Below are 72,089 nucleotides of genomic sequence, written 5' to 3'. Positions count from 1 at the left end.
AATACATTTTATTTTTTTACAAATCAAGTAGAAGAAAAAAAATGATGACATCTCTTTGAAATGTGCAGTTTTAAAATAATTATTGTCCCTTGTCTAATAATGCAAATCAGTCTGAAGTTAAAGGGCTCAGGTAGATGTAGTAGCATCCACTGGAAGCTTAAACCTCACTCCTGGATAAAGATGAGGACTCTAATGTAAGGTGCCTGAGTCATGTAGTCGTGAGAGAACTGCTGCTTCTGCACGCTGTGCTCTTCCTACAGGAAAATCGTGTCTTGGTCCATGTGCCTCCACTTGCTCCAGGCTTTCATCTTCCAAAACCTTCGCACCACACAATCCAGGGGACACCAAATATGTTAAAAGAATTAAAAGTTTACTTTGCAGTTTATGGCCATTACAATGGAGCATGTAGGATAGGGCACAACAGGTTACAGTCTTTCCCACAGGTACCGGACATAACGTCAGCCCTAATTCTCAGTCTGGGTAGAGCATTCCTCTTACTAACTCTTCTTGGACTAGGCATATTTCTCCACCACTATCAGTGCACCCAGATTCCATTACCTCCCGCCTCTTCGAGTATGACTCCATCTTTCCCTGCAGCAGCACAGGCTTGGGGTGCCTAAAAGCCTCGATGGCCATCTACAGGTTCTATCGCAATCCACTGGCCCGAGAAAAAGGCTCATATTGACCCTAGCAGCCCACTGCTTATCACTACTTCTGTCACTTCTCCTTACTTTCCCTAACTGAACTTGGCACTTCCTGCACTTGGCACTACCTCTCAGTTCCCCCTCCCTAATCCAGGCCAGCCATTACAGTTAACCCTGTGTAGGCTAAACTGCAGCCCAGGGGGTTTTACTTTCAGACAACATACATTGCTATAAAATACATTTAACCACTTGGTGTGTCAGAGAGTAGAACATCATCTACATCACTCCTACACTAACCCCATCTGTAACCTGGAGGACTGGTGTCCCTTTATATACTCTGTGCAGAGGAGTGTCGTAGGGGCTCCATTGTCTCTGGATTAGAATGGTGCCAACACATGAAATTTCTACCAAGTTCAATTTTTAACTGTATCTGCATCCTCAGGACATGGATTTAGCTGCAAACTATAGAAAACATTAACATTGGCCCTTTTTCCAGCTCCAGAAGTCCATGTAAAAGCTTTCAGGCTTTATTTAGTTCATCCAACTTAAGTCCAAAATGGGAAAACACATGCATTGGTTACCATGATAAAGACCATAGGGGGCCTCTTCCATAGCATAGCTACAAGTAAGTCCTAACTCCTACCACCAGGCACTTTCTTTCTCCATCTAAAGGATGCAGTGTGCAGTGATGCCTGGGTGCAAAACTGACTGGAGGACCCAATCAAGAGGAGATGTAACTAAGCGTGTTGTCTGCTGCAGGGACTACACTTTGGGCTATGATTATGAATCTTATTTACATTTTGGGTGTGATGCACTACTTGGGTAGGAGGTGCGACCTTTAAAAAGAAAGGACATATACTGATAATATAGTAGCGTGACTACCAGGACACTAAACTTCAGGAAAGCAAATTTACACCTGCTAATAGATTATCTGGATACTGTCCAATGTGCTTGAAAATAAAAATACACAAAGCAAATGGGAGACTTTTATAAGCATCTTGAATAGGACCTGTGCACAATATATACCCTATGGGAATGAACAAGCTAGAAATAGGAGGAAACCACTAAGGCTAAATAGAGCTCTAAGGGGCGCAATAAATGACAAAAAGAAAACGTTTAGGGAACTAAAGCTAGTAGATAGGGATGAGTCATTAAATAATTATAGAAAAAATTAATTATGTAGAAAGAAAATAAAGGCAACACAGACTTAGTCAGAGAGACACATTGTCTAGGAAAGTAAAAATAATCCAAAATCATTCTTCAATTACAGTTATATGAAAAAGTTGAAGATTCAATCAGGAGAACAACTTGCAAGTGGCCACTTTAAGTAGCTTTTCTCATGATTGCATACACCTGGCTATGAAGTTCAAAGCTCAATGAGGTTACAAAACCAAAAAAAGTGCTTTAGTAAGTCAGTAAAAAGTAGGTAGGAGTATTTAAAACAAGAAAATGATAAGGGTGCCCATACTTATGCACCTGTCAAATTTTGTTTGAATGCAGATTGCACATTTTCTGTTAGTACAATAAACCTCATTTCAAGGCAGAAACATTACTGTGTCCAACAGTTATTACATATATCAAACTGAAATAGCTGTTGCAAAAACACCAATTTTTATAAAACATTAAGCTTAAGATTAATAGGGGTGCCCAAACTTTTTCATATAACTGTATATAAACAGTAAGAAATTCAAAAATGGTAGTGTTGGGCCCCTCAAATTAATGTGGGAGAAATGGTGGAAGAGGATGAGGGAGAAGCCAATCTACTAAACCCCTTCTTCTCTACAGTATCCCATGACAGATGACATGATCAGGGATACCATAAATTTTCCATTAAATGTCACCTGCTTAACCCAGCCAGAAGTACAGCGCAGGCTCAAAATGACTAAAGTAGACAAATCAAAAGACCAGAATGACATACACGCCCAAGTACTGCAGAAATTAAAGAAGCACTCCTCCTCCCTTTAAAGTTTTTATTCTCTTAATATATTGCAATAATCATATTATATAGCACTGTGTACTTGCAATTGCTCATTTTGCTCTTCAACCCAGCTAATTCTTCTGTTTTCCATTAGGTCTATGATTAAACACTGAATAGCTGATTCTTTCTAAGCTCTATGTAGAAACAGGAGGTCAATTTTCTCTGCACAAGTCATGAGTCACTGCAAAAGTCTATCACAGGGGAGAGGAGCGGAGCAACTGGGTCAGGAGTTGAAGAGGGGAATGATTCATGCAGGGACAAGAGATTTCCTGTTTCTACATAGATCAGAGAAAAGAGAATAATTAACTGGGTAAAAAGGCTAAATGAGCAATTGTAAGTACACAGTGCTATATAATATGATGATTGCAATATATTAAGAGTATAAAAACTTTGCTTTAAGTGCTTCCTTAAGTACCATGATAGACAGACCACTATTTCTAATATTTAAGGATTCTATTATAACAGGGTCTGAATCACAGGAATGCCGCTGTCAGGGTGGTAAATCACATGCCTCCTCAGCGCTGCCCTACTCACCGCTGTCACCATGCGGCTTCTCTTTGCATTAGGCTGACTCGCCGAGTTTTGCCTCTTGCAGCACTGCTGCATATGAGTCTGTTTCCATTTGGCTTTAGGGGGGCATGGCCGGTCTCTGCAGGAATTTAATCCTGCTGTGTTCTGCAGAGATTAGATTCATTGGCCTATCCCGTACAAACAGGCTTTATATTAGGCAGCTCCTCCCACCACTCTTGGCCAAAACGTTGGTCCCTAGTCAGTTTGTTCTGCTAGTGTCCTGATAGTTCATGTGTGTTTTGTTTCTCCTGTTGTTGACCCGGCTTGTATACCCATCCTTTCTGACCTCTCCACTCCAGACGTTAACTACGTATCCTGAATCTGTGCTGCCTGCCCCAACCTCAGACCGTCTTACCTCATTCTTGTCTTCACCCTCCTGTACCTGGGACCCCCGCCTCTGAACCTCCGGTCCGCTGCTGCAGTCCCGGAAAACTGCTCTGCAGTGGTACCAGGTGTCTACCAGCAGCCCAGTCTATCCTCACCACCAGAGGCTCTAGTGTAGACACCTAGTCACATCCCTTCAGGGCAAGCCCAGCTTGTGGTGCAGTAGGTCCACATCCACCAGCGTTACATTCATCCACCAGCATTAAAGCTGTGGAATCCTCCCAGCCTCAGACACCAAAGTCTGGAAAAGTAAGTCTTTTATCTGCCAAGACAGGCTCTCTTCGCTTCTTGTCTCTGGCTTGTGGCTCTCCTCCTGCCACACTTCCTCTTAGGTGCAATACAACTGTCTGTCCCTGCTCTGCTCTGGGACAAGTCTCAATGCTGAGACAGGCCATCAAGTTCTCCCTAACCCTGCCCCCAGCACCAGCTTTTATAGGGGCAGCCAGCTCCCCCTACTGGCCTGAGACAGGAGGCATTGCATGCTAATGTTCCCCTGACTAGAGAACCCCCTTGCTCTCAGACACAGCTTTAATTACACTTGTGGCATCCAGGCCAGGGTGACACAGGTGCCATATATTCCGCTGGCCAATCAGAGGCTGGCAGCTGACGTCGGCGTGCCCCTGACTGGGAGAACATGTCAGTGACGTCATGCGCCATTGCTCGCATGTAAAAGATCATGTGTAGAAAGATGGAAGCAGCAGATTAGATTAGATAAATAGTGAATATAAGCAACTTTGTGTTACGCTCGCACCCGGACTGACTGGCGTGAGCATGATTAGTGATCCCACTGTACCATGAACCGAGGAGTGCCTGGAGGGGCGTAACTAAGTATCAACCCAATCCGACCAAGGACCAAGGTCGCACGGCGGCTCAGTCGACTCCGTGAACCAAGGAGGAACCGAGCAGAGGGACCAGGTGCTACTCCAGGTCAGACCCCGGTCACAGCTGTTGACCCACACCGGGGAATGCAGGAACAGGCAGGTTAGACTGGCATGTAGACAGGTGGGTACTGGCAAACACGGCTGGTAGAAACGCAGGCAGGATAGGGACCTGTACAGACTGGGACACAGGAACGAAGCCGCAGGTGCGGTAGATGAGCAGAGCAGAGCAAAACCCGCAGATGCGGTAGACAAGCAGAGCAGAGCAAAACCCACAGATGCGGTAGACAAGCAGAGCAGAGCAAAACCCGCAGATGCGGTAGACAAACTGAGCAGAGCAAAACCCGCAGATGCGGTAGACAAGCTGAGCAGAGCAAAACCCACCGATGCGGTAGACAAGCTGAGCAGAGCAAAACACACAGATGCAGTGGACAAGCTGAGCAGAGCAAAACCCACAGATGCGGTAGACAAGCTGAGCAGAGCAAATCCTGCATATGCGGTAGACAAACTGAGCAGAGCAAAACCCGCAGATGCGGTAGACAAGCAGAGGAGAGCAAAACCCGCAGATGCGGTAGACAAGCTGAGCAGAGCAAAACCCGCAGATGCGGTAGACAAGCAGAGCAGAGCAAAACCCGCAGATGCGGTAGACAAGCTGAGCAGAGCAAAACCCGCAGATTCGGTAGACAAACTGAGCAGAGCAAAACCCGCAGATGCGGTAGACAAGCTGAGCAGAGCAAAACCCGCCGATGTGGTAGACAAGCTAAGCAGAGCAAAACCCGCAGATGCGGTAGACAAGCAGAGCAGAGCAAAACCCGCAGATGCGGTAGACAAGCAGAGCAGAGCAAAACCTGCAGATGCGGTAGACAAGCAGAGCAGAGCAAAACCCGCAGATGCGGTAGACAAGCAGAGCAGAGCAAAACCCGCAGATGCGGTAAACTAGCAGAGCAGAGCAAAACCCGCAGATGCGGTAGAACAAGCAGAGCGGAGCAAAACCGCAGGTGGGGCAAACAAGCAAAGCAGAGCGGAACCGCCGGAGCGGTGAACAAGCAGAGCAGAAGGTGAAGGCAGACAGGACAGGGCTCTGTTGACATGGAACAGAATGGAAAATACAGGAAGATGGTTAAAACACAGGAGGTAGATACGGAGGCAGAGAAAGGGGACAAGCAGAACCAGATACACGCAAGGTACTTACAATGAAGTAGCGAGTGGACACAAAACTCACAAACAGAAGTACAGAGACAGCGGGTTGGAGTTAGGTGCAAGTTCAGACACTGCAGGCAAAGGGAAGGTACGGACATAGAGAGAAACAAGTAACGGGCTAGGACACTGTTCAGACAGGAACTGAACCGGGAATAAGATACAGGAACGAGCCTGGGAACTCAGCCCCCAGGGTGGCGGAAACAGACTAGAAGTCAGAGATACAGGTAGCGGCCCTGGGTACTCGGCCCCCAGGGTGGCGGAAACAGACTAGAAGTCACAGGTACAGGAAAAAGCCCTGGGTACTCAGCCCCCAGGGTGGCGGACAGACTACAGTCAGGACAGGAGCTGGCACCTCAGTTGAAAAAGACAAACTGAGTGAAAGTGTTGCTCATAGGGGGTACTACTGCGTGGAGGGGGTTTAAGTATCCAGTGACTCACAGCAATAGGCTGGGGATGCATTAGGACTGTGCACATGGTAGCTATAAGAAACAAGCAGAAAGCCGCGCCGACACCCTAAGCAATCAGACAAGAGACATGGACACAGCAGGAACTGAAACAAAGAGTGCAGCATGGACTGACAGGTAAGATTGCGGTCTTGCATGGTGGGAGGTGGTGCACCATGCAAGCACGCCGCCAGGAATGTTACACTTTTTAATATATCTTATCAGTCATTATCAAAATTCTCCATTCTGAGGTCCAAGGGGTAACGTTTCTCCTTGCGAGGAGTGACATGTTAAGTATGTCAAGGTGAGGAGACTTTTAAGCCATAATGCTCCTCTGGGAAATATGCAAATTGTCTCTTCAGAGAGGAAGAGGACCAGAACTCTAGTGCCACCTGCATGAAGTAGCAATCCTAAAAATCACTATCGACTCTCTAATGAGCCTTGTCACATGACTTAGGATAAAAGCCAGAGCTAGAATCTGAGGTAAAATCTGTATTCGGTGTAGACAGACTTTTCCATTACTGAGATAGGAGATGAGAGCTGCTACTGATAAGATGCTAATCTAAATAGGAGGGGGAGGAGGGAAGAGCAGAGAAAGAAGCAGATTTATCTGATAAGATTTATTATAAAATTGCTTATTTTCACATGTACTATTGATTTATGAAATAAAAATTAAAATGACAGATACTATTTAACGTTTGGAGGCCTGTTCAGGTGGACTGCAGGGTAAGTAAAAGAGCTATAATATGCTTGAATTGTGACTTTATCTTAATTGTATGCTAACAATACTAATAATTCATTGGCTCACTAGGTTACACTCAGGGGTGGATTAATAGTAGCAAGGGCCCCGGGCAGTTTAGAAGGCGCGGGGCCCCCCCCCACACCTGATTTGTCACGTGACATGTCACATGATCCCCTGTGATAGATCATGTGATAGTTCACGTGAAATTAATTTGGCACAATATTAATTATAATATTTTTTTTTAGGCTGTGTGCCCACTATGCGTTTTTTAAGCGTTTCCGCAGCGGCAATTCCACTGCAGAAAAGCTTAAAAAACGCTTGGTAGAAGGTCTGCCATGTTCCCCAATGATAATCCGCATGTGCTGTGTACATGCTGCGGAAATTTCCGCTGCGGATTATCATTGCGGAAAAATCCGCAGCATTACCAATTATTTTGCGGAAGCGCGGCGTTTTCGCCACCATTGACTTGCATTAGAACGCATGGAATCCATGCGTTTCAATGTGCGGATGGTACCCGGGTGTGGAGGACAGGAGACTCTCCTCCGGACCCGGGTACCATAGAACTTGTAAAAAAAGAATAAAATAAAAAATAAATAGTATACTTACCTTCTGGCGGCCCCCGGTGTCTTTATCCGATGCGTCCTGGCTTGCCGGCAGCTCGCGATGGTCTGAAAAGGACCTTCCGTGATGTCATTTAGTCATGTGACGGGTCATGCGACCGCTGACGTTGGCAGGCCATCAGAAAGTAAGTATATATTTTTTATTTTTTACCATTCTTTTACGGTCACACTATATAAATCTATGCTGGTTGCATGGATTTATATAGTGTAACCAAGTTGTCAAGCACTTTCCAAGTGATGCTAAAATCGCTTGGAAAGCGCTTGTCAACCCGCATGCGGAAATGCAAGTGAAGAACGCTTCACATCCGCATGTCCCTGGCAGGAAAACGCATGTACAATCCGCATGTACAATCCGCATGTAAAATCCGTATGTACAATCCGCATGTAAAATCCGCATGCGTTTTTTCTGCCAGGGAGATGCAGAAACGCTCAAAAAAAATCTGGAACATTTCTGTATCGTGGGCACATAGCCTTACATTAATTGTATGACTCAATATTGAGCACACGTAGCCATCTATACACAGCGGGAGGCTGCACGGTGCCATCTATACACAGCGGGAGGCCGCACGTAGCCATCTATACACAGCAGGAGGCCGCAGGTAGCCATCTATACACAGCAGGAGGCCGCACGTAGCCATCTATACACAGCAGGAGGCCACACGGCGACATCTATACACAGCAGGAGGCTGCACGTAGCCATCTATACACAACAGGAGGCCGCACGTAGCCATCTATACACAGCGGGAGGCCGCACGGTGCCATCTATACACAGCGGGAGGCTGCACTGTGCCATCTATACACAGCGGGAGCCCACACGTAGCCATCTATACACAGCAGGAGGCCGCACGGCGCCCCCCCAGAGACAGCAGGAGGCCGCACAGCGCCATCTATACTCAGCAGGAGACCGCACGGAGCCATCTATACACAGCAGGAGGCCGCACGGCGCCATCTATACACAGCAGGAGGCCACACGGCGCCATCTATACACAGCAGGAGGCTGCACGGCACCATCTATACACAGCAGGAGGTCGCACGGCACCATCTATACACAGCAGGAGGCCGCACGTAGCCATCTATACACAGCAGGAGGCCGCACGGCGCCATCTATACACAGCAGGAGGCCGCATGGTGCCATCTATACACAGCGGGAGGTCGCACGATGCCCCCCCCAGAGACAGCAGGAGGCCGCACGGCGCCATCTATACTCAGCAGGAGGCCGCACGTAGCCATCTATACACAGCAGGAGGCCGCACGGCGCCATCTATACACAGCAGGAGGCCGCACGGCACCATCTATACGCAGCAGGAGGCCGCACGGCGCCATCTATACACAGCAGGGGGCCGCATGGAGCCATCTATACACAGCAGGGGGCCTCACGGAACCATCTATGCACAGCAGGAGGCCGCACGGCGCCATCTATACACAGCAGGAGGCCGCACGGCGCCGTCTATACTCAGCAGGAGGCCACACATAGTCATCTATACACAGCAGGAGGCCGCATGGCGCCATCTATACACAGCAGGGGGCCGCACGGCACCATCTATACACAACAGGGGGCCACACGGCACCAGCTATACACAGCAGGGGGCCGTACGGCGCCATCTATACACAGCAGAGGGCCGCACGGCGCCATCTATGCACAGCGGAAGGCCGCACGGCGCCATCTATACATAGTGGGATGCCGCACGGCGCCCCCCCCAGAGACAGCAGGAGGCCGCACGGCGGCAACTATACTCAGCAGGAGGCCGCACGCAGTCACTCATGCAGTCACGCACACACACAAACATATACAGACCTATACATACACATATAAACACATTTGAAACACAAAAATACATATAAACAGACATCACACAATGGTATCTGCCTGCACACACACACACACACACACACACACATACACACATACACACATGCATACACACACACACAGACTCACCATCCCCCGGCTCCATTCCTCCTGCCTGCTCTGTCTTCTCCGTTGCAGCAGTGCAGGCCGGGCGCGCACTGCGTGACGTCACAGCTAGTAGACACGGCCGTGCACAGGGCCGTGTTTTCTAGCAGTGACGCGGCCGGGCCAGCGCAGGGAAGTTAACTGCTGCAGTGCTGGCCCGGCCGATGAAGAAGCAGCAGCCGTGCGCCGCTGCTGGGGGAGCGGTCCGGGGTCCCCCCTCCCGTCACTGCTACCGGTATGTGCCGCGGCGGCCCGCACATATAATGAGGGCAATCCGGCATTAGACACCCCGCCTGGAGCCGCGGGCCCCCTGCAGGGTCGGGGCCCAGGGCGGTAGCCCGGATTGCCCTCATTATAATCCGCCTATGGTTACACTAGAGGGGGTTGTCGAATACTGCCTGAAAATTAGCACGGGCAGAGTCGTTGGAGGAACATTTAATTCTAAGTTTAGGTTACAAACAGTAAAGTGAGCTTTTAAGTCTATGGAAACACATAGTTCTACATAGGCAGTGAATACACCAAATAATTGGATATTTTTTATATACATTTTGCAAAGTTGCTTAAGGTTTATTGTAGATGCAAAGGTGTACACAACCTTAACATACTCATAACCGTGAAAAAAGGAGTGAGTTACTAAATTATTTATAATTCTTTACTCAGTTTAAATATGTTATGTTTAGAAATACTAAAAATCCTGCTTCTTTTTCGTCTCTGAAGTTCAGTGGTAACACAATCCTTCAGACTTCATTCTTGCCTCCAGTTTATTTCTATGCATAGAATAGTATTTATTCCCATAGTAGCTAGATGAGTTCTCCTCCTGAAGCAATGATCCTGGCATGGCAATGATCTCTTTATACCGCCACTAGCCTAGTAAACAATGTGACAAACTGACAATGGTTGAAATTAGAAGCCTCAGATACATCAGAAGCAATGGATGTCTCATATTTCTGAAGAAGGCAATAGTAGAGAAAGCCGTGATAACCACAGGTATGAAGCTCATAGTTCTTAATTAATTGCTGATAGCATTAACAACAGGAACAGGACATGGATCTGACATTCTGGAGAACAAAGACTTTGCCTTGGATGTTTATAACTATGGTTAGAGGAAGAGATTAATCTACATCAAAGGAGAAGAGATGCCTACTGAGTTCTGTAAGAGTAGATAATGTAAAATCTTTGATGATGGAGAACATTTCTTGTCTAACGTTTTGAAGAGTTTTAACCATTTTGTGCACAGAGATTATTTTGCTCAATATACACTATTGGTCTCATTATCTAACGACCAATATCGACCCCTTAATGGACCATTAATGAGCATCAATCATACATACCCAGGCTGGGGACAGAACGAACAATAATATTTTCATTCAGTCCACATAAAGGATCATATTATGAGCAGCACATCCTCAGTGAAATGCGCTGCCGGTAATGTTTTTTTATTGTTGTCATAAATGGTCCCATCATCTGATGAACAACATTTTGCTTGTGTGTCAGGTGATCACCGGCATATTTAGGCTGGCAGACAGTCATTCCTATTAACTCTGGTTTGCCAATTACCATGGTGTAAATGCACCATTTGCCACTTCATATATAAAAAAAATTACTAATGGTCTTATAGCTTATTGTAAATGGCATTTGGAATCATAATAAAGGCTATGAAATAAAACTTGCCTTGCCCATGTCCTCATGACTTAGAAGTGATTGGGGAGGTGAATGCTATTATAGGAAATCTTCCAGTGGGAACTTTATTTGCGACAGGTTCAACCTGAAAATCTGCTGATGTCTTGTACAAAAATGTAAATAAAATGTAATGAAGTGGCGCCACTTCATTTGCACAGTTGTGCCCCTTCTGATCAGCGCAGACTTCACAGGAGAGCGTGTATGGTTCTATTTTCTCACTGCATCAACAATATACTTGTGATCCCTCACTGAAACAGCATCCTGTTCTGATGAAGGCCATATCAGGCCAAACTATGCAAAACTATGTAGTCTAATAAAGATTTAATTTTGATTTTTTGCAACAAACCTTGGAGTGCTCAATTTTTTCATATGAAGACATTATATTTGATCATATAATATTTTATATATTGATATCAGCCTGTCACTTTGTATTGCAGCATACACTTTATGTATCCATACTTGACATTTTCATATGCACATATTTATAGTTACACGTTATATTTGATTATATAGTATTGCATGTGTGGCACCCCAGGGGTCTGGTTTTCCACAGTAATGTAATGTTATGTCTGAGAGCAGGTGGGAGGTCCTTTGGTCAGGGATCCTGTGCATGCCACACCTCCTGCCCAGTCTTGGGAGGGGAAGAGCTTCCCCTGTAAAAACCCGGGGCTGAGGCAGGGAGAGTCAGACAAGGAGAGTGGAGACAAGAAGCAGCATAGGAAACAGCAGAGTTCCAAGGAGTCAGGGGCTGGCAGCTGCAGCGCTCGCCCTGACTAAGAAGATTCTTTACCGGACCTGGAGTCCGAGGCTGTGGGGACTAACTTCTACCCAGCAGCAGAATCCGTCAGGCAGGGGATTTCAGGTCCTCTGGCCCAGAAGCCCGAAGGCACGGTCACACGCGTGGGACCAGCACCGCCATCGTGGAGCGGAAGCCATTAGAAGGCCCCGAGTCACCGGCCATACGGGTGAGCACCACACGGTACACTCAGGGACGTGGGCTACTTACATCAGCTTCTAGCAAGGTAGCCAGAAGAGTACAGTCAGTTTGTGAGGCCTACAACTACGCCTGGCCAGGGGAGATCCCATCTGCTCAAAGACTGACCAGGCCCCGTTTGCTAGCAAGTACTCCGGGAGGGTCTATCGTTGTTACCAGTAAAGACCCTGAACTACACCGTACCGTCTCTGAGTGGTTCCTGCTACCCCCATCATCCACGTCGGCTGCCCTGAGGCCATACCCCTCCCGTTGGGGGTTATACTATCACGCTGCACAATCCTACCACCGGCCTCAGCGGTCTGCCCTGCAGCAGCAGCTCCCTGGCTGCACTCAACGGGTGGCGTAGTCATCAACTATTTACTACTAATAGACTGCCGTCTAGTTTGACTCCCTGGGCACGGACCGGGTCACCGCCACGAGACTACAACCCTCCACTGATCCGGCTCCGGGTAGGCTCCCGCATGCGCAACGCAGCGCGACACAGGCCCAGGGGCGCGTCACATGCATTGATATCTGGCTTCAACTTGTCACTCTACATTGCACCATGCGCTTTATGTATTCACATGAGAACTTTGGTTATTATATTATATCTTATATTAATACAATATCACATATTAGATGCACATTGTTTCTCCTCATGATATAGATATTCCCCTTTCTTATTTTTGAATTCACATCTTGTCTTTTTTGGAGCCCAATACACACTCACATCACATTGTGGTATCATCTTTAATGCATTTTCTTCAGGTACACAGCAATACATGATCCGCCACACAGACCTTATTCCTCCTTGTTCCTGTCCTATATGGCCTCTGTGACGCAGCCGTTTTCCCTTTGGGGACATGACACTAGATGCCTACATTTTATAGTTACCCTCTACTTCCAGCGATGTACGCTTGCGTCACTATGACTCGTTTGGTGTGGGTGAAAGTGACGTCAGACGCCAGTCCGTGCTCTCCTGATGCCCGTTGCGGGGGATGTGTCGCCGGATACAGCCATTATGGCTAAGCTGCACTATAAATAACTTCCCATTACACTCTGACGTCACCCCTCGGAGGAAGCTGCACGCGAAACGCATGTCAGGGGTTCTCCTTTGGCTGCAACACAGGTCTATCTTTACTCCCTTAAATTGTTATTACTTTTGTTATTCAGCTCTCTTGTAATCCGGCTTAGGAATGTGTTTAGCTTCATATATTTAGTCATATTTTGGACAAAATGTTCCACTTGAGTGACTGACTTTGGACTCACTCTGAAATCATGTTTTATCTGTTCATCTAGTACAGGGATGTCAAACTCAAACACACAGAGGGCCAAAATGAAAAACTGACATGTATGATCTAGTAGCTAGCTTTCTGCTGCTTACATACAATCTTCCTATAGCAGACGTCTGCTCTGAAGATAGTTATTCCTCCTAAACAGAGACTTCTCTGTCATATCCCTTTGTGCATTCTTTGTGGTAGGCTCTTGCTCCACCGCATATTTATTTATTTTTTGTTGGATCTCTTATCTATTGACATACGTCTATTTGTATATGTGCATATAGGTATGGAGATTGTCATTATCTTTTAGTGATTACTGTTAGCTGTTTCTTATGTGTGGCTTTGCGTACAGTACAGACCAAAAGTTTGGACACACCTTCTCATTTAAAGATTTTTTTGTATTTTCATGACTATGAAAATTGTACATTCACACTGAAGGCCTCAAAACTATGAATTAACACATGTGGAATTATATACTTAACAAAAAAGTGTGAAACAACTGAAAATATGTCATATATTCTAGGTTCTTCAAAGTAGCCACCTTTTGCTTCGATGACTGCTTTGCACACTCTAGGCATTCTCTTGATGAGCTTCAAGAGGTAGTCACCGTAAATGGTCTTCCAACAATCTTGAAGGAGTTCCCAGAGATGCTTAGCACTTGTTGGCCCTTTTGCCTTCACTCTGCGGTCCAGCTCACCCCAAACCATCTCGATTGGGTTCAGGTCTGGTGACTGTGGAGGCCAGGTCATCTGGCGTTGCACCCCATCACTCTCCTTCTTGGTTTACACAGCCTGGAGGTGTGTTTGGGGTCATTGTCCTGTTGAAAAATAAATGATGGTCCAACTAAACGCAAACCGGATGGAATAGCATGCCGCTGCAAGATGCTGTGGTAGCCATGCTGGTTCAGTATGCCTTCAATTTTGAATAAATCCCCAACAGTGTCACCAGCAAAGCACCCCCACACCATCACACCTCCTCCTCCATGCTTCATGGTGGGAACCAGGCATGTAGAGTCCATCCGTTCACCTTTTCTGCATCGCACAAAGACATGGTGGTTGGAACCAAAGATCTCAAATTTAGACTCATCAGACTAAAGCACAGATTTACACTGGTCTAATGTCCATTCTTTGTGTTCTTTAGCCCAAACAAGTCTCTTCTGCTTGTTGCCTGTCCTTAGCAGTGGTTTACTAGCAGCTATTTTACCATGAAGGCCTTCTGCACAAAGTCTCCTCTTAACAGTTGTTGTAGAGATGTGTCTGCTGCTAGAACTCTGTGTGGCATTGACCTGGTCTCTAATCTGAGCTGCTGTTAACCTGCGATTTCTGAGGCTGGAGACTTGGATAAACTTATCCTCAGAAGCAGAGGTGACTCTTGGTCTTCCTTTCCTGGGGCAGTCCTCATGTGAGCCAGTTTCTTTGTAGCGCTTGATGGTTTTTGCAACTGCACTTGGGGACACTTTCAAAGTTTTTCCAATTTTTCACAGTGACTGACCTTCATTTCTCAAAGTAATGATGGCCACTCGTTTTTCTTTACTTTTTTTGCTCTTTTCTTGTCATAATACAAATTCTAACAGTCTATTCAGTAGGACTATTAGCTGTGTATCCACCAGACTTCTGCACAACACAACTGATAGTTCCAACCCCATTTATAAGGCAAGAAATCCCACTTATTAAACCTGACAGGGCACACCTGTGAAGTGAAAACCATTTCCGGTGACTACCTCTTGAAGCTCTTCAAGAGAATGCCAAGAGTGTGCAAAGCAGTCATCAAAGCAAAAGGTGGCTACTTTGAAGAACCTAGAATATAAGACATATTTTCAGTTGTTTCACACTTTTTTGTTAAGTATATAATTCCACATGTGTTAATTCATAGTTTTAATGTCTTCAATGTGAATGTACAATTTTCATAGTCATGAAAATACAGAAAAATCTTTAAATGAGAAGGTGTGTCCAAACTTTTGGTCTGTACTGTAACTTTAACTTATTGTGTGTTATCTTTGAGGACAGGGACACATGGTCATGGAACAATCGATGTTTGCTGATATGTTGATTATCCATTGTATAAGTCCATGTAGCTTGTTGACCTGCAAAACAGTGGAGGACAAAGTAGGCCAATTGATAAAATACTCAAACAATGCGAGTTAATTTTATCCCACCTTCCCCTTGACCTGTGGATGATGACCTGAACCATAGATGTGGGTATAAAAAGGTACCGATATCCTTACGCAGAGACAAACACTCTACAGGACAGCTGCCCGGACACCATGACTCCATCAAGAGGGACACTGATTTGACATTCTACAGGATGTCAGCTTGAGGAACGCGGCTCTAGCTGGAAGAATACATATCTGCTCCATTGACCATCGCTGAACCCATGGAGACGTTTGGGGAAGCCAGGCTGTGACCCTCCGGTCACCTGGCCCCTTGGATACGTTCGGAGAATCCAGGTTGTAACCCTCTGATCACCTAGCCTCAATGGACTGTCAGCTTTCTAAGCTTGTCATTACCTACTTTCTGTGGGTGCCCGCCAAACGTGGGGTGTCACTCTTGGGGGTAGTCAGCCCTGGAAGCCCAGAAGTCGCAGCTGCTCTAATCCCGGCAAGCCAGCGGAAGGGTGAGACTCTGTAATTTGCACCATCTTGGGTATTTGCTGGGACAGTTCTATATGCTATTGTCTGTTTGCTGGTTCAATAAAGTATTGTCACACTGTTTTACCCTCACCCTGTGTTGTCTGAGTATAGTATTATGCCCACAGGAAAAGGAGTACAGGCGTTCAGTGGGATGAGCCCTGGTCCATGTGGCCAGCGAATGAGAGCACCTACTGACCCCGTGTTTCCACAGCTTACGACACAGCAAAGAGATCTCATTATTGAAAGTTATCAGTCAGGATAAGGGTACAAAAACATTTCCTGGCTATGTTTTGCCAAAACCTATATCAAGTCTGCCAAAAACATGTGGGGAAATGTGTTCTGGTCTGATGAGACCAAGTTTGAACTTTTTGGCTATAATTCCATAAGAAATATTTGGTACAAAGCCAACACTCTGCATCACCAAAAGAACACCGTACACGCAGTGAAACATGGTGATGCTTTTGGGCTGTTTTTTGACAGCTGGAACTGAGGCTTTAGTCAAGATGGAGGGAATTAACACTTTCATATATCAGTCAATTTTGCAATAACATTTTCAGGCCTCTTTTAAAAGGCTGAAGATGAAGAATTTCACCTTTCAGGACGACAACAACACTAAGTATATTTCCAAATCAACTAAAAAAATGGTTTTGCCAGAAAAAGAGCAAAGTATTGGAATGGCATGGCCAGATCCCAGTCCTGAATCCAATTGAAAATTTGAGAGTTGACTTGAAGAGGGAGATGTACACAGGAAATGCCCACGAAATATGACAGATTTTGAGTGCTACCACAAGGACGAGAGGGCAAAAATTGCCAATTCTAGATGTGCCATGCTGATAGAATCCTACCCCAAAAGACTAAATCCGTCATAAATTCGAAAGGTTAAAAAGGGCACTTTAGCAAAGTATTAGTTTAAGGGTATGCATATTTATGTAATCACATTATTTTAGTTTTTATTCCCATCTGAAAATATTCTAGTTTTTTTTTTTTTTAAAGTTCCGAAATGATTTTTCTTGGTATGATTTTTTTTTAAATTTTTTTGAAAATAGGAAAAGCTGTTACTTACTGTTACTATGGATGCTCATCAAGGTCTAGAAGCTTTATTTGGAAATACTCTAATCCGTGTGTTTTATAGTGGTCGTCTCAGTGGTAAGTATATATAATAAATCATAACATTCTTTGATGAAGCTGTTATGTGGAACCGGTCAAATTTGGCACACGAAATGTTAAAATAAACTGAGAAAAACTTACTTTAAGTAAAAAGTGCAGGAAAACCTTAAAAACTTGCTATTCTATTACCGTATTTTGCAGACAATAAGATGCACCGGACCATAAGAAGCACCCCAAATTTTGGGGAGGAAAATAGGATTTTTATTTTATAAAATGGTGATGCTTCTTATAGTCCGATTTTACGGTAGCTTACCAGGAGGGTGAGGGCTGCTGCGGGAAGCTGGTGGTTGAAGGGCAAGAGTGGGGTGAATATGCGGGCCCCGGGCTTGGAGGAGGGGGTATTCAGTGGTGCTAGGCTGTGGCGGGCCCCAGGCTTTCAGAGAATGTCAACGTAGTTCCCGCACTTCCCATTGTTTTCACTGTGGTACACTTTTGGAAAATGGCCTCCGGAGCCGAGATCTCAATCCTTTTCTGAAAACCTGAGGCCTGCCGCAGCCTCGCCACGCCACACCAAACATCTCCTCCTCCCAGCCTGGTGCCCGCAGCATAGCCCCACTCCTGCTGCCACCGTCGCTGCCAGCTTCCTGCAGCAGTGACCCTGCCTCCTGTGACCCCACTCCGCTGCAGCCTCCCCCCTCGGTAAGCTATATTTGGATTATAAGACGCACCCCAATTTCCCCCCCGAAATCTCGGGAAAAAAAGTGTGTCTTATAATCCGAAAAATACGGTATATCATTTTCTTATTTTATTACTCGGTGTCCAGATCTAAAACCGTATTACATGATTTTTTTTGGGAAAAATGTCGACTATACACATACAGTAGTTATTAGACATAATTGCACTGAACAGTCAGTTCTCTAGATCATTATTGTTCTGTATTTTTCCAGCTTAAATGAAAAGATATATATGTACATCTATATATGTGATATTTATACATTTGTTGCATATGTATGGTATAATGTTTTACAATTCACATATTATCTATATTTTCTGAGCCATGTGGTAGTTAAAATTTTATTTTTTTTAAATTGATGCAGTCCTGTTTATAAAGATTTTCATTGAGATGGAACTTATTTTATGCCTATTTTGTATTCTGACTGTTCAGTTGCCGGTTCAGTGAATCATTTCAATTTTTAATAAGTTGAGCAGACAAACAGCACAAAATGTCCTAAAAAATAAAGTATATACTAAAAAGAAAAAGACAACAAACATCCAATTACATCCGAGTAGGCAAAATAATAACCCAGATATAAAATCCTACTAAAAATAAAAATTCAGAATATCGGAAAAGTTTTTCATGCAACAATAAAAATGTATTAATCATCAGCAAGAGTAATCACCTATACTCACCCATTGTAGGAATAATCAGCATGTAGATTATTAATGAATGATTCAGTCTCTTCATTATCACCAGTAGATTTGACGCATGCAGTGTATGTTTATGGGATGTTTAATCTGGCATTAAGGAGGACTTGCCAACGATCCTGACATGGCCGTCTAAGTATGTACAAACCTACATTTTCTATAATATAACAGTTCTGGATCAAATTTTCATATATATTTACATTGTGTTATTCCCTTGTTTGAGATTTATGAATAGTCAACTGGTGTTACCAGTCAGTGGCGTGTCTATTAGACCATCCAATCAGTGATGACAATAGGAAGTTGTATACAGACACACCTCAATTGTGAAGGAGAAAAGTAACACCCAGTTTTTAACGTATTAATATATTTCTAGAAAGAAAAAGAGAAACAGCAAAATGTAGAATTATAAAAAAGTACCATAATTGCTATATCAGGGGAGAATACATGGTGGAATATTTATTGAAACAATCAATTAGGAATGGTAGCAAGATTACTTGAAATAAACTAAAAAGAATAAGCTCATTAACACCTTTGCGAACCCTACTTTGCCTGCAGCCTGCTGAATCTGCTTTACATGTGTCAGCATTTAAAAATAAAATAAAAAAATCTAAGAGTTTAAATCACACCCTTTTTCACATTCTGAAAATGAAACATCCACCTCACGCCTCAAAAAGAAGCATATTTGGCAAAGAAAGACAGAATGGTGTTTTTTTCCATCTCACTCCCCCCCTTTAAACCTCAAAAAGTAGAAGAGAAATAAAAATGATATGGCTATCAGAATACAACAGAAACCATATTTTCTTAATTCTAAAAGAAAGTATATAACTTTTGCTTTAAACACGTGGTCAACTTTACCAGGTAACATGATTCTCCAGGTCACAATAAATTGCATAAAAACAAACCGCAAAAAACAAAGGCATATTTGTATTTTTCTTCACTGTTTCATGCCACTTGGATAGTTTTTCTCATTTTGTAGTACATTTTATGGCATTGGATGGTGTCATTCAAAACTACATCTTGTCTTCTACAAAACAAATATTCATATAGTTATGTCGACAGCAGAAAAAAGTTACGACTCTTAGAAAAAGGGGACTAAAGAATAAACGTGCACAAACAAAAATTTGCCTGGTCACAAAGGGGTTAATTTCCATAGATTCTTTGTTATCACAGGTTTATTAACCCCTTTCTGATGAGGTCAGTAATAGTGCATAGCTGTGCCCTGGGACTTATGGACCAACTACGTACTATTACGCGTGCGGCAATCGCGCCCGCACACAAGTGGTGCGGGGCGATCGCCGCCGGGTGTCAGCTGATTGTCACAGCTGACACCCAGTGCTATGTGCAGGGAGCGGTCCCGCATCGCTCCCTGCACATTAACCCCCGCAATGCTGCGATCGAAGTTGATTGCAGCATTGCGGTGGCAAGGGGGGTGGTGGTCGCTATACTCATCTCTCCTGCCAGCGTCCAGCGATGTCTGCGGCGGCTACCGGATGTTGCCATGACGACCCGATGTTGTCATGACAACATCCAGGTCACCAGGTGGCAGGATGTTACTTTGGTCATGCGCAGTGCATGACCAAAGTAATGTCTCCACTGTGTGCAGCGTTGACATGCTGCACGGCATAGGGAGCTGCGGCTCTCTGTGCCATGCAGCCAATGAGGCTGCAAAAAGTGAAAGTCCCATAGTGGGACAATGTGTAAGAGTAAAAAAAAAGTAGAAAAGTAAAAAAAAAAAAAAAAAAAAAATTGGAAATAAATAAATAAATAAATAAATATATATATATATATATATATATATATATGTATATATAAATATATATATAAAAAAAATAATCCCCAAAAAATAAAAATATATTGAACCCATAATATTTCTTTATTATGAAAAAAAACAACAAAACAATAAAAGTACACATATTTAGTATCACCGCGTCCGGAACGACCTGACCTATAAAACTGTCCCACTAGTTAACCTCTTTAGTGAATACGGTAAAAAAATTAATGAAAAATGAAGCAGAAAACAATGCTTTATCATCATACCGCCAAACAAAAAATGGAATAACACGCGATCAAAAAGACCAATGTAAATAAAAATGGTACCGCTGAAAACGTCATCTTGTCCTGCAAAAAACAAGCTGCCATACAGCTCCATCATCCGAAAAATAAAAAGTTATAGCTCTCTGAGTACCCGATGCAAACTCAAGTAGCGAACACTTGCGCTCAAGACTAATGACAACTTATTCAATATGATGACCTAATGTTATCAAATTCTGTCATACCTTTGGGTTTAAAATGTAGACTATACCCCTTGATAAAATCCTTGAGGGGTCTAGTTTCCAAAATGGAGTCAGTTGTGGGGGGGTTTCCACTATTTAGTGCTCCTTCCCTTCTGAACCCTGACATGTGCCCAAACAGTGTATTTTCCCCACATATGGGGTATTGGCGTACTCAGGAGAAATTGCAGAACAGTTTTTAGGTTCCATTTTCTCCTCTTACCCTTGTGAAACTAAACAAATTGGTGCTAAAAGATCATTTTTGTTGAAAAAGTTAGATTTTTTTATTCTCACGGCTTCATGGTCTAAACTTCTGTGAAGCACCTGGGGGTTAAGGGTGCTCACCACACATCTAGATAAGTTCCCTGAGTCTAGTCTAGTCTCTGGTCTAGTTTCCAAAATGATGTCACTTTTGGGGTTTTCCACTGTTTAGGCACATCAAGGGCACATCCGCTAATTATTCAAGCAAATTTTAAATTCAAAAAGTCAAATGGCACTCCTTCCCCTCCGAACCCTGCCGTGTGCCCAAGCAGTGGTTTTCCCCCACACATGGGGTATCGGCTTACTCAGTAGAGATTGCACAACAAGTTGCAAGGGGCAATTTCTCCTGTTACCCTTATGAAAATGCAAAACTGGGGGCTGAAAAAACATTTTTGTGGGAAAAATGTGAAAATTTCATTTTCACGGCACCATGTTATAAACTTCTGTGAAGCACCTGGGGGTTCAAGGTGCTCACCATACATCTAGATAAGTTCCTTGAGGGGTCTAGTTTCCAAAATGGTGTCACTTGTGGGGGGTTTCTACTGCTTAGGCACATCAGGGGCTCTCTAAACGTAACTTGGCATCCGCTAATTATTCAAGCAAATTTTACATTCAAAAAGTCAAATGACGTTCCTTCCCTTCTGAGCCCTGCCCTGCATCCAAACAGTGTTTTTTCCCCACATATGGGGTATCTGCGTGCTCAGGGGAAATTGCACAACAAATTTTGGGGTCCATTTTTTCCTGTTACCCCTGCAAATATAAAAAAATTGGGATCTAAAGTAACATTTTTGTGAAAAATGTTAAATGTTAATTTTTTTCTTCCCCATTCCAAAAGCACGTGAAGGGTTAATAAAGTACTTGAATGTGGTTTTGAGCACCTTGAGGGGTGCAGTTTTTAGAATGGTGTCACTTTTGGGTATTTTATGTCATAAAGGCCCCTCAAAGTCACTTCAAATGTGATGTGGTCCCTTAAAAAATAGTTCTGCAAATTTTGTTGTAAAAATGAGAAATCGCTGGTCAACTTTTAACCCTTATAGCTCCCTAATAAAAAAAAAATTTGGTTCCAAAATTGTGTTGATGTAAAGTAGACATGTGGGAAATGTTATTTATTAACTATTTTGTGTGTTATATCTCTCTAATTTAAGGGCATAAAAATTAAAATTTTGAAAACGTTGAAGCGTTCCAGAGGTTTTACCTCATAAAGTGACAGTGGTCAGATTTGTAAAAATTGGCCCGGTCATTAACGTGCAAACCACCCTTGGGGGTAAAGGGGTCAACATAAATCTGTATATTTTCCATATTTGCCTAAAACTGCTTTTAGATGGGCTGATACATGTGGAGCAAGCATTCCTAGTAAGGCTCACTAAAGCGGTTAGCATTGACCCAGATGAATGAGTAAAATGCTTTACAAGAGGTGCAATGATTTTGAACTGAAATCACCATTCATGGCAGTAAGTCAGCCTGTGTTAACAGGTGATGTGCTGCCAAGAACAATGATATTCTTTATGTACAGTATGATCGCATTAGCAATCATTCGGTGCACATAGAATTCTGGTTCGCCTAGCTATCTAAATTGAAGCTTTTAATTTGTTAAAAAAGTTTAAAATATCCAATAAATTTCATTCCACTTCACGATTGTGTCCCACTTGTTGTTGATTCTTCCCCCAAAAATTTGAATTTTATATCTTTATGTTTGAAACCAGAAATGTGGCAAAAGGTAGAAAAGTTCAAGGGGGCCAAATACTTTCACAATGCACTGTATAAATAGATATACATATATGTCCTGACTAATTGAATGGGCACAGAAGTTGTGCCTGTGCTACCATCAGCTGGAGGCATTTGTAACATAAAGCTAATCTCCCCTGCTAGCTCTGATCCCAGCAGCTTAAACCCCTCAGGTGTCATGTTCAATAACTGTGGTACCTGAGGAATTTGACAGAGGGAGAGTGCTTCTTCTGTCAGTTTATTGACTGCCCAAGCCACTAGTGAGATGCCTATGGGTTGTAGAGTCTAAATATGACCTGCATACCTGACATATTCCTAAAAATTCAGCCCATCCAGAAAGAAACAAGCCAGCACAAAGGTCTATCTACTGAAAAATTAAAAAAGTTATAGATTTCAGAATATTTAAAATATTTTTAAAAATAGTATAAAAATTATAACAAAACTATGTAGTTTAACAAATGTATCAACACAATGAATAAAGTTAACATGTCAAGTACACTGAATAGTTTAAAATGTATGTTTTTTTGCTACAATTTGCATCTCAAAAAGTATAAAAATCAATACATTTTTGTTCCACAAAATAATACCATAAAAATAGACACTCATTCAGCACTGTCGACAAAAAAGTAAAATGGATCTCTGAAACATAAACATTATATTTGTTGTGTTAATGTACAGTAATAAAACATTATACAATAAAAATTTGATATAGCTGTAATCATACTGGTTCATAGCTTAAAGTACCTGTTAAATGCTGGTGTGAATCTGTGACAGAAGCCTATACAGCATGCGTCCTGGTTGGTGCGCTGTTCTAACGGTGCTGATGGGTTGTCATGAATCCAAGAGTCTGTTGTAGACCCCCTGCCTGTCATAACAGTACGTCTATGAAAACAAGCTATCTTTCGCATTCATAGAAGACTGTGATTTTTCTATATATAGCAATACTATGGTATTACTGTGTATAGTACAAGCTATCAGACAATCAAAGGTTCAAGTGCCCTAAGGGGACTACAAAATACAATGGAAAGTAAAAAATAAATGTTTTAAAAATGATGAAAGAAATAAAAAATATCCAATTTTTTCACCATTAAAAATTAAGAACTAAAAAAAATAATAAAATAAATGTATGTGGTATTTCCACTACTGTAAAATTCAGTTCAAAGATCTAAAATTTATTAGCCTCATTGGTAAATGGCATATCGAGAGAAAAAAAAATCAAAACACAAGAATTCCATCTTTTTGACTGACACAATACTGCAAAAAATTCAATAAGCAATCAAAACATTATATCTAACTAAGAATGGTATCAATAAAAACCTCTGCTTACGGTGCAAAAAACATGATCTCACATAGTTTCAATAACTGAAAATTTAAAATATTACGGGTCTTATAAAATGGTGACACAAACTAATTTTTTTTCACAAATTTCTGAATTTGCTTTTACTTCTTAAATTAAAAAAATATATGCATGTTTAGTTTCGCTCTTGAAAGAAAGGGATGAAAAAAAGGAAATAGCAAAAGAAAAAAATCACCTGGTCAGGAAGGGGTTGAATGGGTACTGTATTTTCAACAACTTAGAGGCAGATGCTACAACAATTTGCTGAGCTTACTAACAAGTCTTTTACCTTGCACCAGAGTTGGATTCACATCTACACTGATCAGTAGTGCTGTATAATTAAATATACGCTGCTGCTGCTTCTGTCTCGAATGAAGAGAAGGAAATCCTGATATCTGTGTGCTGCGTAAAGGAGTCATCAAAGCAGCTAGTCTCCATCCACAAGCTTTGAGGTAACTGTAAGTTTTGAGATAGAGTCTGCAGAGGGGAAAACAGGTGAAAATGCAAGATATAAGTCAAGTAATGGCTAGAGAAAATGTTATTGCTCATGTACATACACAGGGCAGCTTATTATGAAAAGTTACTTGAAAGTACAGTTTCCCTTTAAGTCTGGTCTTTAAGGGGGTTTATTTATCAGTAGTGTTGAGCATTCTGATACTGAAATATCGGGTATCGACCGATATTCGCGGTATCGGAGTTCCGATACTGAGTTCCGATACTTTCAGAATATCGAATACCGGAATCGGAAGTTCCCATAATGCCTGCGCTCTGCAGTGTCTCTGAAGGATGACAAGCTGAATGGCAGCGCTCAGCTTACTGTACTTGTCATTTAGTGTTAAAGGATTTATTAAAAAAAATAATAGTGTTTTCATGCACCGTCTCTTTAAAAAAGCCGGCCGGCAATTCAGCAGCGGCATACACCGGTACCCGACAATTTACATCAGAAAGAATAGAGCATCACACATAGATTAGATAGATAGAAACATGTCAGTCACATATATAAGAAGTACAGTGACAGTGTTGCTTACTGTACTTGTCATTTAGTGTTAAAGGATTTATTAAAAAAAATAATAGTGTTTTCATGCACCGTCTCTTTAAAAAAGCCAGCCGGCAATTCAGCCGCGGTACCCGACAATTTAGAATAGAAAGAATAGGGCATCACACATAGATTAGATATATAGAAACATGTCAGTCACATATATAAGAATTACAGTGATAGTGTTGATTATTGTACTTGTCATTTAGTGTTAAAATAAAGGATTTATTAAAAAAAAAAATTGGCGTTGGGTTCCCCGTAATTTTAGTCTCTAGCGGAGGTTAAGCAGACGGCTGGGGCAGATGTTTGAAGCCTGGGAAGGGGGTAATACCCACGGAGCTTCCCAGGCTACTAATATCAGCCCCCAGCTGAATACCTAGCCTTTACTAGCTATTAAAATGGGGGACCCGTCCCAAAAAATGACGTGGGGTACCCCCTATTTTAATAGCTAGCAAAGGCTAGGCAAACAGCTGGGGGCTGATATTAATAGCCCAGGAAGGGTGCCATGAATATTGGCCCCCTCCCAGGCTACAAACACCAGCCGTCAGCCGCCCCAGAAATGGCGCATAAAGATGAGCCGAGGTCATGTCCAATGAACTCAGCTCACCTCATGCACGTCACTGACAGTGTGGGAGAATTAGTAGCTGATATTAGTAGCCTGGGAAGCTCCGTGGGTATTACCCCCTTCCCAGGCTTCAAACATCTGCCCCAGCCATCTGCTTAACCTCCGCTAGAGACTAAAATTACGGGGAACCCCACGCCAGTTTTTTTTTTAATAAATCCTTTATTTTAACACAAAATGACAAGTACAGTAATCAACACTATCACTGTACTTCTTATATATGTGACTGACATGTTTCTATCTAATCTATGTGTGATTCTCTATTCTTTCTATTCTAAATTGTCGGGTACCGCTGCTGAATTGCCGGCCGGCTTTTTTAAAGAGACGGTGCATGAAAACACTATTATTTTTTTTAATAAATCCTTTAACATTAAATGACAAGTACAGTAATCAACACTATCACTGTACTTATTATATATGTGACTGACATGTTTCTATCTATCTAATCTATGTGTGATGCTCTATTCTTTCTATTCTAAATTGTCGGGTACCGGTGTATGCCGGGGCTTTTCATGTAATACATTCTACATTATTCTTAGTTGTTTTCCTTCATGTAGAATTAACCTACAAGGAAAGAAAGGGTTTATTTTTATTACGATATTTGTGTCCCATTGACTTGCATTGGTTTCCGGTATCGGAATCGGCGATATCCGATATTTTTTGGGTATCGGTCCGATCCAATCCGATCCGATATTTCCCGATATCGGAAGGTATCGCTCAACACTATTTATCAGTTATTTTTTGTTTTTTATTTTTTTTTCTGTCCACATTTCAGCAGCCATAGCTTTATATTTTGTCACTGATGTGGAGATATGAGCCCTTGTTTTATTTGTCTGACTTTTTCTTAGCTCTATTTAGGAATGTCTATAAATTACTACATGGTTTATATAAATATTTTTTTGTCATTTTTTTTGTCATTTTTTGTTATGCTACTCACTTTTAACAATGAAAAGCCCACTGAACAAATTATTCTGTTTATTATGATTGCATGTAACATGGTTAGGTTTTTCTTTTCTTTTCTTTACTAAATAATCACTTTTTTGCATTTTTTTGGGAAGGCACTTTTATTTGAGGCTATTTTTTTGCAGTTTTTATTACCTGTTTTCCTTATATTTTATCGGTTGTGGATATTTCACAATCGTTTTCTTCTCGTGGTTTTGAGTATTAACATGTTCTAGGCTTTGCTTCTTTGCAAATGTTTTTCCGCAGCATTGATCTCATGTTTTGAATGAATGAAACAATATGGTTATAGAGGTTGAACAAGACCTGTCACATTTATCACATAATATATTCCGCAATAGGTCATAAAACACATCTGGGGTAAATGACCATATTTACATTTTCACAGCTAAATGGATTTATGCTTTAAAAGTTAGCAAGTTGTGGTTTTGAGGAAGGTACGTTGTTGTGTCATGTACACCCTGGTCAAAATTGCGATCCCGCAAAGCTCCGCATATATACGGAGCCGCAATTGCGTGGGCTCACACTAAGCGCTGCTGCAATCAAGTGTAGGTGTCACCTCTATGTGAGAGCTGACATCCCACAGCAATGCCCACGATAGGTGCTAGCACCGATCGTGGGCATTTAACCCCTGTGATGCTGCTGTCAATAGTGACAGCGGCATCGCAGGGCATCACAGAGTGAGCTCCCTCTGTGCTACCGTTAGCACAACGCGTTGTGTTGATAGTCTCCATGGTGATCCCCGGTCTCAAGACGGACGCAGGGTCCTTCAGCGTCCTGCAGGAAGGTCGCCAGTCAGTGCCTGCTCAGAGAGCAGGAGCTGAGATGTCTCCTTCCTGCCTGTCAGACGCTGATCTGATGGTCTGCAGTGCAGAAGCATTGCAGAGTATTAGATCAGCGATCAGTTCAGGGAAAGATGATGTCCTAGACAATGTGAAACAGTAAAAAAAAGTTAATTAAATTATTATTATTAATCCAATAAATACATTTATCTGTGTAAAAAATAAAAAAAGGTACACATATTTGGTATCGCCATGCCTGGATTGACCCGACCTATAAACCTGTCCCACTAGTTAACCCCTGCAGTGACCACCGTAAAAAAAAAAAAGAAAAACAAGGCAAAAAACTATGCTTTATCATGATACCGCTGAACAAAAAGTGGAATAAGCCACAAATAAAAAGACAAATGTAAATAAAAATAGTATCCCTGAAAACGTCATCTTGTCTCGCAAAAAACAAGCTGCCATACAGCTCCATCAGTGGAAAAATAAAAATGTTACAGCTCTCAAAATAAAGTGATGCAGCAATAATTATTTTTTCTATAAAATAGTTTTTGTGTAAAAGTGCCAAAGCATAAAAAAATGATAAAAATGTGGTATCGCTGTAATCGTACTAACTCGAAGAATGAAGCTGCCTTATCAATTTTACTACACGTGGAATGGCATAAATAAAAAATAAAAAAAAACAATTCCTGAATTACTGTTTTTTGTTCATTATGCCTCCCAAAAAATAGAATAGAAAGCAATCAAAAGATGTAATTTGCTCGATAATGATATCAATAAAAATAACAACTCATCCTGCAAAAAACAAGCCCTTACATGACTCTAGTTTTTACAATAAAAAGCGTCTTTTAATGTGTGACAGCTGCCAATCATAAAACCCGATATCATAGAAATCATAGAATGTTAGAGTTGGAAGGGACCTCCAGGGATGTCGTGTCCAACCCCTGTTCAATGCAGGATTCACTAAACCATCGCAGACAGATGTCTGTGCAGTCTCTGTTTGAAGACTTCCATTGAAGGAGGACTCACCACCTCTCGTGGCAGCATGTTCCACTCATTGATCACCCTCACTTTCTAAAATTTTTTTCTAATATCTAATCTGTATCTTCTCTCATTCAGTTTCATCCCATTGCTTCTAGTCTTTCTTTGTACAAATGAGCATAAGGATGATCCCGCTACAATGTGACAGCCCTTCAGATATCTGTAGACAACGATGAAGTCTCCTCTTTTTTGCAAGCTAAACATTCCCAATCGTACCTCATAGGACATTCTTTGCAGACCATACTGGTAGTTTCAGATGAGGTCTGACCAAAGAGGAGTAGTGGGGGATAATTACTTCATGTGATCTAGACTATATGCTTCTGTTAATGCAACAAAGAATTGTGTTTGCCTTTTTTTGCTGCTGCATCACACTGTTGACTCATGTTCAGTTTGTAATCTATTAGTATACCCAAGTCTTTTTTACCTGTGCTGTTGCTTAGTTATATTCCTCCCATTCTGTATATGTTTTTTAAATTTTTCTTGCCCAGATGTAGGACTTTGCATTTCTCCCTGTTAAAACCCATTCTGTTAGTTGCTGCTCAACAGTTCCAGTTTGTTTTGATTTTCTTGAATCCTCTCTCTCTTCTGTAGTATTAGCTATCCTTCCTAGCTTTGTGTCGTCAGCAAATTTAATCAGTTTACCTTAAATTCCTTCATCTAAACCATTGATAAAGATGTTGAACAACACAGGGCCCAGGACAGAGCCTTGTGGTAACTCACTTGAGACATTCTTCCAACTGGATGTGCAACTATTTATGACCACTCTTTGGGTCTGATCACTAAGCCAGTTATCAATCCACCTAACAGTTGCCTTGTCCATTCCATAGTTTGTCATTTTTTCAATAAGGATAGTATGAGATAAATCTGGTATCGCTGTAATCACAATGACCTGAAGAATAAAGTCGCCTAATCACTTATACCGCATGAGGAACTGCTTAAAAGATAAAATAAAACTAATTCTTCACCTTCTGTTGATTTGTTCATTCTCCCTTTGAAATATCACAGAAAGGATCAGCTCAAATTTATCCTGAGCTCTGCACTGAGCGCTTACATCGGGGTTTCTGTGTAAATCTCTGAAATACATGATTCAGATGGAAATCCCGGTGGAAGATTTTCTTTTATGAGTTAGATGAAGGCACTGTGGATGCCGTCTGGCCTATGATCCGGCGATGTCCATTTTTTTATTAGACTTGCATAAAAGTGCCGTCGGCCACAGTTTTGTGCACTTCTGAAAAGAAGAACGACGCTGAACAGAGGCCAGATGAAATTCATAGTAATTCTGCTGCCTTATTATAGTGAATGGATCCCTCGGGGGTTTCATCTGAGTCACGTCACTCAGGGATTTAGATAGAAACCCAGATATAAGTGCTCAGTGTAGAGTGCCGAGTAAATGTGATCCTAAATGTTACGTAAAATGTTCCCAATAAAAGCTTCAACTCTATTCATTAAAAAAGCAAGTCCCCACTCAGGTCCATCATCTGTTAACGGAAATATAGGGGGCTTTCATGTTACTGGTAGCACAAAGGCTCTGGAAAAACTAAATGGCTCCTCACTCTCCAAAAGAAATCCAGCGAATTCTGCACTCCCAAATCTAAATGTCTCCCTCCCTTCTGTGCTCCACAGTGTGCCTAACCTGCAGTTAGCGTCTACATGTTTGGCATCCATGTAACGATGAGGGCTTGCCTAATTTACGGGTGCATGTTTCCAGAAGCACGAGCTAGGCATAACATTCTGGTCCCTACAACGTACTGGTCCCTACAACGTACTGGTCCCTACAACGTACTGGTCACTACAATGTACTGGTCACTACAACGTACTGGTCCCTACAGTGTTCTGGTCACTACAATGTACTGGTCACTACAATGTACTGGTTACTACAAAGTACAGGTCACTACAACTTTTTGGTCACTCTAATGGCAGTTTGGAATCTTCACAACATCCACTGCTGCTTGTTTCTGGAAAACACCCATGGAGTCAAAATCATCACTACACCTGTAGATAAATTCACAAAGGGGTATAATTTCCAAAATGGGATCACTTGAGGGAAATTTTGCTCTTTTAGCATGGAGGGGCTCTGTAGATGGAGTCCACAAACTATTCTAGGAAAATCTGCACTCCAGGAGGCAAAAAGCGCTCCATTCTCCTGAGTCTCACTCTATGGTTAAACAGTACTGCACAGCCACATATGGGGTATTTCTACATTCAGCAGAAATTGTGAAAATGTAAAATCTGGGGCTAAAACAAAATTTTGGTGGTAAAAATGTAATTATTTTTCTTCACTGCCCAATGGTATAAAATGATGCAACACACCTGTGGTGTCAATATCCCCTAGATGAATTCATTGAGAGGTGTAGTTTGTAAAATGGGGTCACTTATGGGGGTTTGACTGATCTGGTACCTCAGGGCTCTACCAATGTGACATGGCACACTTAAACCAGTCCAACAAAATCTGAAATCCAATATGGCGCTTCTTTCCTTCTGAGCTTTGCACTATTCCTCACGAGTAGTTTTCAACCACATATGGGGTATCTGCATACTCAGGGGAAATTGCACAACAAATTTTAGAGTCCATTTTCTCCTGTTAACCTTGTGAAAATGCAAAATTTAGGGTTAAAAAACATTCTTGCTGGAAAAATGTGATTTGTTTTATTTTCAAGGCTCAACGTTTAAACTTCTGTGAAGCATCTGGGGTTTCAAGGTGCTCAACACACTTTTATATAAGTTCCCTGAGGGGTCTAGTTTCCAAACTTGTGTCACTTGTGTGGGTTTCCACTGTTTAGGCACATCAGGGGCTCTCCAAATGCGACATGGCGTCCGGTAATTATTCAAGCAAATTTTGTATTCAAAAAGTCAAAGGGTGCTCTTTCACTTCAAGCCCTGCTGTGCGCCCAAACAGTAGTTTTCCTTCACGTATTGGGTATCTGCATACGCAGGAGAAATTGAACAACAAATTGTATGGTGCAATTTCTCCTGTTACCCTTGTGAAAAGGCAACATTTAGGGCTAAAATTTTTTTTTGTGAAAAAATGTGATTTCTTTATTTTTATGGCTCAATGTTATAAACTTCTGTGAACCACCTGGGGGTTGAAAGTGCTCACCACACTTCTAGATAAGCTCCCTGATTGGTCTAGTTTCCAAAATGGTGTGACTTGTGAGGGGTTTCCACTGATTAGGCACATCAAGGGCTCTCTAAACGCGACATGGCGTCCGCTAATTATTCCAGCAAATTTTACCCTCAAAAAGTGAAATGGCGCTCCTTGCATTTGGAGCCCTACTGTGCACCCAAATTTCCCCCCACATATGGGGTATCAGTGTACTTGCATGGGGCAATTTCTCTTGTTTACCTTGTGAAAAATATGGGGTTAAAAAACTTTTATGTGGGACAAATGTGATTTTTTTTATTTTCATGGCTCAACATTATACAGTGCTGCTCACCATTATTTGCATCCCTTTATATTTTTCACAGACTGTACAATATCTTCAGAAATAAATGGAAATGTACCACAGTTATATCCTCAGGATTTTTTAATTAGTGGTCCAAAGTAATATAATAAAACATTGTTTTTCAACTTCCATTTTGCAAAGTCAAAGATACATCAGAATAAATAGTATGTTCAGCAATAAAGGCACCCCTAATTAATATTTGGTTGCACTCACTTATGACAGCCTCCAAACATTTCTTGTAGCCATCTATAAGCTTCTTGCACTTCTCAGCTGGAATTTTCTACCACTCTTCCTTTGCAATTTGTAAAAACTCTTGAATGTTTGCAGGGTTCTTTTTCCCCAATGGCAGATTACAGCTCACCCCAATGATTTTCAATGGGATTGAGGTTAGGACTCATTGCTGGCCATTTTCAAACAGTCCATTTTTTTCTTTTTAAACTATTCCTGTGTACTTTTGGATGTGCACTTTGGGTCATTGTCTTGCTGCAGGAACCATGATCTTCGACTCAAATCAAGTTTTTTTTACACTGGGTAGGACATTTCGCTCAAAAATCTCTTGATAATTCTCTGATTTCATGATTCCTGTGATACAGTCAAGGCCCCCAGGACCAGACGCAGCAAAGCAACCCCACAGCATTATGGATCCTCCAGCATGCTTAACTATTGGTAAGGTGTCCTTTTACTTAAAAGCTTCATTGTGCCGTCTGTAAACAAACTGTTGCTTTGCGTTGCCAAAAAGCTCTATTTTTGTTTCATCTGTCCACAGAACATTTTCCCAGAAGAATTGTGGTTTGCCAAGGTACTCTTTGGCAAAGATCAGTTTTCCTTTTTGGTAGCTCTCTGGTTTAGTGTGCGGCATATGGTACTTGTTGAAACTATGACCCAGACTGTTCCAGATTGGCCTCCAGGCCTTTAGATGTTTGACGTGGTGTTTTTTCCACTATTCCCACCAATCTTCTAAGACACCTCTTGTTGATTATCCTCTTTCCCCCATGTTCACAGAGGTTCTTGATGGTTCCATGCTTGGCAAACTTCTTAATAACATTGCGCACTGTTGAAACTGGGAAGACTTTGGAAGTCTTGTGTTTGCTAATAATAGCAGTTCTGATGCCCTCAGGCAAATCCTTAAAAACCTGGTTAGGAAGGTGATAACCGGCTACGGGGTGAAAGGGTTAAAAATTACAAAAGGAAAATGGGTCGATGCAAAAGTTTGGACCCTGTGCATGGTTAGTACCTAGTAACACCCCCTTTTGAAAGTATCACAGCTTGTAAATGCTTTTTGTAGCCACAGAAGAGTCTTTCAATCCTTATGTTAGGTGTCAGACTGTTGCTGGATTTGAAATGGGTCCAGAACCTTCTGCGGTCTCCCATTTTGGTCCAGCTGGGACTGATGCTGCTCAGCATTGTCATCAGCCCCAACGCCTAGCTGGTCCACGAGATGTGCAGATTGTCTCCTGAGCATTTGTGCCTAGCAATGTTAAGCATAGGTTGCAGAGGGAGACAGGGCTTTTGGAGTCTAAGTCCAGGATTCACCGCACTGAGCATGCCCGTGACCTGGCGGATCGTGATTGGTGGTTTGGCACCCACCTGACCCGGTGACCTGGCACCACCTGATTGGTCCACGGGTAGCGTCACCAATGGGGCGTCGGTAGGCAGGGCTTAGTCTTTAAAAGGCCCGCCCACAAACATGGCGGCGCGCTCTGATCATTGAGCAGCGATGCTGGTGTGTGGATGATTCTGTTCCACGTGTAGTTTCCATTAGGCAGGTTAGCTCCATAGAGGCAGGTAGCTTCATCTAGCAGTCAGGCTCAGCCAAAGGGGTCACCTAACACCCCGAGCAGCCTGCAGACGTCCTGTTCACGGCTATCGCCTGTCAGACACGTGGAGTAATACCCTGCAGTCCGGTAGCATGCCGGCTGGAGACACGTGTACCCGTCGGCGTAGTCACACATGCATCCTAGCGCCGCCAGTGTAGTCCCTGTGTAGTTAACAGGGCTACAGATAGTTTCCCGATCGCACATCTCCCGTGCTGTTAATGGAGATAGAGCGAACCACTATACCTGTTCCTGTGTGCAGTAACATGGAAGGGTTTATCATTTAAGTTGGTTGCTTTCCGTTTCACCCAGAAAGTGTTCGGCAGCAGTCCTCCAGGCTGCATCGTGGAACCCGGGGTCGGTTGCGTTCCATTATAATAAAGTTGTCTGCAACCGCCCTCCTAACAGTATCAGAGCGCCAGGGTCTTGCCGAACATGGCCGACAACCAGCAACTGCAGCGTTACATACAGCAACTGGAGGCCAGACTTAAACCTCTGGAACAAGCTGTCCCGGTCGCTGATATCACTGCAGTAGCTACCCAGGCGGCTACTCTAGCAGCCAATATTATTAACTCGGCTGCGGTGAATACTGCAAGCACTGCAAGTGCCCCTTTACCCCGTTTTGCTCTCCCGGAAAAATTTTCTGGGGACAGTAAACTCTGCAGGGGTTTTATTAATGTATGCTCCATTCATTTGGAGATGATGGAGGCACGGTTCCCCTCCGAAAGAGCCAAAGTGGGATATATCATCTCATTACTCTCTCACAGAGCTCTGGAGTGGGCTACTCCTCTATGGGAGCGTAATGATCCGGTTGTAGTAAATGCGGGTCTTTTTCTTAAGACCTTAAAAGGTGTATTCCTAGGTCCTCAGGTCACACAAGATACGGCTCTTAAGCTTCTCGCGTTGATCCAGGGTTCGGCCACCGCCAGCCACTATGCCATCCAGTTCAGAACCCTAGCGGCTGAACTGGATTGGTCTGAGCGGTCGCTTATCCCGGTGTTCTGGAAGGGTCTGGCTGGGCATATTAAAGATGCTCTATCTACCAGAGAGATTCCAACCTCCCTGGAGGAGTTAATATCTCTCGCTGACCGTATAGATTTGCATCATGCGGAACACAAGTTAGAGCTGGAGGTTGCCAGACCTCAGTATCAGTTGGCACCATCCTTCTCTAGACCCATTTCCAAACCCGAGACTCTCGACACGGAGCCTGAGGCTATGGATATATCCCGGACTGAGTCTGGTCCTTCTCGTTCCTGTCCTGCACATCTCTTGGAGTACCCCGTAAATAAGGGTTCCAAGCAGTTGGGAAAACGAGTAGGTCTTACCACCATTGGAGGAGGTGTATTAAATTCTGGGACTTCTTCCTCCAAATTATTATATAACGTGACATTGTCTTTTGGTACATCTGCAGTTACTGCCAAGGCGTGGGTGGACTCTGGTGCTGATAGCAATTTTTTATCATCTACGTTTGCCCAGAGGCATGCCATCCCTATAGAGTTACTCTCAAGACCAATGAATATTAGTGTTGTCAATGGTTCATCCCTGGACGCGCAAATCACCCACCAGTCGATTCCCCTCACCATGTCATTTCCTCATGGCCACCGGGAGGTCATCTCATTTCTTATTATTCCCGGTGGATTAGACGAGGTGTTATTGGGTCTCCCCTGGCTATGCTGTCATACTCCACACATTGAGTGGAATACGGGGAGAATTTCTTCCTGGAGTGAGAATTGTGCGTCTCAGTGTATGGTCAAAGTCACCCGGAGGGTAGTCTCTGATCCTTCTACCGATGTGGCCTCCGGTACAGATTCTTTGTCTGTCCCCAGGACCCGGGTCTTGTCAGACTATGTCGAAAAGAACTCTCAGGTAGAGAGGGTGGCTGCAGTGTCCTCTAACCCGGTTCCGTCGGGGAGGATGTTTGTTTCCCCTAATCTACAGAATATGGTGCTCTCCTGGGCTCATGTCCCTAAAATCAGAGCCCACCTGGGGGTCAAACGTACCGCTAAGTCCCTTCAACGGTCCTATTGGTGGCCCCAGGACATCAGGGACTTTGTTCTCGCATGTCCCGTCTGTGCGAGAGTTAAATCTTTCCGCCAAAGTCCGGTTGGTCTTCCCCATCTGTCACCCGTGACGGACTCCACACATAGTGAGTCGGTTGCCACTTCTCGTCGCCCTGTCCCCATATTCTATCCGGGCGACAGAGTGTCTCTCTCGGGCCGCAATACTGAAGTACGTGGGGAGTCTGTACACCGGAGGGGTTCACGGTTCTGTGAATCCTCTCTGTTACCCGATGGACCTCATACTTGCCCCCCAGCTCATGGAGGAAAATGAGCATCAAGTGGAGGGGGATGTTAGAAGGGGGGATAATGTTAGGCGTCAGTCTGTTGCTGGATTCAAAATGGGTCCAAATCTTCTGCGGTCTCCCATTTTTGGCCATCTAGGGCTGATGCTGCTCAGCATCATCATCAGCCCCAACACCTAGCTGGTCCACGAGATGTGCAGATTGTCTCCTGGGTATTTGTGCCTAGCAATGTTAAGCATAGGTTGCAGAGGGAGACAGGGCTTTTGGAGTCTAAGTCCAGCATTCGCCGCACTGAGCATACCCGTGACCTGGCGGATCGTTATTTGTGGTTTGGCACCCACCTGACCCGGTGACCTGGCACCGCCTGATTGGTCCACGGGTAGCGTCACCAATGGCGCGTCGGTGGGCAGGGCTTAGTCTTTAAAAGGCCCGCCCACAAACATGGCGGCGCGCTCTGATCATTGAGCAGTGATGCTGGTGTGTGGATGACTCTGTTCCACGTGTAGTTTCCGCTAGGCAGATTAGCTCCATAGAGGCAGGTTAGCTCCATAGAGGCAGGTAGCTTTGTCTAGCAGTCTGGCTGAGCCAAAGGGGTCGCCTAACACCCCGAGCAGCCTGCAGACGTCCTTTTCACAGCTATCGTCTGTCAGACATGTGGAGTAATGCCCTGCAGTCCGGTAGCACGCCGGATGGTAGCACGCCGGATGGAGGCACGTGTACCCGTCGGCGTAGTCACACACGCATCCTAGCGCCGCCAGTGTAGTCCCTGTGTAGTTAACAGGGCTACAGATCGTTTCCCGGTCGCACATCTCCCGTGCTGTTAACGGAGATAGAGCGAACCGCTATACCCGTTCCTGTGTGCAGTAACACGGAAGGGTTTATCATTTAAGTTGGTTGCTTTCCTTTTCACCCGGAAAGTGTTCGGCAGCAGTCCTCCAGGCTGCATCGCGGACCCCGGGGTCGGTTGCGTTTCATTATAATAAAGTTGTCTGCAACCGCCCTCCTAACACCTTGTTTGAGGGATTTTCATCGACTCTTCCTTGGAAAATTCTTCCAGTTTTGTGAGATTCCTGGATCGTCTTGCATGCACTGCTATTTTGAGGTCTAGCCACAGATTTCCACTGATATTCAGATCAAGGGACTATGAGGGCCATTGTAAAACTTTCAGCTTGCGCCTTTTGAGATAGTCTATTGTAGATATTGTCGTGGATCATTATCCATTTGTAAAAGCCATCCTCTTTTCAAATTTTACTTTTTTTACAGATGGTTTGCATCAATAATTTGTTTAAATTTCATTAAACCAATTCTTCCCTCTATGCGTGAAATGTTCCTTGTGCCATTGGCTACAACACAACTTCAAAGCATGATTGATCCACCCCCATGCTTAATGGTTGGCGAGATGTTCTTATCCTGAAATTCTATGCCCTTTTTCTCCACACATATCTTTGATCATTGTGGCCAAAGAGTTCGATTTTAACCTTATCAGTCCACAGGACTTGTTTCCAAAATGCATAAGGCTTGTTTACATGTTATTTTGCATACTTCTGGCGCTGTATTTTATGGTGAGGATGTTAGAACCTTGTTCTTAGTTTTTTTCCTTTGCTGGTCACATGACCTTGTTGGCCTATTTAATCCTGCTCCGCCCTTCTGGCTTTGCTGGACTTCATTGTTTAACTACTTTCTAGCTAGCCTGTGCTCTGTATCTAACTCTGTTAGTTTGCTTGGTCTACGGACCTCTATGTTCTATATATTTTGTTTGTTCGTCTGTCTGCTACTATTTCTGTTAGGAGGTGTCCCATTTTCCTCCCAGTCCTTAGTACTTGTAGGGATTCCTTCCCCACATCTATAGGTCTCCGTACAGACTAGCTTAGGACTTTAGCAGGTCTGATCGCAGGATCAGGTCCCCTGTTACATCGTAGGGATTAAGCTGAGTTCTATCGTAGGGACAGATCTCCTCTCTTTCCTTAGCTCTGGTAGCAGAACATAACAGTAAGTCCAGCCCAGCAAATGCTCTAAGGAAAGATTTTTTTTTCTGTTCCATCATGGTGTCGGTTCTGGATTTGGCTAAACACCTGCAGGGACTCTCTTTGGAGGTGACTGAGCTCCGTCAGCACGTGAGTAACTGTCCTGGAGCACATTTCTTGGAGCCTAAGGTACGTTTGCCGGATTTATTTTTTGGTGAACACCGAGAATTTTTTTCATTTAAAAATGCTTGCTTATTGTATTTTCGTTTGAGACCCAAGTCCTCTGGGGATGATTCCCAGCGCATAGGGTTTATAATGTCACTTTTGCGCAAAGAGCCTCAGGAGTGGGCCTTTTCTTTGCAACCTAGTGATACATGCTTCAGATCAGTGGATAGTTTTTTTTCTGCTTTGGGACTATTATATGATGATCCTGACCGTGTCGCATCAGCTGAGACTGAGTTAAGACGTTTGAGACAGGGATCAGGTAATGTGGAAAAATATTGTACTCATTTCCGTCGATGGTCTACTCAAACAGGGTGGAACGATTCTGCTCTGAAAAGTCTATTTCTTGCTGGGCTCAGTGAAAGGGTTAAAGACCTGCTAATTGCTTATCCTACACCTGAAGATTTGCAACAGGCTATGCAATTAGCTATACGGGTGGATAGGAGACTGCGTGCAAGGGTTAATGAGAGCAAATCCTCTGCTATGTCAGTTTCTGGTTATGAGAATGTGTGTACTAACAGTGGTGAATCGATGGAGATTGGAGCGATGGCACCTCGCTCTCAAGAAAAAGATCGCAGATTTTCTGAAGGCTTGTGTTTCTATTGCGGAAAATCTGGTCATTTGATTAAAGACTGTGAGCTTCGTATCAAGAAAGAAAAAAAAAAGGTCAGTCATGCCCGTATTGCCTGTTTAAATTCCAAGGGTGTATTTTTAGCTGCTTCCACGATTGCTCAGGAAAAATTAATGGAATTTCGGGTGTTTGTTGATTGTGGGTCTACTCTGAATGTAATTGATGGGGGATTCTTGGAAAGACTCAATTTAAAACCCAAACCTTTATCATCCCCCATTGCTGTGGTCTCTGTGGATGGTTCCCCTTTGAAGAATATTACTCTCAAGGTCTGTGAATTTCCTCTCACTATTAATGGTGTTCACCATGAGAAATTGGATTTGGTAGTGTTGAATAACTTGCCTTCTCCAGTAATATTGGGATTGCCCTGGTTAAAATTTCACAATCCTGTACTGGATTGGTCTACCAGTGAAATTAAATCCTGGAGCCATAAATGTTATGACAAGTGTTGTAACTGGCGTATTGCAGCTTTGGATAGGGGAGAATTGCCTGTTCCTATTCAGGATTTTTGGAGAGTTTTTTCTGAGAAGGAATCGCAGGTTTTGCCTCCCCATAGAGACTATGATTGTTCTATTGAATTTGTCCCTGGAGCGACTCTTCCTAAAAGTCGTTTATTTAACCTTACTATTCCTGAGAGAAAGGCTTTGGAGGAATACATACAGACAAGTTTGGCCGCCGGTCACATTAGGCCCTCTAAGTCTCCTGTGGCGGTTGGATTTTTTTTTGTAAAAAAAAAGGACGGCGGTTTACGTCCTTGTCTGGATTTTCGTGAGATTAACAAAATTACTGTACGCAATCCTTACCCACTGCCATTGATTCCTGATCTGTTTAACCAGTTAATGGGGGCCAAGTGGTTCTCTAAAATTGACCTTAAGGGGGCATACAATCTGTTGCGCATGAAGGAGGGTGACGAATGGAAGACTGCTTTTAACACTCCTGTGGGTCATTTTGAGAATCTGATTATGCCTTTTGGTCTTACTAATGCTCCTGCATTTTTTCAGAATCTTATTAATGACATCCTTAGACCTTTGATCGGCAAAAATGTGGTTGTGTATTTGGATGACATTTTGATTTATTCGCCGGATCTGGAGTCTCATTGGCGGAGCGTACGTGAGGTATTACAGTTGTTAATGGACAATTCGCTTTTTGCTAAGCTGGAGAAATGTGAGTTCGCTGTACAGAGAATTAGTTTTTTGGGCTACATTATCTCCAGCGAAGGTTTTGAGATGGACCCGGTTAAAGTTCAAGCTGTACAGGAATGGCCTAGGCCTATTGGTTTGAAATCGATACAGAGGTTTTTGGGTTTCGCCAATTATTACAGAAAATTCATAAAAATTTTTTCTAGTATTGTCAAACCTCTGACCGATCTCACCAGGAAAGGTGCTGATGCGGTTCAGTGGTCTTCTGAGGCCATTGAAGCTTTTGTGTATCTCAAGGAGAGGTTCACCTCTGCTCCCATCCTTATGCAGCTTGATGTGACTAAGCCGTTTTTGGTTGAGGTTGATGCTTCCTCTGTGGGGGTTGGCGCAGTATTGTCTCAGGATAACGGGGATGGATTACATCCCTGTGCCTTTTTTTCAAAAAAATTTTCGGAGACTGAACTGAATTACGATATTGGTAATCGGGAATTATTGGCTATTAAACTCGCATTTGAACACTGGCGCCACTTCTTGGAAGGTGCGGAATTTCCCGTTCAGGTTCTTACGGATCATAAAAATCTGATATTTCTTGATGCTGCCAAGCGCCTGAATGCCCGTCAGGCTAGGTGGGCACTGTTTTTCTCGCGGTTTAATTTCTCCGTTACTTACATCCCTGGTACTAAGAATGTTAAGGCGGATGCCTTGTCTCGCAGTTTTTCTCCCATAGTCGGTGCTGAGAAAAAGGAGAACATTTTACAAGAAGGTGTTGTGATAGCTGCTTTGGACTCCGTTTTGGAAGATGAGATTCTTAAAGCACAGGAGAATGCCCCATCTAACACTCCTCATGGGAGGTTGTTTGTGCCTGGGACCTTTAGGAGAGATTTGTTTGTTGAGTGTCACGAATCTCGGTTGGCAGGTCATCCCGGAATCTCTGAGACCAAGAGACTGGTGGGTCGCAGTTTTTGGTGGCCTGGATGGCAGAAGGAAGTCATTAAGTGGGTGCGCCAATGTACTATTTGTGCTAGATCTTAGTCCTCACATACTCCTGCTGCGGGGTTGCTTTGTCCTTTGGAGGTTCCCAGTGCTCCTTGGACACATTTGGCTATGGACTTTATAACTGACCTTCCCGCCTCTGAGGGTTTTACTGTCATCTGGGTGGTCGTGGACCGTTTTAGCAAGATGTGTCACTTGGTTCCCTTCGTCAAACTGCCCTGCGCTAAAACTCTCGCTAAGGCCTTTGTCAAGGAAATTGTCAGACTTCATGGTGTTCCTACTGACATTGTTTCTGATAGAGGTCCTCAGTTCGTGGCTCGTTTTTGGCGTGCCTTTTGTGACAGGTTGGGAGTTCATTTGTCGTTCTCGTCCGGATATCATCCTGAATCTAATGGCCAGACAGAAAGGAAAAACCAGGATGTTGAGCAGTTCTTGCGTTGTTTTGTGGCAGACAATCAAGAGGGGTGGTCTGAGTTTCTGCCACTTGCTGAATTTGCTCTGAACAATCATACATCTTCTTCTGCTGGTTGTTCGCCTTTTTTTTGTTGTTCTGGGAGACATCCGTCGTTTGGGTCGTTCTCCAAGTTGGGATCTGCAGTGCCTGAGGAGGAGAATTTTTCCGGTGATTTGGAGAGAGTTTGGACGGATGTGCGTGGTAATCTTCAGGAGGCCAACAGAAAATCTAAAGACTACTTTGATAGGAAACGACAGGAGGTTTTGTTCGCTGTTGGTGACATGGTTTGGTTGTCCTCTAGGAATCTGCGGTTGAGGATTCCTTCTAAGAAATTGGGTCCCAAGTTTGTAGGGCCCTTTAAGGTGCTTCAGGTTGTCAACCAATCTGCTGTTAGGTTGGAGGTTCCTACCTCCTGGAGAATTAATCCGGTATTTCATGTCTCTCTGTTGAAAAAAGCTGTTGTATCGGATTGTGACGCCTCTGCCTCTGTTCCTCCGGTGGTGGAGGACGGGGAATATGAAATTTCTCGCATCCTTAACTCTAGACAGTATAGAGGTAGTTTGCAGTATCTTGTGGCCTGGAAAGGTTTCGGACCCGAGGATAACTCTTGGGTGAGGTCGGATGATGTTTCCGCGTCCAGACTTATCAGAGCATTTCACAGGAGATTTCCTGATAAGCCTGGTCCTAGGGGATCCGGAGGATCCTCTTAGAAGGGGGGGTACTGTTAGAACCTTGTTCTTAGTTTTTTTCCTTTGCTGGTCACATGACCTTGTTGGCCTATTTAATCCTGCTCCGCCCTTCTGGCTTTGCTGGACTTCATTGTTTAACTACTTTCTAGCTAGCCTGTGCTCTGTATCTAACTCTGTTAGTTTGCTTGGTCTACGGACCTCTATGTTCTATATATTTTGTTTGTTCGTCTGTCTGCTACTATTTCTGTTAGGAGGTGTCCCATTTTCCTCCCAGTCCTTAGTACTTGTAGGGATTCCTTCCCCACATCTATAGGTCTCCGTACAGACCAGCTTAGGACTTTAGCAGGTCTGATCGCAGGATCAGGTCCCCTGTTACATCGTAGGGATTAAGCTGAGTTCTATCGTAGGGACAGATCTCCTCTCTTTCCTTAGCTCTGGTAGCAGAACATAACAGAGGATGCAGGAGAGGTTTTCTTCTGATGACTCTTCCATGAAGGCCATATTTGTGCAGGTGTCTCTTAGCAGACTCTGGAGTTGTGGTTCTACTGTTCAATCTTTCTGAAGGTCTTTTGCAGTCAAGCTGTGGTTCTGATTTGCCTCTCTAGCAATCGTACAAGCAGCTCTCACTGAAATTTTGCTTGGTCTTCTAGACCTTATCTTGACCTCCACTGTTTGTTAACTGTTATTTCTTAATTACATTTCGAACTGAGGAAAGGTCAACTTGAAAAATCTTTGCTATATTCTTATAACCTTCTCCTGCTTTGTGGGCCTCCACCATTTTCATTTTCAGAGTGCTAGGCAGCTGCTTAGAAGAACTCATGGCTGCTGTTTTTTGGCACAGGGTTAGAGGAGGCTGGCTTTTTATAAAGCTAGGAAATTTGCATCACCTGGCCTTTCCAAGTGATGATTGTGAAAAAGCCATAACCCTAACAGGCTAATTAAGGTGTGAAACCTTGGTCAAAGTTATCAGAGCACACAAATCTTGCACTGGACCATTTTCTTTTTTGTAATTTTTAAAATGTAAAAAATGACTTTTTTGCCTCAAATACAAAGGAAATGTGTCATCTTTAACTTTTTTTAATCAAATGTTTTTAATTGATTTTTAAAAAATTTTTTGAACACCAACAATACAAACATTAGAGGCATACAACCTTCTACCCACCAACATAAACATACCTTTCTCAGATACTGGTAATATTTCTTGGTTTCACAAACTAAGGATATTCCTTTCCATAGATAGGAAACTGTATGCTGGATCATGTTAACAATTATCATCCAAGTTTATTACAATTTGAAGTAATATTATGGAAGTTCAGTCCCCTTTTAGAGATCATTTCATCATCAACATGCTTAACAGTTCACAAAACACAGTAATTTTAACCATGGGTACCCAAACTTTTACATGCCACTGTATCTAAAATCCGTCTTGCCAGAAAACTTTACCATGAAGTGATATAGTAAGACTATGTTTTTGATATCCTTTCACAAGGTTGTAGTTACACGTAATTTATCAACTATCTCACTGCTTTTTCTTTTACAGAGGATATATGAGTTAAAAACATTTTTCATCAGTTTTTTCATTTGTCGTCCATAGAGATCAATAAAAGAAAAAAAAATTGATGAATGGAAGAAAGTCTCTAAGCATTGCCTGCAATGTATTTCTGTCTTCATGCCTCCCGACAGATGCATTTTGAAACATTTTGTGAAAACAATTTACTACTGACAACCAAGGGAATCTGTTGTGATTTCGGTTTGTGAGTATCTTTTATCACAAGAGATGACAAGAACAAAAAGCCGAAAAAGAAAATGGTGTGAATGTAGTCAGATTTGTTGTTTACTATACACTGTATTTCTGTATTTTGTTGTTTATTTGTTTTATTTAGTCAAGTGTCTGCCAAGGTAAATTTAAGAAGATGCTTTCTGATAAAAGAGATAAGGAGCTAAGGGACTAAGTATTTACAGGCAGGAATTTGCTAAGTACCAGCCTGTTCTGCCTGGCTTCAATCTCTGCTGGCTCAGAATGGTTATGGACAGCTCCTGCCGTCAATTCTGCGGTTTCCGGTGACATTATGTCAACAGAGCAGCTTCTGGACCGAAAACCTCGGAAAGAGCAAAGCTTTAAATGTCTAATGCATAGGTTACACTAAATCTTTTCTCACAAAGTTTTATATCAATCTGCTTAGCTCAGCCTGCTGCATAACATAATACCTGTAGATTGGACTGCATTATCATAGTGACATGTTTACTTAAAATTCATATATATTTTATGAATAATTATATTATTTTGAGTTTTGAAATTCCATGATGTGGTTAAATTACCTTTGGATGCCTAGAGAATTTTTCACATTTACCTACAACTATTTATGTAGGGCTATCTCCCCAGTGAAGGGGATACCACTGATCTTGGTGGCCTCAACATCCATGGGTTGCGCACATGCTCCAGTATGCAAATTAGATTAGTTGTACAGTACCATTCCAAAGTTTGGACACATCTGTTCATGCAATGGTTTTCCTTGATCTTATTGGAATGTGCACATTGTAGATTCAGACTGAAGTCTGCAAAACCACAAAGTAACACAAATGGAAACATGGATTGAAGAAACATGTGAGAAACATACCAAAATATGTGTTATTCCTTAGATTCAATTCAGAAATGTACCCACCTTTTACTTTGACAGTTTTACACTCATTTGGCAATCTTTCATTAAGTAGTTACCTCGAATGGCTTTTGAACAGTCTAGAAGGAGTCTCCAGGGGAGCTTAGCATTTATTGGCTAATTTGCCTTTGTTTGGTGGTCAACTCATCCAAATCATCTCAATTGGGCTGAGATCGGGTGATTGTGGAGACCATGTCATTTGATGCAGTACTCTAGCCATCCCTCTCTTGGTTACATGGCCTTTTGGTACTTTGAGAAATCTTAGGTCTAACATGTTCTCATTTGTTTCATGCATGTTTCTTTGCTCCTTGTTTCCATATGTGTTGTTTTCATGGTTTTGAAGCCTTCAGTCTGAATCTACAGCGTGCACATTCCAATAAGAACAATTAAAACTATTGCATAAATGGGTGTGTCCAAACTGTCTATCTTTACAGTTATTAAAATTGTCTTGAAAATAGAGTAAGGCTGTGTGCCCACGATGCATTTTTTAAGCATTTCCGCAGCGGCAAAAACGCTGCAGAAACGCTTAAAAAACGCATGGTAGAAGGCCTGCCATGTTCCCCAATGACAATCTGCATGTGCTGTGCACATGCTGCGGAAATTTCCACTGCGGATTATCATTGCGGAAAAAAACGCAGCACTACCAATTATTTTGCAGAAGCGCTGCGTTTTTGCGGCCATTGACTTGCATTAGAACGCATGTATTCCGCTTCACTAGATAAGCACATGCGGAATACATGCGTTCAATGTGCGGATCGTACCCGGGTCTAGAGGAGAGGAGACTCTCCTCCGGACCCGGGTACCATAGAAACTGTTAAAAAAAAAGAATAAAATAAAAAATAAATATATACTTACCTTCTGGCGGCCCCCGGTGTGCTGGTCCTCCCTTGCCAGCAGATCGCGATGGACTGGAGGACCTGCGATGACGTCATAGTTATGTGACGGGTCACGCGACGCTGATGTCGTCAGGTCCTTCAGTGTACCGCGATTTGCCGCCAGCCAGGACGGTGAAGCAAGACTCGGGGGGCCATCGGAAGGTAAGTATAGATTTATTTTTTTATTTTTTACCATTCTTTACGGTCACACTATATAAATCCATGCCTTTTGCATGGATTTATAGTGTGACCAAGTTGACAAGCACTTTCCAAGTGATGCTAAAATCGTTTGGAAAGCGCTTGTAAACCCGCATGCAGAAATGCATGGGAAGAGCGCTTCACATCCGCATGTCCCTGGCAGGAAAAACGCATGTACAATCCGCATGCGTTTTTTCTGCCAGGGAGATGCAGAAATGCTCAGGAAAAAATCCGGAGCATTTCTGCATCGTGGGCACATAGCCCACGAGTAAGAGGAGCAATACATTTCATCGTGTTTATTAATATGTCCCAGCAATTTTTGGTGGTGTATATACTGATGCACAATACGTTAGTCATTAAGGGGCAGACAAAAAGAAAAAAGTATCTATTATGACAAGTAAGGGCAAATATATCATACCACAAGATTTAATTAATCCATTCATTTTTTAACTGTAACAAAACCTCCTTAATTTATTTTATATTTTACAAGACTAATGGCCACTTAACCTTTTATGTGTTCAAAATAGAAAAAATCTGCAATAGCGCTGCCTCTAAAAATTAACAAATGTTGGAAAGCTGCATTCTGAAAATGCACTTATAGCCCACGTGCTGAATGATAGAGACAAGGCTCACAGTTCAGTGATGTCACTCCAACACTGACCAACTTTACTAGCAGATGCCGGTTTGACCGGCCGGCACACCATGCTATACTTTGTGGACTGATCCCTTTTCCTATGAGTTTCCTACAAGTTCATTCATCCCATTTATCCTCGGATTCAGTGGGGCTCATTTATTTTATCTCCTCACGTTCAAATCCTTATTTTTTGGAACGCCTGTGGAGTAGGTGGAACGACAGCAATCATGCGGTGTGAGCATGCTCCAGTCAGCCGGAGCAAGCACGGACTATAGATATATGACTGTCATTTACATCTACATCGGAGCTGGCGGCACCGGCGTACCATAGTCCTCACATTCATCGAAGCATCTGTGGAGCAGGTGAGCGGCACCTTCCCTAGCCCCATCAGACAGGTTACAGAGCATTGCTTCATTGAAGAAGCCGCGGCTCACAGAGCTTACCCACATTGATCTCCCTGTTGTCTTCACTTACCTGGCAACAGGTAGAACGCCATCGATCTTGCGGTGTTCACCAGCTCCAGTCAGCGAACATTGGTAATACAGCTGTCATCTGTATCCACATCGGAGCCGGTGGTACTGGCTGATTGCAGTCACAGAAGTCTTCTCCCCATTCATTAAGATCCATATCAGGTAGGATCAAATTTATTATTAGCTGACCATGATTTTGTATGTTAGCACGTTCTGTGTCTTTTTATTATTGTCTCTTTTATGTGTTCATTTTATTTTGTTTAATAAAATATTTTTGTAATAATTTTTTTCAGTAATGCAACTTATAGTGCAAAATGGTTTAGTAATTTCCACTAAATGTATCATTAAAAAAGAGCAGCAAAAGCTAAATCAACAAAGTGTTTGTTTTGCACAATAGATAATATTTTCTTTGTGTTCTCTATTTGACAGGTGACAGATAGAAGACTACACAGAGGACATGTATGTATATGATAAAATGATGGTGCATCATACAAGGTCATACCATGAAGATTTCTAGACTTGGAGCAGATTACTGTAAAAAGAAAGAAGAACAAGACGAAAGACATAATAAAATCATTCACTATATGGTTATTTGGTAAAACTTGTAAAACATGTAAATCGGCAGAATATAGCTTACTTCTTCTGGGCAAACCTATACCATTAACTGTGTATCATGACATTATTCTCTGTAGTCTTTGCTATTTTTTCGGTATGTATGATAACTAGTGATGAGCAAGCATACTCGCAAGTACTCGGTACTCGCCCAAGCATCTCAGTACGAATGCTCGGGCGGATGCTCCGGTCCACTCCCTGCATGTTTGGCGCTCTTTAGCGCCAATAAACATGCAGGGATTGCCTGCCACTCATTGTAATGCCACAGCCATGGTGGTTGTGGCATTACAGTGATTGGATGGCCGCACAGCGTCATCAGGTCTATATCAGACCTGGCACCACTGTGCTCGTCACAGTCACTACGGAATCAAGCAGAGTAGGGAGAGCTGCTGCTGCATCAGGAAGAGATTTGCTTGTGTATTAGGTAGTGTAGGGAGAAAAACCGTACATTACACATATCCATCTTAAAAAAACAGTCCTTTTGAGGACTAACTAATCCATCTGCAGAGATATCACGCAGGCAGGGTATATAGGCAGGCAGTGTATATGTGGCACCCCTGTGGGTTCAGTCACCACAGAGGTACTGCATCTCACCCAGAGGTGTGGTACCCCACTCTCAGGTAAGGAGGGAGTACTGCCCGGGACCCACCCACCTGCATCCAACACTTCACCATTCCAGATCAGCAGGCGGGGCAAGATGCACGTGTACAATGCTGAGCCCTGTCCCTGGTTAGAAGAGGGGGGGACCAAGAGAGAGAAAACCATGTAGTGGGTGTGGGTGGAGGAAGTAGTTCAGGGGAGCACCATCAGAAGGAGTATAAAAAGAAGGTAGAAGGTTCTAGAACAAGCCAGTCTCCTGCTCCAGTGCTGGGAGCAGGAGTGCAGTATGAGTACAGAGGAGAAACAGTGGGGAGGAGGAGCTCAGAATGAGCTCCGCTCTGGAGAGAGGAGAGCGGGCCTAGTCTGAGAGGCCCAGGAAAGAGAGTGAGAGAGGACGGGAGCAGAGGGAAGGCTCCAGAGACCGAGGGGATCCCAGGGGCACGGTGAGTGCAGGAAGCCACCCGTGTGCCCGAATCTACATAGACGTGGAGGGATCAGGCGGCAGAGGGGACCAGCCCCTAAGCTAGTGGAGAAGAATCAGGCTTAGCTAGATAACCGGAGGCTACTGTACTTTCAAGGTGCAGCTGCCCACTACCACAATTATATCACCAAAAAGGTGGCCGCATAGGGTCCAGGGGACTGCAGGTCGCCTGACAAGATCCGAGGCTACCGGCTTGGGACACTGATTGTGAGGCGCAGGGGAGGAGGGTGAGAGCCAGAGCAGTAAGACGACTGAGGAAGGAACATAGAACGGGGTCCCGTTTAAGTATTCCTGAAATACTTGAGAGCTGCTGAACCCCTTCCTTGGTGAACACAGGACGACGTGGGCGGTTATAATCTGGAAAGTGTAACCTGAGGAACTTAGCAACTGTGAGTAAAATCTGAAGACTCCTTGAATAATTGCTGCTCCATCACCAGCCCTGCATTACACAGCACCAGCAACATCTACCTCATAACATCACTATTTCCTGCCCTGGAGCTTAGCTCTACCTGTGGAGAGCTGAACCAACTCTGCTGCGTCACCATCAACTCCAGTGGATCTGCACCGCAGCGGTGGTCCCATATAGCCACATACCACAGGTGGCGTCACGAACATTATGTCTAAAAACTTTATTCCCTTTTACTTTTTCCCCTTTTATTGACCGCCCTGGGTCACGGACCGGGTCACTGCCACTGTGACATCCCCCAGCATCGACCGGCCCGGCTACCGAGTACCCCACGACCTAGGGGGCGCATCATATATAGCAGACTGCAGTGCATATAGCACAAGAGGCTCCATTCCAATTCTGCCTTCTGCTGCTGTTAGATATTTCTATAAAAAGGCCCAGGTCTCAGGGGCCAGGAATACTTTTTTTTGGATCTTAATCCTCATTATTTGCTTAAAAAGCAATCCAGAGAACATCGTTTTTCTGCTCCATTTGCTTGTTGGCACCTATGCTATGTTGGTCCTTTCCATATTACAGCGCAAGAAATCCAGCTATTTAAAACTGTGTTTTCTCCGTCACATGGATCACATATACGTTTTCAGAAAATACTGCCATTTTTGGCCTCCATTCCAATTTTTTTTCACTGTGTTAGCCACGTTTTTGACACCCGTTTGCTGTTCAAACTAGTTACCTACAGGCCAGGTATTTAAAACTCTGTTTTCTCCGTCACACGGATCACATATACATTGTCAGAAAATACTGCCATTTCTGGCCTCCATTAAAAATTTCCTTTAGTGTGTCAGTGAAGCAATTCACACCAGTTTGCTGTTCAAACTACTTACCTACAGGCCAGGTATTTAAAATTCTGTTTTCTCCATCACATGGATCACATATACGTTTTCAGAAAATACTGCCATTTCTAGCCTCCATTAAAAATTTCCTTTAGTGTGTCAGTGAAGCAATTCACACCAGTTTGCTGTTCAAACTACTTACCTACAGGCCAGGTATTTAAAACTCTGTTTTCTTCATCACACGGATCACATATACGTTGTCAGAAAATACTGCCATTTCTGGCCGCCATTAAAAATTTCTTTCAGTGTGTCAGTGAAGCAATTTACACCAGTTTGCTGTTCAAACTACTTACCTACAGGTCAGGTATTTAAAACTCTGTTTTACCGTCACACGGATCACATATACGTTGTCAGAAAATACTGCCATTTCTGGCCTCCATTAAAAATTTCCTTTAGTGTGTCAGTGAAGCAATTCACACCAGTTTGCTGTTCAAACTACTTACCTACAGGTCAGGTATTTAAAACTCTGTTTTCTTCATCACACGGATCACATATACGTTGTCAGAAAATACTGCCATTTCTGGCCTCCATTAAAAATTTCTTTCAGTGTGTCAGTGAAGCAATTTACACCAGTTTGCTGTTCAAACTACTTACCTACAGGTCAGGTATTTAAAACTCTGTTTTACCGTCACACGGATCACATATACGTTGTCAGAAAATACTGCCATTTCTGGCCTCCATTAAAAATTTCTTTCAGTGTCTCAGTGAAGCAATTCACACCAGTTCGCTGTTCAAACTGGTTACCTACAGGTCAGGTATTTAAAACTCTGTTTTACCGTCACACGGATCACATATAAGTTCGCTCCAAACTCTGTCATTTGTAGTGAGCGTGGAAGATACTGTCCTCTATTTAAAATGGGCAAGGCACGTGGCAAGGGACGGGGAACTCGACGTGATGGTGATGGTTCATGCAGAGGCCGAGGACAAGGCCGTGGGCAAGTTGAAATTGTGCCACAACAAACACCCACATTTTCTCGCCCGACCTTCCTGTCCCAATTCCTAGGGGACCGCAACACACCACTATTGAACCCAGAGCAATGTCAAAAGGTTGTTGGTTGGATAGCGGATAATGCTTCCAGTCACTTAGCCACCACCACCACCACCACCCTGTCTTCCACACGGTCAAGTCTCAGTAGCCGTGAGTCTGGACCGTATATTCCTCACCCTGATCCTCCTTCCTCTCATCATGCCGAGTGCCGGAAGACAACTTATCCCACACTTCGACACTCTGAAGAGCTGTTCACTTTTCCATTTATAGATTCGGGCCTCTCGCCCGGTCCACTTGAAGCGGGGCAAGAGGAGATCGCATGTAGCGATGCACAAATATTTGAGCAGCCACGGTCACACAAAGGCGACGGTGGGAAAGTGTCACAAGAGGTGGACGATGATGAGACACAATTGCCAGAAAGTCAGAAGGAGGACCAGGGTGTGGAAGTGGAAGATGAGGTGGTGGATGATATAGTAACTGACCCAACCTGGCAGGAGGACATGCGGAGTGAGGACAGCAGCATACAGGGGGAGGGAGGCAGAGCACCCCAACAGGCAGGAAGAAGCAGTGTGGTGAACACAGACAGAAGGTGGGCAACCGTTCCCTGTAACACCAACATGACTGAAGTTGCCAGTACAACTGTTAGGTCTTCCCGAGTCTGGATGTTTTTTAAAGACTCTGCCGATAACCCCAAAAAGGCCATTTGCACCACCTGCCAGGCCAGCATCAGCAGGGGTGGCAAAACGACCAGCCTGACCACCACCAGCATGATCAGGCATATGGCAGCAAAGCACCTGACTTTGTGGGCCGACCTCCAAGGTCCAGGAGCAGTGTCTGCGGGTGGCACCATTGCTTCTTCCGCTGTTGTGCATGCAAGCCAATCCCCTGTCCATAGTGCATGCAAAGATGCCTCCTGCCGTGCACCTGTCGTTGCACACTCTCATGTAGCAGCATCAGGAAGCACGTCCATGTCCTTGTCCCAGCACAACGTTCAGTTGTCCATACCCCAGTCCTTGGAACGCAAGCGCAAATATGCAGCCAAAGCCCCACAGGCAACACTACTAAATTCTCACATTTCACGACTGCTTGCGCTCGAAATGTTGCCTTTTAGGCTCGTGGAGATAGAAGCATTCCGCAACCTGATGGCGGTGGCTGTCCCTTGGTACTCGGTCCCCAGCCGCCACTATTTCTCCCGGTGTGCCGTCCCCGTATTACACAAGCACATATCCCAAAACATTAGCCATGCCCTCAACAATGCAGTTACTGGTAAAGTCCACCTAACCACGGACACGTGGACAAGTGCTAGTGGGCAGAGATGTTACATCTCGCTGACGGCACACTGGGTTAACATAGTGGAAGCCGGGACCCAGTCAGACCTTGGGACGGAACATGTCCTCCCGACACCAAGGATTGGGGGCCCTAGGTCAATCAGGGTTGCCCCCACGGTCTACAGCTCCTGCACCTCATCCTCCTCAGCCTCCTCTTCCTCTTCAGCCTCCATCTCCGAAATGACAAGATCAGTCACAAGCTGGAAGCACTGCAGCACCGCCTCGACCAAGCGGCAACAGGCTGTGCTGAAGCTAATATGCTTAGATGACAAACCGCACAAAACTGAAGAGTTGTGGACAGCTCTGAAAGAGCAGGCAGAGCTGTGGCTGAACCTACAGCCAGGCATGGTCGTGTGTGACATAGGCCAGAACCTGGTGGCGGCTCTGAGGCGAGGCAAGCTCATCCATGTACCATGCCTGGCCTATGTGCTTAACCTCGTGGTTCAGCGGTTTCTCAAATCCTACCCGGAGCTGCCGGATCTGCTTGTTAAAGTACGCCCCCTGTGTGCCCATTTTAGAAAGTCACCTACAGCTTCCGCCACCCTTGCCGTGTTTCAGCAGCGTTTGAAGCTTCCAGCTCACAGACAGATCTGCGATGTACCCACGCGTTGGAACTCTACATTGCAGATGTTGGGAAGAATTTGTGAGCAGAAGAGGGCAATTGTTAACTAGCATCATCAACATGGCGGTCGGTATTCAGGTCAGACTCCACACATAAGACCTCAAGAGTGGACCTGGAAGTCAGACATATGAACCATCCTCCAAAATTTTGAGGACTCCACCAAGATGGTGAGCGGCGATGACACCATAATTAGCGTCACCATCCCACTTCTCTGTCTTCTGAAACGCTCTCTGCTCACAATCAAAGAGGATGCATTGCAGGCGGAGCACGATGAGATGGAGCAAGGAACCATACAGGGTGATTACACAAGCCCAGCCTCATCTCATCCCAACGTGGATTGGGTGACAATGAGGAAGAGGAGGAGGAAGAACAGGAGCTAGTTTCATGCACTATTGACGGTACTACCTGCACAGCTGTCATACAGTCTGTTCAGCGTGGATGGCCAGAGGACAGAGAGGAGGAGGAGGAGGAGGAGGAGAGCATGGTCACTTATCCTTTTGGTGAAGACACGGAAGTCTTGCCTGTTAGTAGTCTGGCACGCATGGCTGAGTTTATGTTACGCTGCCTTTCCCATGACCCTCGAGTTCTCAAAATTTTGGGTGACAGTCATTACTGGTTGGTGACACTTCTAGACCCACGCTATAAGGAGAACTTTATATCTGTTATTCCTGAGGCGGACAGGTCTACAAAAATGGGCCTGTACCAGAAGGCCCTTGTTGCGGAACTATTAAAAAAATTCCCATCTGAAAACGCTGGCGGCAAAGGGCACACTTCATTGGACAACCAAGGAGTACAGGCGAGAGAGACACAACTTCAATCCAGCAGAGGCAGGGGAACACTGTCAAAGTTCTGGGAGAGTTTTCTCAGACCCTCCCATCGCACTGGCCCTGAGGCCCGGGGTACTCTCATAAGGAGTGCAAAGTTTGGGAAGATGCTGAGGGAGTACCTTGCCGACCGTACCAACGTCCTCCGTGATTCCGCTGTGCCTTATAATTATTGGGTATCCAAGCTGGAATGAACTGGCTCTCTATGCCTTGGAGGTCCTGGCCTGCCCTACCGCCAGCGTTTTATCAGAGCGGGTTTTTAGTGCCGCTGGTGGAATTATAACTGATAAGTGCATCCACCTGTCAACTGAAAATGCTGACAGGCTGACTCTTATAAAAATGAACAAGGGCTGGATTGGGCCAGACTTCTCAACACCACCGAATGATAGCAGCGTAACATAAACTCAAATCCAGTGTCTTTTCTTGGGAGGTGTATTCCAATGCACCTTTTCACACCTACACATGGGTATACACTTCCTGATTTTGGCTATTCATTCTTGTCCTCCTCCTTCTCCTCATCCTCCACCACCATATCACCAGGGTGACCGTGGTCCGTGATGCAACACCCACATCATTTTTTTAAAGGGTGTTTATGATGCTCGTAAAGATTTTTTTTCATACAGTATGTTCATGTATACCCCCAGGGGTAACTGTTTGTCAGCCCATACACTTAGTGCATGGGCATTACAAGTATAGGAGGCCTGCTCCTTTCTAATGGGAACATTTTTTTATGAGGCCCTCCTCCACGTCTCTTCCAAGGGGCATTGAAGTGGCTCCAAATTTTTGGCAACCCTTGCATTCACTGCATAGACCAGCACAATGGGAGACCCACTTCCTAATAATGGGAACATTGTTTTGAGGAGGCCCTCTGACTTCCATGTGTCTTCCAAGGGGCATTGAAGTGCCTTTAAATTTTTGGCAACCCTTGCATTCACTGCATAGGCAAACACAATGGGAGACCTACTTTCTAATAATGGGAACATTGTTTTCAGGAGGCCCTCCTCTAAGTATCTTCAAAGGGGTATTGGGGTGCATCCAAATTTTCAAAGTGGTATTGGGGTGCGTCCAAATTTTGGGCAGCCATAGTACTCACTGAATACACAATAACAATATAGGAGACCCACTCTTTAGTAATGGGAACAATAAAACATAGCTGGCTGATGGCTCTCTAAGAATAGTGAGGGCATACTGCTGGTCCTTTAAGAATAGTAAAGGCCACCTGATGGCCCTATAAAAATAGGCTTTGTGACTTTCAGAGTCTCTCCTTCATAAATGAAACAGGATGTGTCTGATGATATCTCACACACCACATTTCCAGATAAGGTTGTCGAATGTTAAAATGACATTTCCTGGTGATGCATTTGTCACGGTTGAAAGCAATGCAAAAGTGAAAAAACGCATCAAAAACGCTACGTGTGAACATTTTTGTTTTTGGTTATTTATTTTGCTTTATATACAAGTCATTACCCTGGAAAGGATGTTCCTGAACATATTTCAAAGGAAAATCCATTTTGGTTTCGTTTTGGTATGCTTTATTGCGAGTCCGTAAAAGTGGCGTAATACCTCTGACAACGTTGTTGACAGAAGTGACCTGCGAGTCAGAAATGCTTCCAGGGGTCTTCCCCATGCTGTCCCCACATCATTTGAGCACTGTTCCAATTGATTTGTGCAATTTGTAGGCCCTCTGCAGACTGCCGGGGGGAGCCGCCTGAAAAATGCTCGAGTTTCCCATAGACTTACATTGAGCTCATTGCTCGGGTCGAGCACCCGAGTATTCCAATGTGCTCGACCCGAGCATCGAGCACCCGAGCATTTTAGTTCTCGCTCATTGTTACGGATCCGGGTGGTGGAACCTCTGTGCTGCAGTGCAAGGAGGGACCCAGAGGGGCGTAGCTAAGTATCAACTCGAACCGACCCTGGTCGTACGGCGGCTAACGACTCCGTGACCAGGGAGGGACCGGGCAGAGGGACCAGGTGCTACTCTGGGGACGACCTTGTAAGGGAGCAGGTGACTCCCACGGGTCGGATGGCTGAGACTGACCGAAGCTGCAAATGGGCACAGCAGGCAGGCTGACGAGAGGTCCGGGTAGATGAACTGGCAGAGACAGCAGGCTACAGGCAGAAGTCTCTAGGTAGGCTGTCAGGTGGTCATGGCAAGTGACAGGCGGGAGCCTCTAGGTAGGCTGTCAGGTGGTCACGGCAAGTGACGGGCAGGAGCCTCCGGGTAGGCAGACAGGTGGTCACAGCAAGTGACAGGCGGAAGCCTCTAGGTAGACTGTCAGGTGGTCACGACAAGTGACGGGCAGGAGCCTCCGGGTAGGCAGACAGGTGGTCCCGGCAAGTGACAGGCAGGAGCCTCCAGGAAGGCTGACAGGTAACAGGAAGGTGCTTCCAGGTAAGCAGGCGGGTGAAGCCCATAGACAGACTGGTGGACTGAGTGGAAGACAGACTGTCGGGCTGGAGAGTAGTCAGGCTGGCGGACTGGACTGATAGTCAGGCTGGCGGGCAGGACAAGTAGTCAAGCTAGCAGTGGGACCTGAGGGCTGAAGCAGAGGTTAGAACACTGTGCATCAACTGTTGCTCGGGCACCTCCATTTTGGAGGAGGTGACTTATATATGGGAGGGCCTCCGGCAATTGGCCGGGGTCTCCTTAGGGCGGCGCGTGCGGCCCCTTTAAGAGGGAGGGAGCGTGCGCGCGCCCTAAGCACAGTGCCCGGGAAGCTGCGCATGCCGGCAGCAGAAGCAGGAAGAGGAGCGCTGGAGGACGCCGGGCAGGGAGCGCGACGGTGAGAGGGACGGCGTCTCTGCCCCCTACAGTACCCCCCCCTTTACGCCCCCTCTTTTTTAGGCCAGAAAGAAATTTTTCAAGAAGAAGTGGGGCACGAATGTTCTCCCTGGGTTCCCAAGTTCTCTCCTCTGGGCCAAACCCCTTCCAATCCACCAGAAAAAAAGGTTTTTCCTCTTACCCTCTTGGTGGCCAGAATGTTCTCTACCTCAAAAACGTCCTCAGCGGAAACCGGAGCAGGGGGAGTACCTGGATTGTTGGAAAAAGAATTAAACACAACTGGTTTGAGGAGAGATACGTGGAAGGAGTTGGGAATCCGTAAGGTGGCCAGGAGTTTTAGCTTGTAGGCCACTGGGTTGATTTGTTTGAGGACTTCAAATGGGCAGATGAACCGAGGACCCAACTTGTAGGAGGGTATTTTGAGCCGAACATGTTTGGAGGAGAGCCAAACCTTGTCTCCTGGACGGAATTGAGGCGGATCCAGACGTCTCTTGTCAGCATATCTCTTCATCCGCTCGGAGGACTGAAGAAGTGCGGACCTAGTAATCTCCCAGATGGTGGAAAATTCGCTGACCAGAGACTCTGCGGCAGGGTTGGCCACAGAAGCGGAGACGGGAAATGGAATCCGGGGATGTTGACCATAGACTACAAAGAACGGGGACTTGGAAGTAGATTCGCTCTCATGGTTGTTGTAGGAGAATTCAGCCCATGGTAGGAGGTCCACCCAATCGGTATGGTGAGCATTAACAAAGTGCTGGAGGTAGCTGGTAAGGATCTTGTTGATACGCTCTACTTGGCCATTGGACTGTGGATGGTAAGCGGAGGAGAAATCCAGGGTGACATCCAGCAGCTTACACGTAGCTCTCCAGAAGTGTGAGGTGAATTGAACTCCTCGATCCGACACAATGTGGAGGAGTAGGCCATGGAGACGGAAGATGTGAACGATGAAGTGCTTAGCCAGCTCCGATGCAGACGGGAGACCAGGCAGAGGGATGAAGTGGGCCCTTTTAGAAAAGCGGTCGGCGACCACCCAAATGACTGTACAGCTGGCAGAAACAGGGAGATCTGTAATAAAGTCCATAGCAATGTGTTGCCAAGGGGCAGCAGGTACGGGAAGAGGCAGGAGGTGACCGGCTAGAAGATGTCTGGGAACTTTGTTGCGGGCACAAGATGAAAAGGCCGAGATGAAGTCTACCACATCCTTGCGCAGGGTGGGCCACCAGTAATGCCGGGTAATGAGCAGGAAAGTTTTCTTCTGACCGGCATGGCCGGCTAGTTTAGATGAATGACCCCAGTGAAGAATCTTCTCCCGATCTGGATCTGCTACAAACGTCTTACCGGGTGGGAGACGAGTCAGATCTAAGGGGGACATAGTCATCACTTTGGAGGGGTCGATGATGTGCGTAGGCTCTATCTCTAGATCGGAGGACAGAAAGGATCGGGACAAGGCGTCAGCTTTAACATTCTTGTCCGCCGGGCGGAAATGTAGGATAAAGTCGAAGCGAGCGAAGAACAAAGACCACCGAGCCTGACGCGGATTGAGTCTTTGGGCATTCTGATGATATGCCAGGTTTTTGTGATCAGTATAGATGATCACTGGGTATAGAGCCCCTTCAAGCAGGTAACGCCACTCCTCCACCGCCAATTTGATGGCTAGCAGTTCTCAGTCTCCTATGGAGTAATTGCGCTCAGACGAGGAGAAGAGTTTGGAGAAGAAGCCGCAGGTTACCATTCTCCCGGATGAAGTTTTTTGGGTGAGCACCGCTCCGGCTCTGGAGGAGGAAGCATCAACCTCCAGGAAGAACTGTTTGTTGCAGTCTGGATGGTGCAGCACTGGGGCAGAGGAGAAGGCTTGCTTTAAGGAAAGGAAGGCCTCCTCAGCTTCGGGCAGCCATTCCTTGGGATTTGCTCCCTTACGGGTGAGCGCAGAGATGGGAGCGGTGCGAGAAGAGAAGTGCGGGATGAAGAGACGGTAGTAGTTGGCGAAGCCCAGTAATCGCTGAATCGCCTTCAACCCCTCCGGACGGGGCCATTTTAAGACGGCAGAGAGCTTCTCGGGGTCCATTCGTAGACCTGTCTGGGAGATAATATAACCCAGGAACGGAAGGGAGGTCTGCTCGAAGAGGCACTTCTCAAATTTGGCATAGAGGTGATTCTGCCTGAGCCTAAACAGGACCTGACGAACATCCCTCCGGTGTGTGGGAAGGTCCGGAGAGAAGACCAAGATGTCGTCCAGATACACCACCACGCAGGAATATAGAAGATTACCGATATGTCATTGCCTAATTCTTGGAAGACGGCGGGAGCATTGCAGAGACCGAAGGGCATTACACGGTATTCATAGTGACCGTCACGGGTATTAAATGCAGTCTTCCACTCGTCTCCTTGACGGATCCGGACCAGGTTATATGCCCCACATAGATCCAGCTTGGAAAAGATCCTAGCGCCCTTGAGGCGGTCAAACAACTCAGAGAAGAGTGGCAGGGGGTATTTGTTTTTGACCGTGATTTGGTTAAGTCCTCGATAGTCTATACAAGGACGTAGTGAACCATCCTTCTTCTTGACGAAGAAGAATCCGGCTCCAGCCGGGGAGGTAGATTTCCGGATGAATCCCCTAGCCAGATTCTCCTTAATGTATTCCGACATGGCCCGCTTTTCGGCCGACGACTACGGGTAAATACGCCCATGGAGTGGAGTGGCACCGTGGACCAGGTCGATCGGGCAATCATATGGCCTATGAGGTGGCAGTGTCTCTGCTTCCTTTTTGTTGAAGACATCTGCATAGGACCAGTAAGGTGCCGGTAAACCGGGTAGATTAGCTGGGGTGAGGGGCGGACGAACCGGGCGGACCGGGACAAGGCAGGTCTCATGGCAATCCTGCCCCCAATGGAGAACTTCACCGGATTGCCAGTCCAGCATGGGTTCATGTCTCTGAAGCCAGGGTAGACCTAGCAATAGGGAGAGACCGGAAAGCACATGAAAGGAGATTCTCTCAGAGTGCAGCATTCCCACCTGCAGGGTTATAGGTTCTGTGACGAGCAGGATGGTCACCGGGAGGAGTCTTCCATCCACGGAGGCGACTGCCATTGGTTCAGCAAGAGGTTTGGTGGGAATGTGATATTTCTCTACCAGGGACTGGGAAATGAGGTTCCCAGCAGTTCCAGAATCTAGGTGTGCAATTTCAAAGTAGCGGTTCTCTCCCCAGGAGATGGAGACAGATAAAGTCAAGGAAGCAGAGGGTTTACTTTTGCCTAGGACGATCTCTCCAAGCGGTCCTAGGTACTGGTGTTTCCCGGCTTCACCGGGCAGGAACGAATGACGTGCTCCTTACTGCCACAACAGAAACAGCTCGCCTTGGCTCGGCGTGACTCTTGGCGAGATTTGACCATCTTGGTCTGATCAACTTGCATAGGTTCGGGCGAGCGTGCCCGGGGAGTAGCTAATTGAGAGACAGGTCTCTGGAAAGTCGGAGCAAGGCGAGGAAATCTTTGCTCCCGGGTAGTCTCTTTAGCACGTCCCAGGAAACGGATGTCGATCCGGGTAGCTAGCGACATCAGGTCATCCAGGGTGGTAGAAATGTCCCGCCGGTCAACTCATCTTTAATCCGGCTGGAAAGGCCCTCCCAGAAGATGGACACCAGGGCCTCGTCCCAGGCAAGCTCAGAAGCGAGGGTACGGAACAGTATGGCATACTGGCCCACGGTGAGACTCCCTTGGCGGAGACGGAGCAAAGAGGAGGCAGTAGAGGATTTTCGTCCTGGTTCATCGAAGACTTTCCGGAAAGCAGCGAGGAAAGACGATAGATCGAACACCAGGGGATCCCCTCTCTCCCACAGGGGATTAAGCCATGTCAGTGCTTCCCCAGTGAGGTGAGACATGATGAATGCCACCTTGGCCCAGTCGGAGGGAAACTGATGTGCCAAAAGTTCAAAGTGCAGGGTGCACTGGTTTATGAAACCCCGAGCTAGAGCGGGGTCGCCTCCAAAACACGGAGGTGCAGAAAGCCGGGGCCCTGGGTTGGATGCCGTGGCATTGGTGGGCAGCAGCGCTGCCGGAGCGGGAGTCGCACGACTCGAGGCGGACACAGGTGGAACACGCAGTGTGTCCACGCGGAAGTTGACACTCCGCAGGAAGTTCAGGATGGTTTCCTGTTGGGATCTCTGACGAGAAATTTCCTGTTACAGGTCAGAGAGTGAGGGGGCTTGGGGGCCACCAGGTTCCATGGCCTGAGCAAACTGTTATGGATCCGGGTGGTGGAACCTCTGTGCTGTGGTGCAAGGAGGGACCCAGAGGGGCGTAGCTAAGTATCAACTCGGACTGACCCTGGTCGTACGGCGGCTAACGACTCCGTGACTAGGGAGGGACCGGGCAGAGGTACCACGTGCTACACTGGGGACGACCTTGTAAGGGAGCAGGTGACTCCCACGGGTCAGATGGCTGAGACTGACCGATACTGCAGATGGGCACAGCAGGCAGGCTGATGAGAGGTCCGGGTAGATGAACTGGCAGAGACAGCAGGCGACAGGCAGAAGTCTCTAGGTAGGCTGTCAGGTGGTCACGGCAAGTGACAGGTTGGAGCCTCTAGGTAGGTTGTCATGTAGTCACGGCAAGTGATGGGCAGGAGCCTCCGGGTAGGAAGACAGGTGGTCACGGCAAGTGACAGGCGGAAGCCTCTAGGTAGACTGTCAGGTGGTCACGGCAAGTGACGGGCAGGAGCCTCCGGGTAAGCAGACAGGTGGTCACGGCAAGTGACAGGCAGAAGCCTCCAGGTAGGCTGACAGGTAACAGGCAGGTGCTTCCAGGTAAGCAGGCGGATGAAGCCCATAGACAGACTGGCGGACTGAATGGAAGACAGACTGTCGGGCTGGAGAGTAGTCAGGCTGGCGGACTGGACTGATAGTCAGGCTGGCGGGCAGGACTAGTAGTCAGGCTAGCAGCGGGACCTGAGGGCTGAAGCAGAGGTTAGAACACTGTGCATCAACTGTTGCTCGGGCACCTCCATTTTGGAGGAGGTGACTTATATATGGGAGGGCCTCCGGCAATTGGCTGGGGACTCCTTAGGGCGGCGCGCGCGGCCCCCTTAAGAGGGAGGGAGCGAGCGCGCCCTAAGCACAGTGCCCGGGAAGCTGCGCGCGCCGGCAGCAGAAGCAGGAAGAGGAGCGCTGGAGGACACCGGGCAGGGAGCGCGGCGGTGAGAGGGACGGCGTCTCTACCTGGCAGGGGGCAGAGACGCCGATGCTACACTCATCACTAATGATAACCCCACAGACTCATGTTTTACAATAGTAGGAGGTATAATATTGGTTTATACAATCCTTAATACAGTGTTTCTGCGCTATTTATTACAGGGAATATCCAATGGAATGTAGCAAAAAAAATGGGTTCACTGGGGTTCCATTGTGGTGCATGCTATCTGGCTGGAGTTGCTGATGTATTCACCTAACATAGTGTGAACAAAGCTACAATGGAAAAGTTAGTGTTAATAAGAATTTACGATCATGTTAAAGTAAAAAAAAGGTGTCAGACTCCCACTGATCTGATATTTTTTACCTATCCGAAAAATAGATAGTCAATATCATAGCTGTCGAGAACCTTTTTAATAATGTGGTGCATATTTGTATTCAGAGTTGCAGTGTTCAGCATTTTTAACCACTTCATGACATATGATGTACATGTACGTCATATGTCGTGCCCCTGACTTTGATGCATACCAAGATTGCATCTTTCCCGGCAGATAATGGCTGATTTAATCAGCCATCATGTGCCTTTTATAGCCACTGGTGTAGCTGAGCTCTGTCAGTGGCTGTTAGCCAATAAAATCCCGCTGTCAATCTCTGATAGTGGCATTTCAAATGCATCGGCAGGGGGTGCATCATTCCACGTCCCCATAGGTGTGGCCGTGACATGATCACGGGTCGCCAGGTTGTCATAACAGCCGCTGTCTGCTGATGACCCCCATTCTTGTCATCACGATCCTCCTGTGAAAGCCAGTCCATGGCTGACGTTCATGGGAGATCGTGATTTTCTTTATGCACAGCAGTGCTGATGCACTGTTACGTATAGTACAAGTGATCAGATTATTGCAGCTTTAGTGATCAGATTATTGCATTAAATACAGTAAAAAGTTTTTTAAAAAAGGTTTTAACTGCGTTCATAAAAGTTCAATCCAGTCTATCAAAATGTAAAATAAATTAATCTAATTGGTAAACTGTGTAACTAGAAAAAAAATCAAAACGCCTAAATTACAGTTTTTTGGCTGCAGCAACATTGCTATAAAATGCAATAAGAGGCGATAAAAACATTGTATCCACCCCAAGTATTAGTAAAAACGTCAGCTCAGTGCACAAAAAATAAGCTATCATAGAGCCCCATGTCCCGAAAAATGAAAAAGTTACAGGTCTCGGAAAATGCAGACAAAAGCTAATTTTTTTTTTAACAAATTTCCAAATTTTTTTTCATCACTTTAATAAAAAAAACGGGAATTGGATGTTTCTCCCCCCAGCAGTTCGCCCTCGGGTAAATTTCGCCTCCGTACATTTCGTCCCCAGCATTTGGCCCCCAGGATGTTTTGTCCCCCGCACATATCGCCCCCAGTTCGCCCCGGTCCGGGGGTGCAAAACGTGCAGGGCGAATCTTCCTGGGGGCGAAATGTGCGGGGGCGAAATGTGCAGGGGCGAAATGTACCTGGGAGCGAACGGGGGCGAAATGTACCTGGGGGTGGACTGATAGGGGCGAACTGCTGGGGGCAAGTTGCTGGGGGCGAACTGCTAGGGGCGAAACTTCCTATAACCCAAAAAACGATACATCCCTGGTTGTATCTCCCCATCTAGATCCATGGGGTCAAGAAAATCATTACTTCAATTAAATATAAAAGGACTGTTTATTAACTCTAATTTTCAGGATATTTATGATAATGAGTGTATGACCTTAGGAAAAGCAGTGAGGAAATATGTAATTTAGTAGAAGAGATCTGTTTAAGCGTTTAATTCTGCACCTTTCCACTTAGCTACAGCAAAAGAATAATAATTTATTGCTGAAATTAGATTTTTACTGTGTATCGATGATTCAGAAAATTATGCTGTCTGACATGTGTTATCCTTTTAATTTGAAGAGGCCGAGCAGCTGTTCCTCTGCCACAATAAAAGAGAGATTGCATGTACATGGCAAAAAAAATCCATCAGTTTTGTTTTTTATAGCCATAGCACATATTGCTGTTAGAAATCTGCAGCAGGTGCAATATCCAACGCTGAGCCTCATTTCTGTCCTTAACAACTCTCGAGCATTCTGGAGCTTTCCTCTTGTTATCTTTCCCTCATTATTCAAAACATCTTTCCATAAATCATAAAGAACACTGCTTCTCGGAGAACAGAAGTAAAAGTGAAGCAAGGGACAAGTCAACAAAACCATTACGAGCCTCACAAACAATTTGTAAGAAAAAATGAAAGTATGATATATAGCCACTTCTCTGGATCTGAAAAACAACTCTCAGGTCTAACGGTATTTGTGATTGAGAGTTTTGTCATTTGGTGGCTAAGGAGGGAGGAGGAGGGGAACAGATATGTTTTAAGATGAGGCAGTCAGTCTCAGTTGCTGTTCTTAAGGACAGATGGCAGCTATCATATTCCATTCATTAATGTATTTTTCTTTTTAGACATCAAAATAACCTCTACTAAGTCAGAGATACATGGAGAAATGCTCTTCAGAAGGGACGTCAATGGCAAACACAACAAAAAAGGCAACAAGAACAGCTATAATATTCCTTCTGTGCATGTGTCTGGCTTTGTGAAACAATTAGGGATATTTAATCAATTTATTTATATATATTTTGTGAACTATTTTTCATTTTTAAAGGCTAAATTGGATTTAAAAATAATCAAAAACACTGACACGGAGAACGACTAAGGCTATGTTCACACATTGCGTTTTTGCAGCATTCTTTTATGCAAATTTTTAGCTGCATTTTTCAGTACCAAGAGAAACACACTTCAAAATACGGTCAAGTATATCTTGGAAATATTTGTATTAAATTTTAACAAGCAAAGGTGATGAATCACAGAACACAGAGTGATGTCTCTGTCATACCGCTTATGTTTGTGCGATGAGTTGCACGCATGCCTTCGCTGCCTCCCGTGGTGTCCCCGTCGGCCTTGTCTCTATGTGTCCGGAGGCGCCCGGTCACGTGACTCCCACGTGATTGGGGCGTCATCGGTCACATGACGAGGTAGCCGTGGATGCGGCGGGTGGGCGTTGACTGACATTGGTACAGCGCTTTTGGCTAGACGGACCTTTTTAAACCCTGCCTATTTCTAATGACGCCACCCCCTGACGAAGGCAGCTGTGCTGAAATACGTGTCGGGGTGTGCGCCATTGAGGAGGGTGCTGATATCCACAGTGGATGTAAATAGTTGTTGGGTACTATAGACATGGACATTTTGGCTGCTTTACCTGGCCCCCTGTTGAGTCCACAGGCAGAGGGACTTCCATAGTTTCTGATTTTTAAATCGTGGTTTCTGTGCATTAGATACATTTTTCTGGTATTTTATTGGTTTATATCTCACTTGATTGATTTATTTAAATTCATCATTTCCCTTATAGAAATCAGCCACTTGGCATTATACATTATCATACAACATTTGTACTTTATTATATCGTTAGGCACTTGCACTTTAATAAAGATTGCACTTTATCCATATAAATATCATTTAGCAGCTTATATTGATGGATGTCTAATGAAATTATATATACCTTATTTTGTGTTATTTATTGTACCCTCTCCATTGGTGCCCCTCCACCACATTGTTTTTAATATTTCCTGTGTTCTGTGATTCATCACCTTTGCTTGTTAAAATTTAATAAAAATGTTTCAGTTTTTCTTTTTTAATAAATTAGCTAAAATTTCTACATTTTTTTTTCAGTCAAGATGGGGTGCAGAGTGTATTTTAATGAGAAAAAAAATGAACTTTTTAGAATTTACCAAATGGCTGCAATGAAACAAAGAGTGAAAAATTTAAAGGGGTCTGAATACTTTTCGGAACTACTGTATATCATGGAGATGATACAGGCATAGCTCAGTTTTTTCCATTTCTTCATTGTACAGTCTAAACTCATACAATTGTGTTTGATTTTATTTTATTTTATTGTTTTCGTCTGTTCAACAACTAGATGACTCTCATAACAACCGGGAGGGGCTCTGAGGAGGAGGAAGGGGTGGAACCCGCTCTCCATGATATATATAAAGGCCTCATTTATATCAGCTACATGTTATGGCTGACTTTTTGTAATCTGTAATTTTGTCTTCAGAGAGAACTATCATGGACGAAATGTTGCTTGATTCATCTACCTCATTTGTAACTACTGTCATATGCTTTTAAAGACAGAATAAAAGTAATATTTTATCCCTATGAGAAGTTTTATGATGCCTCGGATTTCCTTGGAGTTTTGAAGTTGATTTGGACCTTGTGGGGTCAGTCCGAGCCTGCACAGAGTGGCCTTTGGTGCATGAGAAACATCCACTGGACTAAATATGAACATTGGCTTATGTTTGGATGGTGAGATACCACCCATATGTAGAACATTACATAGCTCCATTTATCCATGTGGTTGAAGAGAACCTAATTTATGCTTCCCAAAACCATAGGAAGAATGAGTCAGAACACTGCAGTAATGACTGCAACCAGGTACATACTTCTTTGAAACACTCCGAAGTCGATCGCAGCATAGAGGTGTCAAGGGGACGTGATCGGGATACTCACCTCTCCTGCCGGCGTCCAGCGATGTCTGCCGCGGCTTCCCGGATGTTGCCATGACGACCCGATGTCGTCATGACAACATCCGGGTCACCAGACAGCAGGAAGATATTTTGGTCATGCGCAGTGCTATACATGCAATCAGAATAAAAAAAGTGAAAGTCCCATAGTGGGACAAAGAATAAAAGTAAAAAAAGTGTTTAAAAATAAAAAAAAAAAAAGTTGTAAAAATATTTAAAAAAAAATAAAAAAAGTAATCCACCAAAAATAAAAATATAATGTACCCATCAATAAATATTATGAAAAAAACAAAAACAAAACAATAAAAGTACACATATTTGGTATCGCCGCGTCCGGAATGACCTGTCCTATAAAACTGTCCCACTAGTTAGCCCCTTCAGTGAACATGGTAAAAAAAAGAAATAAAAAACGAAGCAAAAACAATGCTTTATCATCATACTGCCAAACAAAAAATGTAATAACACGAGATCAAAATGAAGAATATAAATAATAATGGTTCCACTAAAAACGTCATCTTGTTCCGCAAAAAACAAGCCACCAAACAGCTCCATCAGCAAAAAAATAAAAAAGTTATAGCTCTCAGAATAAAGCGATGCAAAAAAATATTTTTTTCTATAAAATAGCTTTTATTGTGTAAAAGCGCCAAAGCATAGAAAAACGATATAAATGTGGTACTGCTGTAAACGTTTTGACCCAAAGAATAAAGCTACCTTATCAATTTTACCCCACGCGGAACAGCATAAAAAAAAAACAACAATTCCTGAATTGTTGTTTTTGTTTATTGTGCCTCCCAAAAATCGGAATAGAAAGCGATCAAAAAATGTCACGTGCCTGAAAATGACACCAATAAAAACATCCACTCATTCCGCAAAAAACAAGCCATCACATGACTCTGTTGGCGAAAATATGGAAAAATTATAGCTCTCAAAATATGGCGATGCAAAATTTTTTTAGTGTGTGACAGCTGTCAATCCTAAAAACCCGATATTATTCTGGTATCGCTGTAATCGCACCGACCCAAAGAATAAAGTCGTCTAATCACTTATACCGCATGAAGAACGGCGTAAAAAATAACTCTAGGGTTAGGGTTGTGCTAGGGTTAGGGTTGGGGTTAGGGTTGGGCTAGGGTTAGGGTTAGGCTAGGATTGGGCTAGGGTTAGGGTTGGAGTTAGGGTTAGGGTAGGGTTAGGTTTGGACTAGGGTTAAGGTTGGGGTTGGGGTTAGTGTTGGGCTAGAGTTGGGTTAGGGTTGGGCTAGGGTTGGGGTTGGGGTTAGGGTTGGGCTAGGGTTGGGGTTTGGCTAGGGTTGAGCTAGGGTTGGGGTTGGGCTAGGGTTGGGCTAGGGTTAGGGTTGGGGTTGGAGTTGGGCTAGGGTTAGGGTTGAGATTTTTTTAAAAAGGAAAAAAATGACGATATGGCGACTAGTGTTGAGCACAAGTGCTCGCTACTTGAGTTTGCATCGGGTGCTCGGGTATACACTGAGTATCGCGGGTGCTCAAGTTACATGCTCGAGTCTCCGTTCCATATGCTTCGCTGCCCAAAAAAACTCGCAGGGATTGCCTGCCATGCACAAGCGATCCCCGCATGTTTTTTTTTGGGTGTCTAATAACCGTGAAACATGTGGGCGGGGACTTGAGCATGTCACTCGAGCACCTGCAATACATGGTGCATACCTGAGTACCCGATGCAAACTTAAGTAGCGAGCACTTGCGCTCAAGACTAATGACAACTTATTCAATATGATGACCTAATGTTATCAAATTCTGTATCGTACCTCTGGGTTCAAAATGTTCACTATACCCCTTGATAAAATCCTTGTGGGGTGTAGTTTCTAAAATGGGGTCACTTGTGGGGGGTTTCCACTATTTAGGCACGTCAGGGGCTCTCCAAACGCGACATGGCCTCCGCTCTCGATTCCAGACAATTTTGCGTTCAAAAAGTCATAGAGTGCTCCTTCCCTTCTGAACTCTGCCGTGCACCCAAACACTGTATTCTCCCCACATATGGGGTATTGGCATACTCAGGAGAAATAGCAAAAAAGTTTTTGGGTTAATTTTCTCCTCTTACCCTTGTGAAAATAAAAAAATTATGGCTAAAACATCACTTTTGTGGAAAAAGTTTGATTTTTTTATTTTCACGGCTCCATGTTATAAACTTTTGTAAAGCACTTGAGGGTTCAGGGTGCTCATCACACATCTAGATAAGTTCCCTCAGGGGTCTAGTTTCCAAAATTGTGTCACTTGTGGGGGGTGTCTACTGTTTAGGCACATCAGGGGCACATCTGCTAATTATTCAAGCAAATTTTACATTCAAAAAGTCAAATGGCTCTCCTTCCCTTCCGAACCCTGCCGTGCACCCAAACAGTGTTTTTCTCCCACATATGGGGTATCTGCTTACTCAGGAGAAATTGAACAACAAACTGCATGGTGAAATTTCTCCTGTTAACCTTATGGAAATGCAAAATTGGGGGCTGAAAAACATTTTTGTGGGAAAAATGTTAAAATTTTATTTTTACGGCTCAATGTTATAAACTTCTGTGAAGCACGTGGGGGATCAAGGTGCTCACCACACATCTAGATAAGTTCACTGAGGGGTCTAGTTTCCAAAATGGTGTCACTTGTGGGGGGTTTCCACTGTTTAGGCACATCAGGGGCTCTCCAAACACAACATGGTGTCTGCTAGTTATTCAAGCAAAATTTACAATCAAGAAGTCAAATGGCGCTCCTTTCCTTCCGAACCCTGCGGTGCACCCAAACAGTGGTTTTCTCCACATATGGGGTATCTGCATGCTCAGGGGAAATTTCTCAACAAATTTTGGGGTCCATTTTTTCCTGCTACCCCTGCAAAAATAAAAAAAATTGGGTCTAAAGTAAAATTTTTTTGAAAAAAGTTAAATGTTAATTTTTTTCTTCCACATTCCAAAAATTCCTGTGGAGCACCTGAAGGGTTAATAACATTCTTGAATGTGGTTTTGAGCACCTTGAGGGGTGCAGTTTTTAGAATGGTGTCACTTTTTGGGTATTTTATGTCATAAAGACCCGCGAAAGTGACTTCAAATGTGATGTGGTCCCTAAAAAAATGCTTTTGTAAATTTTGTTGGAAAAATGAGAATTCACTGGTCAACTTTTAACCCTTATAGCTCCCTAAGTAAAAAAATTGGTTCCAAAATTGTGCTTATGTAAAGTAGACATGTGGGAGATGTTATTTATTAGCTATTTTGTGTGACATATCTCTCTGATTTAAGGGCATAAATATTCAAATTTTGAAAATTGCAAAATTTTCAAATTTTTTGCCACATTTCCATTTTTTTCATAAATAAACGCAAGTGATATCAAAGAAATTTTAACATAATCATGAAGTACAATATGTCATGAAAAAACAATCTCAGAATCAGGGGGATCCGTTGAAGCGTTCCAGAGTAATTACCTCATAAAGTGACAGTGGTCAGAATTGTAAAAATTGGCCTGGTCATTAACGTGCAAACCACCTTGGGTTGTAAAGGGGTTAAAATATATTTTCTATAATGTGCCTGAACTTTGGGCAGCATGAATAAGATGACAGGTTTCCTTTCACTACTGATAGTCAATGGGTATGGTTCAATTGGTTATAGTTTATCCTGCATGGTACAGTCATGTATAAAAACTGGGCTAGACCAGTACTAAAGGTATTGGCCATAATAATCATTCCTATCACAGCTTATTGTTCAATCCTATTTGAAAAAGTAAAAGCTGAATTCTAATTTATCTGTAAACTAGATTTTCTTACATAAAGCCCAATTTAATTAGTCAGTAACACAGTAATCATAATAACACCTACGAGAATGCAGCACAGGACCAATTATATAATATTAAATATTAAAATAATCTTTATTGAAAACAAAGTGGAAAAGGCACATTCATCAAAACTATATCCGACAAGACAGATAGGATAAAATAAATAAAGGTGGAAGAGTACAGTGCAAAAGTTATGATGTTTAATATATAATAAAGAGTGACCCAGAAACCAGGACAAAAGAATTAATCAAATAGAAAATCCTACAGACCCTGTAAATGGTTCTTGATATCCCTATCTATGAATATAAGTAAAAAAAGTACAGAGTGAAAGAGTATGAATATATAAATACAACAAGTAAAGCACCAGTGCACACTGCACACTAAAAAAATGCAACTCTTTATTTATAATAGAAAAAATAATATAGAGTTCAATTCATAGTAAATAATGGAGTACCAAGAATAAATAACCTAAAAGTATAAAAAAATTGGCAAATAAAGAGTCACATCATTGTTAGAATAATTAAAGGACTACAAACCCATAGTATCAAATTGCTCATCCTCCACCTCACCCTCCAAAGCACATTTCGCAATGCTTCCTCAAGGAGCGGTGAGTTTGGGTATAAAACAGCACTTTATAGAGCAGCATAAAATAATTAATGGGTGGGTTTATCAATACTATGTTAAATGAAAATGTAAGCAGTTTACGTTTAAAGAAGCACTCACATCAAAGTTTTTATCCTCTTAATATATTGCAATCACCATATTATATAGCACTGTGTACTTTCAATTGCTCATTTTTCCATTCTAACCAGTAAATTCTTCTCTTTTCCTTGCTCTATGTAGAAACAGAAAGTCTCCTTTCCCTGCATAAATCATTCCCCTCTTCAACTACTGACTCATCTACTCCGTCCTCTCCCCTGCCAGGGACTTTTGTAGTTACTTATGACTCATACAGGGAAAATAGACCTCCTGTTTAGTGATGAGCGAGCATATTCGCAAGTACTCGGTAGTCGCCTGAGTATCTCAATACTCGAGATGCTCGGAGCTCGCTGAGTACTTCCGAGATGCTCGGGTGGATGCTCGGGTCCCCTCCCTGCATGTTTGGTGCTCTTTAGAGGGCCAATCAACATGCAGGGATTGTCTGCCACATACTGTAATGCCTCAGCCATGTTGGTTGTGGCATTACAGTGATTGGCTGGCAGCACAGCGTCATCAGGTCTATATCAGGTCTACTTCGCAATCAGGCAGTATAGGGAGAGGTGCTGCTGAGCTAGGGAGAGATTGGGTTGTTTATTAGTCAGTGTAGATATTCCACAAGATTCTCTACATATCCTTCTCATCTAACAGTCCTTCTGAGGAATAATCCAGCTGCAGAGATATCAGTGCTAGGCAGGCAGGCAGGGTATATAGCAGACTGCAGTGCATATAGCAAGAGGGTCCATTCCAGTTCTGTCTGCTGGTGCTTTTACAAATATTTGTAGAAATAGCCCCAGGTATCAGGTACCAGGAATATTTTTTTTTATCTTAATACTGATTATTTGCTGAAAAAGCAATCCAAAGAACACCGTTTTTCTGTGCCATTTGCTTGTTGGCACTGCAGAATACAGCCAGGTCCTTTCCATATTACAGCGCTAAAAATCCAGCTATTTAAAACTGGTGTTTGTCCGTCACACGGATCACATATAATTGCACTAAAAATTCTGCCATTTCTGGCCTCCATTGAAATTTTGTTGCAGTGTGTCAGCAAACTTATTGACACGAGGTCGCTGTTAAAAATAGTTACCTGCAGGCCAGCTATTTAAAACTGTGGTTTGTGCGTCAAACGGATCACATATAATTGCGCTGAAAATTCTGCCATTTCTGGCCTCCATTGAAATCTTGTTGCGGTGTGTCAGTGAACTTATTGACACGAGGTCACTGTTAAAAATAGTTACCTACAGGCCAGCTATTTAAAACTGTGGTTTGTCCGTCACACGGATCACATATAAGTTCG

Source organism: Phyllobates terribilis, unplaced genomic scaffold (genome assembly GCF_046119375.1).
Source record: "Phyllobates terribilis strain yellow unplaced genomic scaffold, ASM4611937v1 Scaffold_1__5_contigs__length_1240528914, whole genome shotgun sequence".
NCBI lineage: Eukaryota > Metazoa > Chordata > Amphibia > Anura > Dendrobatidae > Phyllobates > Phyllobates terribilis.
This window is presented reverse-complemented; position numbering follows the sequence as displayed.